The sequence below is a fragment of the Ricinus communis genome, chromosome 3, assembly GCF_019578655.1.
Source record: "Ricinus communis isolate WT05 ecotype wild-type chromosome 3, ASM1957865v1, whole genome shotgun sequence".
In the NCBI taxonomy this organism is placed as follows: domain Eukaryota; kingdom Viridiplantae; phylum Streptophyta; class Magnoliopsida; order Malpighiales; family Euphorbiaceae; genus Ricinus; species Ricinus communis.
Genome location: NC_063258.1, coordinates 1,466,480 through 1,538,568, shown reverse-complemented (window position 1 = coordinate 1,538,568; position 72,089 = coordinate 1,466,480). Strand labels below are relative to the sequence as shown.

Below are 72,089 nucleotides of genomic sequence, written 5' to 3'. Positions count from 1 at the left end.
AGGGATAGGTCCACCACAAATTAATCTCTGAAAATTTCGAAGCTTTCTTTCACATCTTTTAAGAAATTACGGACGCGGCGTGGTCACGCCATCGACAAGAGCTTTACGCGATTTCTGTGGAGCTTATGGGTTGTAAGGCGTGGTCACGCCTTGTCGATAGTGATCTTCTGTGCAGATTTTTGCACATCCTCCAAAATACTTGGTTTTTGACAAATGATGACTTAAAAATGTCTTTAGGCTGAATTTTGCTCCATACTTGATATTTCATCACCTAAGTCAGAATAAACATAATTTCCATAATTAAGTACATTATTCAACCAAATCGCAAGGGAATTAAACACAATAAATATAACTATTTGTGACCTATCAAATTCCCCCACACCTAATTTATGCCTGTCCTCAAGTATACCTCAATTCAACATACCAATTCTCCTTTTAACCTTCCTTTCTTCTCTTTTAATCTCTTCAAATACCAAATAAGTTAAATATACATTAATGAGCTGAATAATAATGACAATCAAGAGATTAGCACTCATAGGATAAATTTTGTAAAAAAAACAAGTATCTCAATAATTCATCAAAATCAAAGCAACGAGACTTAACACCCTCACATGGTTTCACTCAATATTCTCAAAGTGTTTAGGGTGCATTTACTCTCAGAATCAAAACATAGCATGTTATTACCATAAACTTGCTAATGAATCAAGTCTCCACCACTATACATGAATTAGATGCAAAAATCAAAGGAACTTCACAAGGGTTGTAATGGGGCTTAGGAAAGGGTGTGATAAAAGGAAGAGCTGAAATGTTTCATAATCAAGACAAAAAGATTAGATTCTCGCATGATAACTTATGCCACATCTATGAAACATACTACAAAAAATTTCTAAAGTTGATATTTATTCCCACATTTTATATGAGAACTTGTGAGGAGTAACAATTTAATTCAGTATATTTGATGAATACTTCTTCAATTCTCCTCTTCATGAAAGGAATAGATATCAACTTTCTTTTCCTCTCTTTCTTCCTTTTCTTTCCCTCTTTTTTTTTAGATTTTTTTTTCTTTTTTGTTTCATTTGTACCATGCAACACTTCCCTTCTTGTCTTGACAATGGTAGAAAAATAGAGGTAGCAAATGAAAGGTCTTGGGTTAAACAACATGTGTTAAAAATAAAAAAGAAAATGGAAAATAGGCTCAACGTGGCTAACTAAAAGAAAAACCAACAAGGTAGGTCTCTTAAGAGTCTAAGAATAGGTTAATCCTAAATGCCCTTATCATATTAAAGCATCAATCCAAAACTGTGGTCTCAACATGAATTTAGAAGCAAGTTTTAGAATAATCATACTAGTTTGATAACACTCATAAAAAGAAAATCAGAGCAAAATATAATGAACTGTTCTAAGGCTCAAAAGCTCACTTGAATGTTTACATTTGTATCAAGTCTTGTGCATTTTTCAATCAATAAACTAATGAGATACCTTCGGATAGTTTTAAAGAAACATTAATCATGCTTATCCCCTTTCATGCATTGAAATTCAAACCAAAAATGTATTTCTAACTTACATGGTATTTCAGGTTATCAAAATAAAACTCAAGGTTGCAAAAGAAAAAGTAGCACATATGAATTAAAGCATACCTAATTGTAAGCATAAAAAGATGTTTTCAAAAAGAGATCATGTGATTATCCTCCCCCACACCTATATTGTACATTGTCCTCGATGTATAAAAAAAAATGGCTCTCAAAATAAATGAAAAGAGATGTGGTACTCCCCTATTTTGTGAGCCACTTGGGTGGAGTAGTCTATGGTGACAGAGGGCAGGAGCGTTGAACTCCCCAGTGTTTCATTAAAGCGTCTAAATTTCTCTCCATCTTTGAAATTTGTCGTTCCATCTTGTCCAATCGAGCTTCAAATCTGGTTCAGTGGAATCCTCTGGATTGCAAAGACTGCTCATTGGGCAAGATCGTTTCCTAGATCTTGGAGGATCGCCTTGACCGTGCGGAGAAGGCCTTTGGAAAGATATGCCTCATTATGCTCCATAAGCACGTGCATCTTTATCAAGCAGGCGATGTCCAATGGTTCCATCTCGCAAGCAATATGTAAGTTAGTATTATCGAGATCAAGCAATTGAAGGCGAACAACCAAATGAGTAATTAAAAATCCTAAGCATAAATGCTTTTTACGAGTCAGCAAAAATTTGAAATGTGAAGCCAACCAAAAACCCAAATTGATTGCGTTATTATGCAACATGGACCAAATAAAATAAAGTTAAGCTTTTGTACATACATTGGCTGTGTCTTTTCTACCAGAAAAGCTGAATGCTAAAAATCATTGCATGTAAACCCATTCAGGTTTATTAAGATACCCACCTTTGGAGTTGCTAGGATCGTAATGCATTGGGTCAGAAGACATGGTCTTCCAAAGTTTTGCCTGATCAAAATTATCAACAAAATCTATGGCAGAGCTCTTGTATTAACTGGTTAGAGAAAATTCAGTGTCAATAAATCCAAGGGCCAAATTGAATTCAGTGATGGATTGCTTAAATTCATTGCCTATGAGTCTATATCGCATAACCCCAAGACTATCAAATGTGAAAAAATCTGGTGTTTCGAACTGAAAGGTTATGTAGAATTCTCTAATCAATTCAACAAATGTGGGGTATCTAACAGTCACTAAGGCTTTCCACCACATACTAGTTATCAAAGCATCAAAATCCTGTTTTATATCCAATGTCTCAAGAGAATGAGTGTTGACATACTTACCTAGGTAAATCGCTTGCGATCGTACTTTCTGGCTTTAGTACTGAATTTTCAAAAATCCAGTCAGTTCGTCTTCCAATGGTGGTAGGACAGCTTTCCTTTTCCCTAAGCGAGTTCGCCTATATGAGATTTTGCCGCCGTTCCGAGCGGCTACCATTGTTTTTTCTGGACGAACTCTTGTGTCGGCAGTGGGCGGGGCTGTGGTTTCGCCGATGTCGGGCGAGACTGTCGCGTTAGACTCTCGAGGTATTTTCTTCGTATGTGGATCTGCGTTGTTAGGGTTTGGTTGAGGAACGGTAGTCGCGTCTAAAGGGTGGTCTGCTTCGCTATGTTTTGTTTGAGGAACTGCAGTCACGTTGCCGGAATTGGAGGATGTCGCTTTACTTCACCGGCGGGTGAAGGTTCTCTTTCAAGCGGTAGTCTTAAGGCGAACCATGATCGGTTTGTGAATAGTCGCTGTTGCTGCATAGAGGAAAAAAAATAAAAGAAAGCAATAGGACTTGTTGGGGAACCTTCGCACTGTGTCTTTCTTTTTCTTTTCTTTTTCATTTTTGAAATCACAAATAATAAAATAAAAAAATAAAAAAATAAAAAAAATAAAAAATGGATAGAAGATTGTGTGAAGTAAAGCGTGGTCACGCCTTGTAAAGAGCGAGCTTCTGTAAAAAATGAAATGAATCTCAAAACAAAATAGAAGGTGATGTGAAGTAAGGCGTGGTCACGCCTTGTAAGAAGCGAGCTTCTGTAATTTTGAGGTGCAGTTTTTTCAAAACGAAATAGAAGACAGCTTGAAACAAGACGTGGTCACGCCTTGTAAGAAGCGAGCTTCTGTAAGAGTAACAACAGATTTTTTTTTATGTATATAAAACAGAACAGAAGATGTGTGGGAACAAGGCGTCGTCACGCCTTATCCAAATTTACCTCCTGCCAAAAAAAAAAAAATTTGAACTTCTTCATTAAAAGAAAAATAAAAAATAAAATAAAATAAATGAAAGAAAATAAAAAGTATATAAAAAAATAAAGAAGACATTTGGGTTGCCTCCCAATGGCGCAATTCGTTTAACGTCGTTTTGCTCGACGGAGTGAGGGAACGTCTTAGTCATCCAGATAAGTGGGGTAATCCAGGAGAAAATTATCGAGACATGGAACAATTTCACCCTCTTGGAATATTTTCAATCTATGACCATTTACTTTGAAAATTTTGTTCAAATCCAAGCTTTTAATTTCCACTGTACCATAGGGGAACACATTACTAACAACAAATGGACCGAGCCATCGAGAACAAAACTTACCAGGCATAAACTTCAATCGAGAATTATATAACAATACTTTTTGACCAATCTTAAATTGTTTCCTTATAAGAATATTGTCGTGGAGTAATTTGAACTTCTATTTGTAAATTCTCGAATTCTCATAGGTATCTAATCACAACTCCTCTAATTCTTGCAATTGTAGTAGCCTTGACATTCCTATTTTATCCATGTTCATGTTGCATTGTCGAACTGCCCAATAGGCTTTATGCTCAATTTCTACCGGTAAGTGACATGCTTTTCCAAAGACTAACCGATAAGGGGACATTCCTATGGGAGTTTTGTAAGCTGTACGGTATGCCCATAGAGCATCATCTAAACGAAAGCTCCAATCCTTTCTTCCTGGATTCACCATTTTTTCCAAGATGGATTTAACTTCTCTATTGGAAACTTTGGCTTGTCCATTGGGTTGAGGATGATATGTGGTGGCTGTTCTATGATTTACTCCGCACTTCTTCATCAAAGCTGCAACCGATCTATTGCAAAAATGAGTTCCTTGGTCACAAACGATTGCTCTTAGATTTCCAAACCTGTTAAAGATGTTAGCCTTGATAAAACCTACAACAGTTTGAGAACCATCAGTTCTGGTGGCTTTAGCTTCCACCCATTTTGATACATAATCTACAACCAAAAGTATATATGAAAAACCACAAGAAGTGATAGGAAATCATCATCTAAGCAACCACACACCCCAATAACTAATGAGTTATGATACATATGGAATGCAAGAAAACACCCTCCAATCAAGATGATTCCAAAACCCAAGGATCTCCTCAAGTGAAGTTAGGAAAAAAACTAGTTCCAACAATGAAACTAGCACTTGAATTCAACTCCAAACGCCACAAACCAAGTATGATTTGATAAGTTAAGAATCAAACACAAGATTTTGGTTAGAGAACGCCACAAACTAAAAATAGTTTGATAAGTTCAAAGTTCATGCAAGAACTTAAGCAAAAACACTCACAAAGAGCAAACAAAGATTATCATTCAAAATTCTATATTTACAAATGCATTTGGCTTTGATATTTATAGCCAAGACAAGACAAAGAAACCTAAATGGATGTCTTTTGAGCTTCCCCACGTTTCTCCATTTAATTCCCCTTAAAACTTATTAAAAGTGGCTATTTTTACATTGATGTCACTCATTTTGTAACTCCCAAGTGACAACTAATTATATGCATCCTTTTTGTAACTCCAAACTATGACTAATTATGTGCATCCATTTTGTAACTCTAAAAGACAACTAATCACACCATAACTTTAGAAAAACCTGATAAAAATGAAAATAAAAAGGCTTCAAATGAATCTTATTGGACCTATGAATTCAGCCCAAACTTATTGCACTAAATTGATGATTTTGGATCCTTTTTGCAATCCTAAATCTTGGGTTTGTGTTCGAACGCCCCAAATGTCTTTAATTAAGCCCAACAAAGCTTCTTGCATCCTTTTGGACTTGGATCTTGTCATCAGACCTCCTTGAAAGCTTAAAGGATCATTTGTAATTCTTGTCTTTATTGCATCAATAAGGTTGGACTCTTGTTTTCATGCATGAGTTGCATTTCCATTTTGGACCTTTTGGTGCATGCCTTTGCAATGGAATCTCATGGCAGCCTTGATTCATATCATTCCCCCTTTCTTGAAATAAAATTCGTCCTCGAATTTTGCCCAAATAATGCGAAAGAGATAAACATATAATCTCAAACGATAATGGAATGCCATCATCAACCTGCAATTCCTTCACAATAGTGATTAGAGGAACTTTAGAATAAATAATATTTTTAGTACCAATAAATTCAACATGCTCAAAAGTCTCAATTTTATCAAGCAAAACTCTTTCATTCTTTACTAACTGAACCACTGCCTCTCCATCAGCGACAAACTCTTCATTATTGAATTCATTCAAAGGTAACAGGTCATTGTCTTTCTTGCCATCTCCAATTATCAAGTCTTCAAAATCTACATTGACTTCAGTAGAGCAATTTACCTCCTTTACATCATCAATGTTAGTCTTCAATGATGGCTTTGAATCGGCTTTATCTTTAAGATGCTTAAGAAAGCTATTAGTCAACATCTTGAACTCTTCAAGCTCATGCTTAAATGCTTCAAGACCGATTCTTAAAGATTTGTTCTCCTTGGACAATTCATCAACAAAAACTAGACTTGGTTGTCTATCTAACCTCTTAGGTTTAGATTTAGAAGAATAAAAATTTTTTCTAACATCTTCATAACAATCATTTCTTTGACCCCACATCTTATCATAAGATTGATAACGAAAATTTCGACATTGTCTAATAAACTCAGCTTCATGAAACATTCTTTTCTTTTTTGTATCTACGGATGAAATAAAGATAAAAATAAAGAACCACAAAGAAGTTTGAAGGAAAGAACAAAAGATATAATACGGAATTTGAAGGAAAAAAAAAACTACAGAAAGAGATTAACAAGAAGGGAAAATAAACATTTATTTAGTGAACACAAAGACTTTAAAACAGAGAGTACTTAGAAGGAAAAATTGAAAAAGAAGAATTCGACACTAAAAAAAAGAAGTAGAGAAGATGAGAAACTTTAATAACACAAAAGAAAAAACAAAGATAAGCAAACCTCAACTTGAAGCAAGCTCTGATACCAAATGATAGGAAATCATCATCTTAGCAACCACACACCCCAATAACTAATGAGTTATGATACATATGGAATGCAAGAAAACACCCTCCAATCAAGATGATTCCAAAACCCAAGGATCTCCTCAAGTGAAGTTAGGAAAAAAACTAGTTCCAACAATGAAACTAGCACTTGAATTCAACTCCAAACGCCACAAACCAAGTATGATTTGATAAGTTAAGAATCAAACACAAGATTTTGGTTAGAGAACGCCACAAACTAAAAATAGTTTGATAAGTTCAAAGTTCATGCAAGAACTTGAGCAAAAACACTCACAAAGAGCAAACAAAGATTATCATTCAAAATTCTATTCTTTACAAATGAATTTGGCTTTGATATTTATAGCCAAAATAAGACAAAGAAACCTAAATAGATATCTTTTAAGCTTCCCCACGTTTTCCCTTTAATTCCCCTTAAAACTCATTAAAAATGGCTGTTTTTTACATTGATGGCCCTCATTTTGTAACTCCCCAAATGACAACTAAACATGTGCACTCATAACTCACACCTAATAAAATAATCCTTAATTAAATAAAAATAAACTAAAATAATTACTTAAGCTAAAACCCAAAAGATAAGAACCCATATAAATATGAATTAAGCTCAAAGGCCTAATCATAGCCGAATGGCTTTTATTCTTCAAAATGGTCTAAATGCTTCAGTATAAGTTTGGACTCTTGTTTTCATGCATGAGTTGCATTTCCATTTTGGACCTTTTGGTTCATGCCTTTGCAATGTAATCTCATGGCAGCCTTGATTCATATCATTCCCCCTTTCTTGAAATAAAATTCGTCCTCGAATTTTGCCCAAATATTGCGAAAGAAATAAACATATAATCTCAAACGATAATGGAATGCCATCTTCAACCTGCAATTCCTTCACAATAGTGATTAGAGGAATTTTAGAACAAATAATATTTCGGTACCAATAAATTCAACATGCTCAAAAGTCTCGGTTTTATCAAGCAAAACTCTTTCATTCTTCACTAACCGAACCATTGCCTCTCCATCGTACGACAAACTCTTCATTATTGAATTCATTTGAAGGTAACAAGTCATTGTCTTTCTTGCCATCTCCAATTATCAAGTCTTCAAAATCTACATTGACTTCAAGAGAGCAATTTACCTCCTTTACATCATCGATGTTAGTCTTCAAATGATGGCTTAGAATCGGCTTTATCTTTAAGATGCTTAAGAAAGCTATTAGTCAACATCTTGAACTCTTCAAGCTCATGCTTAAATGCTTCAAGACCGATTCTTAAAGCTCTGTTCTCCTTGGACAATTCATCAACAATTACTAGACTTGGTTGTCTATCTAACCTCTTAGGTTTAGATTTAGAAGAATAAAAATTTTGTCTACAGTCTTCATAACAATCATTTCTTTGACCCCACATCTTATCATAAGATTGATAACGAAGATTTCGACACTAAAAAAAAAGTAGAGAAGATGAGAAACTTTAATAACACAAAAAAAAAACAAAGATAAAGCAAACCTCAACTTGAAGCAAGCTCTGATACCAAATGATAGGAAATCATCATCTTAGCAACCACACACCCCAATAACTAATGAGTTATGATACATATGGAATGCAAGAAAACACCCTCCAATCAAGATGATTCCAAAACCCAAGGATCTCCTCAAGTGAAGTTAGGAAAAAAACTAGTTCCAACAATGAAACTAGCACTTGAATTCAACTCCAAACGCCACAAACCAAGTATGATTTGATAAGTTAAGAATCAAACACAAGATTTTGGTTAAAGAACGCCACAAACTAAAAATAGTTTGATAAGTTCAAAGTTCATGCAAGAACTTAAGCAAAAACACTCACAAAGAGCAAACAAAGATTATCATTCAAAATTCTATATTTACAAATGCATTTGGCTTTGATATTTATAGTCAAGACAAGACAAAGAAACCTAAATGGATGTCTTTTGAGCTTCCCCACGTTTCTCCATTTAATTCCCCTTAAAACTTATTAAAAGTGGCTATTTTTACATTGATGTCACTCATTTTGTAACTCCCAAGTGACAACTAATTATATGCATCCTTTTTGTAACTCCAAACTATGACTAATTATGTGCATCCATTTTGTAACTCTAAAAGACAACTAATCACACCATAACTTTAGAAAAACCTGATAAAAATGAAAATAAAAAGGCTTCAAATGAATCTTATTGGACCTATGAATTCAGCCCAAACTTATTGCACTAAATTGATGATTTTGGATCCTTTTTGCAATCCTAAATCTTGGGTTTGTGTTCGAACGCCCCAAATGTCTTTAATTAAGCCCAACAAAGCTTCTTGCATCCTTTTGGACTTGGATCTTGTCATCAGACCTCCTTGAAAGCTTAAAGGATCATTTGTAATTCTTGTCTTTATTGCATCAATAAGGTTGGACTCTTGTTTTCATGCATGAGTTGCATTTCCATTTTGGACCTTTTGGTGCATGCCTTTGCAATGGAATCTCATGGCAGCCTTGATTCATATCAAGAAGAGTGTAAAGGACCCATAAAATCGATCCCCCACATATCAAATATTTCACAAATGAGAATCGGAACTTGAGGCATTTCGTTCTTTTGAGTTAGTGCTCCTACTTTTTGACATCTCTCACAACTTTTGCAAAATTGATATGCATCTTTAAACAAAGTTTTCCAATATAAACCACAATCTAAGATTTTTCTAGCAGTCCGTCTAGGTCCAAAGTGTCCTCCATATGCATAATCATGGCTAAAGGTTAAAATAGATTGGAATTCATTTTCAGGCACACATCTCTTAATTACTTGATCGGAACAAAATTTCCATAAGAAGGGCTCATCCCAAACATAATACTTAGACTCACTCTGTATCTTTGCCTTCCTAGACTTACTAAGACAATGAGGTAGATTTCTTGTGACTAAGTAATTTACCATGTCTGCATACCAAGGAATCATACCCTTGAGTTGGAACAAATGTTCATCAGGAAAGTTGTCATTGAAAGGTAGGTCATCTTCTTCCTTTATCAACCTACTCAAATGGTCCGCAACATAATTTTCCACTCCTTTTCTATCTTTGATGTTCAAGTTAAATTCTTGAAGAAGCAAGATCCACCGAATTAGCCTTGGTTTTGATTCTTTATTTGCTAAAAGATACTTCAAAGCTGCATGATCAGAGTACACAATAACTTTAGAACCAAGCACATAAGATCGAAATTTATCTAAAGCAAAGACAATTGATAAAAGCTCCTTTCCTGTCGTGGAGTAATTGCATTATGCGGAATTTAACATCCTAGAAGCATAATAGATTACATGACTTTTCTTCTCAATCCGTTGCCCTAGAACTGCTCCCACTGCATAATTGCTTACGTCGCATATGATTTCAAAAGGTATGATTTAAGTCATTTCTATTAATTGAAGTTACATGATCAAATATAGTTTTTTCTATTAATTGAAGTCATTTATATTAAATGTAACTTAAAGCCTAAAGACATGTTTTAAGTCATCATTTGTCAAAAACCAAGTCTTTTGGAGGAGGTGCAGAAATATGCACAGAAGATGGTCCACAAAGCGTGACCACGCCTTGACCCATAAGCTCGCAAAAATCATGCGAAGACTCATCGTGGCGTGACCACGCCGTCCATGTGCTAAAAGATGTGAAAGAGAGCTTCGAAATTTTCAGAGATTAATTTATGGTGGACCTATCCCTAGATAATTTCCTTTATTTTTGGAAGTGTTAGATTAAAGAACTTTCTTCTATGTATTTAGGGTTTTAATTTATTTAGACCACTCTTAATCTTATCCTTCCTTATAGGGATAAGATTAAATAGGAAGCATATTTCTTTTTTATAAGGATTCTACTATTAGGGTTTAGGGTTTTACTTCCTATATAAGGATGGCTAGATACTTTAAGCAGGAAATTGATATTCTTATTCTTTTTCAACTCTCTACAATTCTTGTGAATTCTTACTCCACCATGAGTGACTAAGTTTTTAGTTTCTAATTCAATAGTGAATAAATTCCAATTGTGATTTTGTGAGGCTTTGTGCTTAACAGAATTCTTCTTTAATTCAAGTATTCTTTATTTCTTGTTCTTTTTATTTATGAATTATTGATATTGATTGAACTGACGACTCAACTTTGATATTGATTTTTCTATTGCTAAACTTTGAATTTGTGATCTGTAATTGTCATGAACGATTAACACAAGTAGCAAGGAGTTGGCTCATGTGTGTGTGATTACGGCTTATTCGAATTACATAGCTTGCATGATAGACTCTAGGGAAATAAAGGAACAAGATTATTTCAATTGCAGTTATCTCAATTAAATTAATGTTGGTTTAGTCATTCTCATTATTCTTAATGTTATCATTAAGTTGATATGGAACGTTATCGTGCCCAGTTGACTAATGGTGAGTTCTGATTTAGATGTTGGGTTCGAGTCAATTATATTAGGAGAATTACACTTGTTGCGGCTTTTTCGAATAAGTAGACTAAGCACTTAAATAGAAGAATTGATATTTTAGCCTATGATCATGATTACAATTGGATGGAATTAGCACTCTTGAATTGAAAATTTGTTAAGATTGATTTTTATTTACTTCAATATTCAACCTTCATTATTTTCTTCTTATTTATAACTTTGAATCAAACATTCAAAACCTCTTTTTATTTTACTTTGAGAAGTTATCCACATTAGCTCCCTTGGGATTCGACCTGGTTTCACTATTTCTACAAGTTAGTTCAAGAAATCAGTAATTTATTTTGAAGGGCTTCGACAACTCGTTCAAATTTGGCGCCGTTGTCGAGGAACCTATTTTAGTTTCTCATTGTTTAAATTATTTGTTTATGACTCGTTCTTCTCAAGATATTGATTTGTAGTTTAATCCTGAAATTGAGAAGACAGCGCGTCGATTAAGAAAGGAGACTAAGCAAAGAAAAAGTTGTCTCATAGAGGAATTAGAGATAGATTTGGCTATTAGTGACACGTCTATCTTTCAAGAAGTTACAGAAAACATGGCGAACAGAACTCTTAAAGAGCTAGCTGCACCGGATTTAAATCAACAATCTTTATGCATTACATTTCCTAATATTGTAGTTGATTTTGAATTAAAATCTGGTTTAATTCACTTACTCCCTTCTTTTCGTGGATGTGCAGGTGAAGATCCTCATAAACACTTAAAAGAATTCCATATTGTATGCTCCGGAATGAAGCCACATGGTGTGACCGAAGAGCAAATAAATCTTAGAGCTTTTTCCTTTTCTTTGAAGGATAAAGCAAAACATTGGCTCTATTATCTACCTTCCGGTTCAATAACAACATGGAATGAGATGAAAAGATTGTTCTTAGACAAGTTCTTCCCTGTAACAAGAGCTGCCAACATCAGAAAAGAAATTTGTGGCATAACACAGTTCACTGGAGAAACGTTGTATGAGTATTGGGAAAGGTTCAAGCAACTGTGTGCTAAATGCCCACATCATCAAATCTCTCCGCAACTCCTAATCTAATATTTCTATGAAGAATTATTGCCAATGGATAGGAGCATGATTGATGCAGCAAGTGGTAGAGCTTTGGTAGATAAGACGCCTAAAGAAACTAAGCAATTAATTTCAAACATGGCCGAAAATTCTCAGCAATTTGGTACAAGGGCTGATGGAGCTACAAGGCGAGTTAATGAGGTAAGCACTAAAAATCTTAAAAATCAAATTTCTGATTTAACTGCTTTGGTTCGTCAAATGGCTGTAGGGCAATTGTAAATGGCAAACGTCTATAGAATATGTTCGTTGCAAGGACATCTCACTGATATGTGTCCAACATTACAACAAGACTCCATGCAAGAAGCTAATGCTCTAGGCGGATTTACTAGTCAACCTCAAAGGAAGTATGACCCCTTTTCTAATCATTACAATCCTAGATGGAGAGATCACCCGAATTTGAGCTATGGGAGCCAATGAGGACGACAAAAGTATCCTTCCCAAAATTTCAATAGACAACCTCAAGCTTCTAATTTAGGTATGTCCTTGGAAGATATTGTTAAAAATCTTGCTAACAATAATCTTCAATTTCAACAGGAAACAAGGTCAAGCATTCAGGATTTAAGCAATCAAATAACTCAATTGGCTACGTCGGTTAGTAAATTGGAGGCCCAAAATTTTGAAAAACTACCTTCGCAACCAGAAATAAATCTAAAGGAGAACGTTAGTGCAATTTCTCTAAGAAGTGGAAAGGAGATTCCTTCAGGCTCGATTCCACTTAAGGAAAGTGAACTTAGCAAGGAAAATGAAGAAGAAGCTTCTTTCAAGGCATCGCGTAGGGTAAAATTTGATCCTCCCCTATCTCTTTCATCTCACACTCCATTGCCTCCTTTTCCTAGCAGATTAGCAAACCAAAAGAAGATGAGCAAGAAAAGGAGATCTTGGATACATTTAAGAAGGTGGAGATAAATATCCCACTATTGGATGCTATCAAACAAATCCCTAAATATGCAAAGTTCTTGAAGGAATTGTGCACCAACAAAAGAAGAATGAAGGAAAAGGAGAAAGTAGTGGTAAGTAGGAATGTGTCGGCAATCTTGCAAAAGAATATGCCAAAAAAATGCAAAAATCCATATATGTTTTCATTACTTGTGTTATTGGTAATACGAAAATTAAGCGTGCCATGTTAGATTTGGGAGCTTCCATTAATGTCATGCCATTTGCTATTTATCAAGATTTAAAACTAAATGACTTACAAAAAACTAGTGTAATGATTCAGTTAGCTAATCGCTTGTTCATTCATCTCCTTGGAGTTGTTGAAGATGTTTTGGTGCAGGTTAATGAGCTCATATTTCCTGTCGACTTTTACATTTTGGAAATAGATGGTAATTCTTCATCAAAATTAGCTTCGATTTTGTTAGGACGACCATTCATGAAAACTGCCAAGACAAAGATTAATGTAGATGAGGGTACTCTCTCCGAAGAGTTTGATGGAGAGGTTGTTAAATTTAATATTTTCGATGCAATTAAATACCCTAATGATGTACATTCTCTTTGTCATATTGATGTAATTGATCCAATTATGTATGAAGTTTTTACAGAAGAAAGTGTTGGTGACGAACAGAAATTAGATGAAAATTCCAATTTTAAAGGAAATGATTTTGAGATTGGTGTAGAAGAACTATTCTCAGCAACAATATCTGAACCCACAAATCTCAATGCTGAAATCTCTAATACTAATGATAAGATGTTACCTTCAATTGTGCAGGCACCAAAACTAGAGCTGAAAGCCTTACCGGATCACCTAAAATACGTGTATTTAGGTGACAAGGAAACATTGCCTATTATCATCTCAAAAGGACTAATAATGAAACAGGAAGGAAGATTGATTGAAGCTTTGAAGGAATACAAGGTTGCAATTGGTTGGACGTTGGCTGACATAAAAGGCATTAGTCCATCAATTTGCATGCACAGGATTTTGCTAGAGGATGATGCTAAACCATCAAGGGAACGACAAAGGAGACTAAACCCAGCCATGAAAGAAGTTGTCATGAAAGAGATACTCAAGTTGTTAGATGCAGGTATAATCTACCCAATCTCATACAGTAAATGGGTAAGTCCAATTCATGTTGTCTCCAAGAAAACTGGAATGACTATGGTAAGGAATTCAAACAATGAACTTGTACCAATGTGTGTGCAAAATGGTTGGAGAATGTGTATAGATTTCAGGAAGCTTAATCAAGTAACTAGAAAAGATCATTTTCCCCTACCTTTCATTGATCAAATGTTAGAACAATTAGCGGGAAAGTCTTTCTTTTGTTTCCTTGATGGCTTTTCAAGATTCTATCAAATTCCTATCGCACAAGAAGATCAAGAAAAAACAACATTCACTTGTCCTTTCGGAACCTATGCTTATAGGCGAATGCCTTTTGGTCTCTGTAATGCTCCAGGTACGTTTCAAAGATGCATGATGAGTATTTTTTCTGAATATATTGAGAAATGCATTGAAGTGTTTATGGATGACTTTACTGTGTATGTGGATTCATTTGATGAATGATTAGAAAATTTAACCAAAGTTTTAAGGAGATGTATAGAGACAAACTTAGTTCTAAATTATGAGAAATGTCATTTTATGGTCACCCAAGGCATTGTATTAGGGCATGTGGTCTCCTCCAAAGGTATAGAAGTTGATAAGGCAAAAGTAGACATAATTGCAAACTTACCATACCCTACCAATGTTAGGGAAGTGCATTCTTTTCTAGGACATGCAGGATTTTATTGCAGATTTATCAAGGATTTTTCCAAGATCGCTTTGCCATTAACAAATTTACTGCAAAAAGAATTTCAATTCGAGTTTGGGAAAGAATGCAGAGAGGCATTTGTAAAACTCAAAGATTTGTTAACAAGCACGCCTATTAAATATGCATCACATCTAAGTTGTGTCGAATTAGGTTAGTACTCTAATAAGGTAAATCCTAAAAGATGTTTTTTTCCTCCAACCGTAGCTCTTACAGATCGGTCGATTAATATCATCAGCATCTACTTTTGTAACCTTCTTAAGCTCCAACTGCTCAATATCATGCAATATCTCAACTCCGGATCTAATTGGTGATGAAACTTTCGTCACTATCTTATTCTTAATGAATGACGTTTTATTTCTTTGAAATGGATGAAACCATAACTATTTTTTGCTCTCGATAAATGTAAAAGCATCAAATTGCTCTGTGCAATAAAGGCAAGCTAGCCTTCCAGTAGTACCCCACACAAACAATATTGAATATGCAAGGAAATCACTGATTATCCACATAAGGGCAGCTTACATCTGGAAATTTTATTTCCTTGAAGTATCATATATCTGCACACCTTTATGCCATAATTGTTTAAGTCCTACAATTAGTGGCTACAAGTAAACATCAAGTTTATCCTAGGAGTTTTTTTGGTTCAAGTACTAAAACCGTTAAAAACATGTAGGCATCCTTCATACATATTGAAGGTGGCAAATTGTATGTTGTTACAATAATGGGCCATGAAGAATATTGTTGCACTGATTGCTCGAACAATTAAAACCCATCAGTGCAAAGACTTAGCCTAACATTTCAACTTTCAATAGCAAAATCTAGATGTGTCTGATTGAAATGCATCTAAGCAAGAGATTCTGAGCAATGAAGCGTAGCACTATCTTTAACCTCATGCTCAACATGCCACCTCATTTCTCCAGTTGTTGTATTTGATGTATATGATCGTTGCAGTCGATGAGTTAGGGAAAAGTAGTACATCTTCTTATAAGGCTTTAATATTTTGCGTTCGATTACCCATTTCTCGATGTTGCCTCTTGTATCGAGGATGATCACAAAACTTGCAACTACTTAAATCAAAGTCTTCACCCTATTATAACATGCATCCATTATAACAATAATGAATCTTTACTACTGGTAGTCTCATACCCTGCACTAATTTCTTGGTACTATAGAAATTTTTAGGCACACAACTGTCACTAGGAGTAATCTCTTTCATTACTTGTAACATATCATTAAAATACTGTTTAAACATATGGTGTTCTGATTTCATGTTCATCAATTGAGTTACAAGCGATAACTACGAATGTTTATTACAATCAGAGTACAGGTCCTGATCTACAGCCTTTAAATTTAGGACCTACAACATCCATTAACGTTGTCTGGTATGGATTGGATGATTCTGCATATTCTCCTTAGAAATCATTAAAATTATGGTTCCAGTTATATCCCACAACAGTTTTTCCGTGAAGAGTCCAATCGTAATACTCCAGGACAAAACCAAATTTGTATAAATAAATTGTAACCATCTCCACTTCATAAAACATGCATTTCTAGCACTTACGATAGACACTTTATTTTTGTCCCATCCATAGTAAATTGGTAATTTCATATCGTTGATACATCCATTGACGATCATATCTCACTTTATCCTTGTATTATTCTTAAAAATTATTATTGTTTAATTAACTAATTAAGCTTAAAATAGACTTGATATGCCCTAGGTTTCTTTGATACACTTAATAACACCTTATAACTCCATTTCAAAATTGATAGGTAGGGACCTACTCATTCAGAAATGCATCTATATGACTAGGAATATATGCACAATATCTATATATATGTAGAAAATTTGGCAACATCTCCCTACAGTTCTTCAAATGCACATATGAAATATGTGCTCATTCATATAACTAAATATCCCATTTAAGATAATCACATGAATCAACACATATTGTATAATGCATCCGAAGAACAATAAGAGATATTACCAATTTACTATATATGCATAAATACCTTTACATCCGCCTAGTTGACATACAGATGTCGCATTCCCAAACTGTCCAACTTGGACAATTTGATGATATCTCACTATCCAGTGAGTGACACTAAACAAGCTTCTAAGGCCACATACACTATCTTAATAGTGTATAATTGTGTTCATTTTATTTTTATTTATATTGTGCTACTTATAATTTAATATATTAGTCTAAGAATTTTATAAAAAAATTCGATAGAACTTCTCATATGCACACACATATTCTCTCTCTAAAATGGATCTATTTCCTAATAAATAATTTAATCTCATATACATCACATAATAATATATAGTATCAGTAACAGAAATAATCACTTCTTTAAGAAATCTCATGTTTTTTCTCTCTAGTTTTCCTTGGATCATTAAATACTTGACAAAGTATAAATAAATATATAAAATAAAAAATAATAATTTTAAAAAGTTTAAAAAGCATTTCTACGAATTAAACATATATCCTTCACCCTGAATCACTATATACCCGACAAAGTATAAATTAATATTTAAATTATAATACAAAAAGATATTATAATTTATAAGACATAAAAAAGCACACCTCTGAAGCTAATTCTTCAAATGAACACACAAGTCAACAGCCACCCTTTCGCTACTTTTTTAATAGAAAATAACTAATGAAGAAAAATATTTAAACACTATTAGAAAAAAGAATAAATCAAATACATAGGAAACATCATAGTCGAAGCTGATTTATTTACCTGATATTATAATCAATTACAGCCTTCAAAACACAAAATACCTGAGAAAGCTACATTATATATATTATAATAAACAAACATTTAGCCTTTAAAACACAAAATACCTGAGAAATCTACATTATATACATTATAATAAAGATTCATTTAATAGAGATAAAAAAAATGAATATGCTCATTAATAATTACAAAAATAATTATGGATAAAGAAAATTAAAATATTGAAATCATAAACAAAAGATATCTTTTAATTGAATTATGGCTAATAATAATATGCCAATAACTAATTTATGCTCAGCTGAATTGATACAGATTTTTATTTTTCGAATTAGAGAGATTGTTTTCTAAATTTTTTTTTATTTTCTGTAAATTAACGTTTTATAAAATAAAACTAGAAAACAAATATAAATGATACCTAAAAAATTCTTTTAAATTAGAAAAATTCAAGTCCAATTGGCCCCTGTAGAAAATCGTCTGCGTACGAGGATCTTAAGGAGAACTTGATGTCTGCTTTCTGATTCTCCTTAATTTGTTTTTTTTCTTTAACAAATGAATTAGTTTTAAATGAAAACTAAGTCAAATAAATTAAACTTGAAAGTAAGCATTAATGTAATTTCTTTCTTTGGTTCTGTTTGATGAACAGAGATGATGTGTGCATAAACAGCCCATGTTCTATAATGCAGCTCTCATTTTTCTAGCTTTTTTTTGTTTTCTTGTTCTTGTTTTTGGCTCTCCTTTGACTTGGGTATTTATATTTTCTTTCCTTTTCCCAATCACTTTTTTTTTTTTTCCACAGTTTTGGTTTAAAGAAAATTTCAGTTCTTTAATCAAATCTGCTGCCAATAATAAAACCTCCACTACTAGAATTTTAATCAAAGAAACAACATAGGCATGAGATTCTCTCACATATATCACTAATTGGCATATATCTCTATAATCAGAACTTTAAAAAAAGTAAATATAAACAGCAATTATTAAAAAAAAAAAGAAGCTTACTTTGGAAGGACGATGGAGAAGACAGAGAGGGTGAGTGAGAGAGGACGTGTGAGAAAGAGGGCGAGTGAGAGAGGTTGGAGAAAGAGAGCTAGAGAGTGTGAGGTTAGAGAAAAAGAGAGGGCAAGCGAGAGAGAAGGTGACAAGTTGGCAAGGTATGCACGAAGAGGGAGAAAAAGAGAAGAGTGAGTTAAGGTTTGGTAAGGAGGAAGGAGAAGAAGAAAGAAATTGTTGTTTTTTACTTATTATTTAGTGACAGAGTCTGTCCGTCGCAAGTTAATTAGAAACGACAGCTTCTGGTGCCGTTTAAATTAAAACGCTACCGACGGATGATATTTGTCGCTATCTAGTAGATACAAACAGCAGCTAAGCTTATCGTTTAATCAAAAAAAGATAATGACGGACTAAGCTTGTCACTAACTTTATCCAAAATGGCAGCACCCAACTGCATCGAGTTCAAACAATCGAATTATAATCGTCGTTAAATATCAATGGATTTGGCATTTGTGACTAACTAGAGGCGAACCAATCATCACTATAGGATCTAACCTTTGGCACCAAATTGCCACCAAATATACCGACGGACTAGCTGTCTATCGCTATGTCATTGGCATTTCCTAAGTAGTCATGGTGCCATTTTTTAGCATAAAAGAATACCTACAAAGTAGCGATAGAATGTATTCTGTCACCAAACAGTTGGTATTCTGTTGCTAGTTGTGTAAAAGATTTTAATTTTTATTTCTATCACTGATCCATTGCTATTCTGTAACAAATTAATAAAGGACTAAAACCGTCTCAAAATTCCGTCGCTGTTAACTTTTTTTTCTTGTAGTGTAAATTATAATTTTTATTCTTACGAGGATCAATTCGTCAGAGTTTGAATCTCATCACGTCCCTTAAAATAATTTTAAAAAAAATAGACACGTAGTCAACTAAGATGGACAAATCACAGATATACCATATGAAAAATTTGGCTTGAGATTAAATTACAAATAAGGAAAAGCGTAATATATATATTTAACAAGAAAAAGACAAGAAAAACTGTCATAGAAAAACTGTCATATATATATTCTCAAAAATTCATCAATAAAAGAAAATTCTCTTAGAAAGAAATAACTACATAAGATTTTAAAAGAGAGAAAGAGGGTATTATAGAAAGAGTGTTGCTGGTCATGCTGGTAGTGCCAACAGCCCCATCATCACCACAGCCACTCTCATCAAACCTAAAGATACTGAGGAGGAGATGCCTTCAGGCTGCTAGGATACACCAGCAAATGAATGTCAGAGCAGTTAGGCAGATTTGATGAGGTTTCTTGAATTGAAATTTCCTTTTTCAATACTAAAGAGAAACAAAGAAAGAGTACGTATTAAAAATATTTTGTTCACCCTCTTTATCTGTCGGGGGAAAAGAGACTAAATGAACCAATATTACTAGGTTGTGTTAAATGGCTCCAAAAAGTGTTACAAACTAGATCTTAATAACAATTCTCTGAGCAATGAAATTCTACACATGATATAACTGGATGCATTATATATATATGTAACTTTTCCACGTTACAGGGAAAACATATTTGACCATACCTACTGTCTGCAAATGTTACTACCAACCAACGTAATAAAATATAATGCACATAAGCTATTTTATCAATCCTTGAGCATTTCAGATGCAACATCCTTGTAGCTGACTTTCTTTTTCTTCACTGGCTGTGCAGTAGGATCCCCAGCTGGCTTTTCGCGCTCAAAAACTTGATTTGAAATTTCCACATTCCTCACTCCCAGGCTAGGAATCATGTCTAATAACATGGCATGAATTGGATCAACCATAATTTCTAATTTATCTGGGTTTTCTTTCTCCTCCACGTCGTGCCTTCCACCTATTTCACTATGAGTTTTATCAGACTGAAAGTCTCTGTTCTGATGCCTCTTCCTAATTTCAGCATCCGGAGCTTTATCATCCCACTCTTGCAGTCTATTCCCTTCAGTAACCTCTTTCTCAGCTATATTGTGTATGTGTGCTGATTCTGTATCTTCTCCTCCAATCTGTTTAATTTCAGAAATTTTCTTTTCTGCATGGATTTCATGATTTTCCTTGCCCAGTTGGATCCTTGCTTCATCTGCCTTGTCATCATACGAGTTGTTTTCATCTGATCCAGTGTCGCAAAGTTTAACAGGCTTTCGACCACGAGAGCGAGGTCTTGGAGCTTGGCTAAGGCCAACTTTTCCCTCCTTCACACTCCTGCCAGCAGGTCCCCCTCTTTTCCTTTTGGCATCTTTCTTGGGCGAAGACGATATTCTAGCATGTTTAAGAGAAGTTCCGCCACTGTCTTCTTTTTGGCTGTCAGCAGATGATAATTGTTGCTGGTTTCTAACAACGTCAAAATTTCCAGAGGCATTGTCCATATCCAGATTATATTTCCTAGGCAAGGAACAAAACAGCAAAATAAGATTAGTCATTCAAATAGAATACTTTCAGTACATTATGCTTATGTGCAGATATACCCAAAACTTGAATAATCCGATAATTGACCATTTATAAGAACAAACAAATTTTAACACAATAAATCTCTGCAATGGGAATTCACACATGATCATTATTTCAACCAAGCTCAAGATATGCTTAAAATAGCTAAACTTTACACATGATCAAACGTGATTTGGGCCGGCATTTGCCAGCATTAATATAGAATTGGTCAATCCAACAGATGTAACCAAGCCAGGAATTGCAATGGGACTGGTTTATAGGAAACAGAAATAGAACCATAGGCTTCGCTTTACAATTCAGTAACAATTGTTTACTCCAGAATTTTCATGCTTGGAGAATATAATCCTGAGAAAAGTATAAAAGTAGAGTGACATATAAGTGGCGTTACTGGAGTATCTTTATCATTAGCACAAGGCCACAAGCTAGTAGATTTTGTACAACCTGAGGTTCTAATCTCTCATATATGACTTCGATGTGAGTTCGTCTCTATACTCTCAAAGCCATGGGGTTTACACATGGTATCAGAGTTGAACATAGCCCAATTGCCAAATGACCCTAGGATCGTATTTAAAGACATGGAGTGTGAACTAGCAGAAGAGTCTAAATCTGTATGTTGACCTAGGGCCTCAAGAATTTTATGGTGGGCCTCAAGTAGCTTATCCATGTTTGATAAGGTAACAAGTTCAGGTTCAGTTGTACTTGAAGGGAAAATTGGAGAACCCACATGGAAGAAGTATAAGAATGTATCATTGAATATTTAAATGGTTCTATTCTAAAGTCGCCAAAATCAAAGTACTAACTAGAGGGGAATACATTCTGAAGTTATTTGGGCCAAGTCAACTAACCTAAATTTTGTACTATCTTTATTCAATTTATTTTGGAAGTCTGTAATCAGGTTTTCAGAATCAATCAAGAGAAAAAGTTTTGTTTAGTTTTCTTTTCTTTTCCTGCAGTTTTACAATATAGAGTTACCTATAAATACAGTTAACTCTTATAATTAATACATTTAGTGAATTCCAAATTATTAAATATTAGGATTATTAATTTACTAAAAAATCAGTATGGAAAAGAAGTATTCAAAATAAAGTACATATATAAACTTAAAATCATTAAAGTACTACATAAAAAAATTCTAAAAGAGCAAGTTAAAATTTAAGTACTCAATTAAAAAACCATGCTCTACAATAATTCCACAATGACTACACCTTTTTCTCTATAAGAAATATAAATTTATATAAACCTAATATATAAAAAAAATTGTATTAGATAACTTCTAAAATTATTTACATTTGATTACTTCTAAGATTTAAAGTTTATCACCAATCATGAATATAAAATATAACAAATATAAACAAAAAAAATAATATGTAGACATTTAGCATTTTCTTTAAATGTTCTCTCTAATAATTATTAATTATAAATTTTTTTCCAGAATTCATTAATTATTGAATAATAATTAATAAATATTCAATGAGAAATGGAGTTGGTTCATTGAAAACTTATTAATTAAAAGAATTATTATTTTATTAAATATCAATTATAAAAGGGTCAATTGTAAGAATATTAAGCTTTAGCACAAAGGCAACTGGTTTTGTGTAAGATGAGATCCCACCCTACATTTATATGGCCACTGTGCGAGTTCAACTCAAAAGTCTCAAGTCCCATAAAATTTCTACATTCATGGTCAATCATTAATCCTCCACAAAAAAAATGATTCTTAAGACAACAATCCAAGTCCGATTTGTACAATATATCTTGCAAGTTTTATTGTCACTAATTTACACTTTCGGGTTCAAAACCGAAACCACAGGAATGGCACAAGCAAAACATAGAATGGCAAGAAGAACCTCTAAAATGTAGATGTTCGCTATTTGACTATTCACGTAGCTATATTAGTTTCTCTGACTTCATACCTAAGAGAAATAAATATTCTATGATGAGGTACCTTCAAATAATAGATGCACAGGTGAGCACATTCAAACAAAAACGGATCACATTTTTAAAAGTAACAGCAGGACTACATGAGCTATTTGACTATTCACGTAGCTATATTAGTTTCTCTGACTTCATACCTAAGAGAAATAAATATTCTATGATGAGGTACCTTCAAATAATAGATGCACAGATGAGCACATTCAAACAAAAACGGATCACATTTTTAAAAGTAACAGCAGGACTACATGAGCCTGATATGACTTGCATGTTGTGGGTGTTGGCAAAAAGCAAAAGCAAATTTATTTTTAGTGAAAATATGAAAATTAGATGTTTCTATTTTCAACAGGAATGAGATGAATGACAACAATCTCCAATGCTATAAACATGTGCTGACATGGATAGTTATTTCAGACAAAAGGCAATTTAAACTAACCATTCTTCAATATTTGACTCTTGCAACCCACAAGGCTTCAAGCTATATGCATCCTCTTGCAACTTTGTCTGCATCTCCAAGGAGTCCTCCAACCATTGATATCCAATTACATAAAACTTCTTATTCCAGAGTAGATACTTCTCTGTGACAGTTAAACTGTACATATAGTAGTATTAAGGAAATTGTATTTAATAGTAAGCATCAATATAATAGGAAATTTTACATTATGCAATTTCATTTGCACTGCAGCAGCATAAAAGATTAGTTTTCAATTAATGAAAGGATATAGAACTACCACTAAACAATGAAAGCTAAATCAATGCAGCTAATTGAAGCAGCGGGAAAATATTATCTATCCTCACAGGAATGAATCACGTGCAAAATGAAAAGACAATTTCCTAACTAGTGCATTATAATAATACTTGATATGTTGGTCAGATCATTTATGACTGTTAAATAGAAAACAATCACCAAGTTAATCGCATCCTTTCTGGGACCAACACTCACCTTCATCAACTGACTTGCCTCACCAGCTTACGGCTTTGACATATATTACAGCTATAATGTTGATTAGGACAGAAATAATTAGAGCTTGATTATAGGGATGATGTGTAGAGATTACAGAGCTTGATTATAGGGCTGACTTGTAGGAATTAGATTATAATATTTTCTAATTTATACCTTATAATTTTGTATAAATACCTGTATATTTTGTTGATCAATACACACAAAATATTTCTTTTATCTCTTTATACTATAATATGGTATCAGAGCACTGAAATCCTATTTCAATTTTTTTTTTTACTTTTGAGTTTTCTGGCATTTTTGTTTCAGACGATCCAAGGTCTGATTTCTCAGTTTATCATCTTCTAACTTCTGGTTATTGTCACCATCTATACCAAGAGGTGCGCCACCCTCCAATTAGTCACTGTCCAGAGTTTGGTTGCCGGAGTCCCTGCGCGTTAGTCACAGCGGTCAGCTTCGCATGAGTCGCCCTTACTCCCACTTTCATCCTTCACATTCAGTTCCTTTCAAATTTACGTGGTTGTGAGATTTCTCTTCATATCCAGATATTTATTCAATTCTTGTTTAGTTTCTATTCTGTGTTTCTACCCCTATTTTGAATTCTTCTTTGCTTGAGAATGTCTGAGAAAAAGAATATTGTGTCGAAAGTGATTCCTGTAGTAACAAAAATTAGAGAAGACAGATTTAATAGTACAAATTATTTGGGCTGAAATTAGATTGTGGAATTATATCTAATGAGTGTTGAAAAAGGTTATCATTTAACTAATGATCCTCCCACTGATGATAGAAAACAAGCTTGGTTGAGAGATGATGCTCGACTGCATTTAATGATATGCAATTCAATGGACAATAAGGTGGTTCAGTCAGTGAATCATTGTAAATTGGTGAAAGATTTGATGCAATACTTAGCATTTCTGTACTCCAGCAAAGGGAATATTTCTCATATTTTTAATGTCATTAGAGCAATTTTCAAATATGAAAAGGGTGCAAAGATGTGAATAGCCTTTACATAGATTATAAAAATCTTTATGAGGAGTTTAATATGCTAATCCCAGTGTCTTTAGATATCAAAGAACAAGCTCAACGGGAGAAACTGATCACTATGGGTTTTCTTGCTGCTCTTCCATTTGAGTTTAAGACTGCTAGATCTCAAATCCTTTCCAGTCGGAGGTTTCAACTTTGGAAGATGTTTCGTAGGGTGTTCCGAGTTGAGAATTCCAACTTATCCTCTACCTAGTCTAATAGTGCTCTTGTGAGCCGTAATACTGCATCTAGATCTAGAAAAGAAGTTAAGTCAACTAACTCTAAAAGAGGAAATGATTCAAGAGAAATCGTATGTCGCTATTGTAAGAAGTCCAGACATATAATCAAAGAATATAGAAAGTTACAGCACAAGAATCAGTCAAAGCCATCGGCTCATATTGCCTCCACTCAGGATACTCCAGACTCAATTCTCATATCTGCAGATGAGTATGCCAAATTCTCACGGTACCAAGAGGCTCTAAAGTCATCATCTACTCCCACTACTGCAATCGCTAATTCAGGTATATCAAATACATGTCTCCTATTCTGATCTTCCAAATGGGTCATTGATTCTGGTGCCAAGCCCCAATTAGCAGCTCTTGTCAATATGGGATTAATTACGAGGAGACTTTTGCTTCGGTAGCAAAAATGACTACTATTCGCACAATTTTAGCTATTCCTGCTTGGACTCTGCACCAAATGAATGTGAAAAACACTTTTCTTCATGGTGAACTCAAGGGAGATGTTTATATGCGTCCTCCGACAGGTTTAATTTCTAACTCTACTACTGCAGTGTGCAAATTGAGACGCTCCTTGTATAGTCTAAAGCAGGCCCCTCGTGCATGATATGAGAAATTTACCTCCACCTTATTGAAGTTTGATTATGTCAAAAGCAAGTATGACGCATCTTTATTTCTTCGTCGAAATGAGCTTTGCATTGTCATTCTCTTATTTTATATTAACGACATAATCATCACGAGTACTGATTCAATTCTAATTTCTCAACTAAAGCAACATTTACAAGACTCTTTTTTTATGAAGGACTTGGGTTCTCTCGCATATTTTCTTGGTATAGAAATTATTGCCAATTTACATGGCATTTTTTTTTATCTCAGCATAATTATGCTCAGGACTTAGTGATGGCTGCTGGTCTCTAAGACTTTACTCCTCTTGCTACTCCTATGGAAGTTAATCTCAAGCTGCTCAAAGATGAGGGTGACTTGTTATCAGATCCTGCAGCCTATCGTACTCTAGTTAGCAGCTTGGTCTATCTTACCATCACTGGTCCTAATATCTCTTATGTTGTACAAGAGGTTAGTCAGTTCATGGCTTCTCCTAAACACCTACATATGGCTGTAGTTCAAAGAATAATTCGCTATGTTCATGGCACAAATTCTCAAGGCCTTTTCTATCCTACTGCTATCTCATCTGATCTTATGGCATATAGCGATGCCGATTATGCCGGGTATAGTAACAGTAGGTGTTCTACTACGGGATGGTGTACGTTTCTTGGTCCAAACCTTATTTCCTGGAAAAGCAAGAAACAAGATCGCGTCTTTAAGTTTTCTACTGAGTCCAAATATAAAGCTATGTCCCAAGGTTGTGGTGAGATAACAGTGGCTTCACAGTCTATTGGCTAAGCTTGGTTTTGCTCAATACAGTCCTACTCCTCTTCATGTAGATAATACTAGTGCAATTCACATTTCTACCAATCCCATCTTCCATGAGTGCACTAAACATATCAATGTTGATCGCCACATCATCCGTGAGGCCTTTGAGGCTCGGACTATTTCTCTTCCCTAGTACTGTTTTACTCTGAATCACTACTTTGATATATGTTGAGTTTGGGTTATGTTTCTGACTCATCTGTTTCTGATTCATTTATATAATATACTTCTTCTAAACTTGGATCTATTTCTTCTATTGGTTCTAAGTCGTGTTCATCTAGTAATCTTATAATTTTAACTTTTTCTTTGTTTTGTTTCTTTTTAGGGCACTCATTTGCATAGTGTCCTTCTTCTTGGCATAGCCAACACTTACAATTCTTTTTCTTTTGTGGGCAGTATTTCTGTTTATTATTTGTTTTCTTTCTAAAGAATTTCTTTCTATATTTTGGTTTCCATCGTTTTTGAGGACTCCATTTCTGTTTTCTAAAGTATTTCTTTTTTCTAATACTTCACTTAAAAGCTGGTTTTCTATAGCATCCAAATTCTAATTTTGTTGCAACAGTTAATTGCGTCTCTAGTTGTTCTATAGCTAATTTGTCCCACACATTTCTGTGCTATGTATTTTTCTACTGTTTTAATAATTCCTCCAAGTGTGTTTGGTATCTTCTCATCACTCACCCCCTCGAAAAAGGATTTTTTGATGATTGTATTAACAGGAAATGGTAACTTTTCTAAAAACAACTGTAGGTAATGAGGTTGATTATGAATTGCTAACTTATAATAAAATTTCTTGTATTGACAGGCAAACTCATTAAAATCACATAAATTGCATAATCTAATGTGTGTGAGCTGCCAATAGCTAATTCTTGTTCTTCATTTTCAAATGCTTGTGTTTCTGAATCTCCTATAAATTCTTTTGTGATTTCTAAAGCTAAATTCTTTAGTATGCCGATATTTAATTTTGTAATTCCTGACTGCCTTGTGTCTGTAACATCTAGTTTTGCATTCTGAAAGATTTTATTCGTCCAATTGTCATTCTGATTACATAAGTATGAAAATACTGTTCCTGTTGTTTTGTATGTTAAAAATCGTAAATATTCTTCCTTTGAGGCTCGGACTATTTCTCTTCCCCATGTGTCAAGCAATCTTCAAGTGGCAGATATTTTCACTAAAGCTCTCACACAGCATAGACATAACTTTTTTGCCAACAAATTGATGCTTGTAAATAATCCGCATCAATTTGAGGGGGAACGTCAATGGAAAGCAATAAATGGGGTCAACAACTAAATTACTTTTTAAATTAAGCCAGTAGTTTAGGCTATAAATATTCTTATAAATAGGGGAGGAGATTTAGCTTACTATACATAGCTTCTTAAGATCACTCTATGTAATTAACATGTACAGCTTTAGTTTCCTTGTAAAGAAGTAAACTACCAATAACCTCAACTCTAAATATCTAGCAGAAGAATACAAACATGAAGTGTAAGAAATACTGCAAATACTAAATCTCATTACTATATATGACAACTCGACAAGATAAATTCCATTCACAAAGAATGATGTATGATATGGCACTACCATAATACCAATCCATCATGTTGACTTGCCACAATTGTAATCTATCATGCCATCATGAATTATTAAGCTAGATGTTGTAGCTTAAAAGAATTATTCTTACATATTTAACTGACCTAGGATACAATATCCACCTATGATTAATAGTTCAAAGTTGAAAGACAAGTTTGCCAGGGCAAAGAGGCAATCCCTGCCTTTGACCACAAATTTTTATGGAACCTAAAGCATTTCTAGTCTACTGAGCTTGAATTCTAAACCATATAGCCATCTTGATATCAGAGGGTTTTAATGATTTTAAGAAACAGAATTTATAAATTTGATTGGAGAACAAGAGAAGATGAAAATGTGAGAGCCAAATAGTGTTTATGAGGAGACATTTTAGTCTAGTTATTATATAAGCTTTATATGCTCAAGCAAGCAGGCGATATGAAAGCTAATCTATGAAGTGATGGAACAGACTTGAGTTTCTAATTCATGATGATCATGTGGAGAAAAAGGAAGATGAGAGGAGAGGTGGTAGTAATGCATGGATTTCTAGTTTTTTCCTTATTCTGTCAAGAAGCTGTTGTTTGGTTACCTAGATAATAGCTAGGAGAAGAGAAGGTCAAAAGTAGAAAATTCTATTTAAATGATTATATATCTTATAAAACACTAACTTCTATAGTATAAATGAATATTTTTCTAAGTATTGCTAGATAAAGGCTAATTGGCAGTAAAATAAAAGTTGCAGCCAAATTGTATTTTATGGCCAAATTGGCCCTTCACAAATAATTCAGGGGTGATTCTGGACCTAGTATTATTTTTTTTAAATGAGTTGGTAAGCTCCTTCAGTTTTCATCTATGTGTAGCTAGGACTGTAAAACGATCTGAACAGTTCGAGTTTGACTCGGATTCGGCTCGTCTGTTAACTCGTTTAAAAAATATAATGATCCGAGCTTGATCTTATTTTAAGCTCGTTAAGTATTTGAGCCGAGCTTGAGAAGACAAAAGCTCGGCTCAGCACGGTCATGAGCTTTTAGACTCATTACGTATAATTTAAATTATCAATAATAATATTGATAGAATATATATATTTTTAAACTTAATTCTTTTATATGATAATAAAGATCAAATCTCTTATAAATCAAAATAGAGATTTTGTACTTAATTACAATATATCTTTTATAAATTCACATTCACATATAAACTTGTAATCTTCTTTTATGAGCTAAAACTTGAAAGAATAGATGGCATGCAATAATCTTTTTTATGAGCTTTTTTTTTTCAATAAAGCAAAATACTCTTACTTAGTTTTTAATTCTTTTTATCTCTTTGAGCTTATTATTTCTTATAATTTTTCTTCTATTAATTAGTTTCATTAATTTTTTTATTATTTTTATTTATATAATAAAAATAAACAAAATGTTAAAAAATATTACTATTGTGAACAGTTCAAGTTTGACTCGGGCTCTGCTCGTTTTTAACTCGTTCGAGCTCGTTCAAAATATCTTCAACTCGAATTAATCTTGATCACTAATATGATTTTCTCGAGCAGAGCTTGAATAATGATGTGTTCAAATCGGCTCGGCTCGTTTTCACCCCTATGTGCAGCAAGTAAGATGTGTCACATTATAGTACAAGGGAGAGATGCTGCCAATTTAATTCGCAGTCGTAATCAGTGAATGACACTCGACCATCTTTAGAAGGTGCAGCTCCGGTGAATATGTTTTTAATACAAGACATTAATGGTATCACCAATCAGGCCCGAATGAAAAGAAAAAGACAATGTAAGAGTGAGGACTGCCTAAGTTTCCAATCTTTAGGCAGCTTAACCAAATCATACATACGTCACTAGTACGCCACATCCCAAAAGTTGAAGGAAAAGAAAGAACACAAAAAGCAACCTGGAATAGTTAACTAAGAAATCAGCTCATTTTTTTACTTCTACTGCAACATTGCATTCTTAAGCACAAAAAAATATATGCATGTATAAAAACCATAAATCATCCAAATTCTGTGATGCAGCAGAACCTAAAGTGATTTTAGTAGTACCTCTTCATGAGAGAATCAAAATCCACACTGGAGCCTGGCACATTCAAGGCCACCAAATGGGTAGCATTAGCAAGATTATCGGTCACTTGGCCACCACCCATAATGACTTCAAGCTTCAACCTCCTCAGTTTAAGCCCCAACAAGGATTGCCAATCACATGTTCTTAAAGTAAGCAAACAATTCTTCAGGTAATGAAATAATGGATATAACCACATAATGCTAGTCCAGTCAAAGGATAGTGAGTAATGTAAAACTGATTATATGTGGGTGATAAGAACCACATACAATTAGTCCATCCAAACAGTAGTAATAATAATAATAATCTGGAGACATGATAGTAAAGAAACCTTAAAAATGATGCTGTTGAAACATAGAAGTACACAGAGCAGCCATGAAACTGAGACCATTTATCTTTTGCACCGTACTTTCTCTTTAAATAGTCAATGCTGCTGAAATCTCCCGATGTATTTATGCTGTCCAAAAGCTGAAAAGAACAAAATCGGTTAAATTAGACCAGCTTATTCATAAAAATTTGCTATGACTTATAGAAAGAAGACATGATAGTATTTCAGATGCTTCCTGGGGGTGATAAAACTTGGAGAACAATAGAAGTGAGTCAAAATTAAAAATCCAAACCTGGATATAGATTAACCAGACTGATCGGATCAGCTTCAGTTCTTACTAATATTAATGGAATTATTTTTGCTTAATTTACATTCTTCCACTTGGAAAACCAATAACTGAACTAACAGATATGTATACATAACAGGCAAAGATAGGGATAAAAATACAAATGGGCACCTAACTTTGCACTTCTTTTCATTTGAGTCACGAATCTTTAATTTGTTTTATTACAATAATATAACTATAATTTGGGTAGACATTGATCATTGCCTCCACTATCCAATGTTTGAAGGTGTCAGAATGCTAACATGGTCATTTGCACTAATGGGAGACTGACATGTGTAAATTCTCTTTTTAGTCACTCAACATATATCACTTATCTTTGCACTTTGTCTCGTTTTGGTCATAAATCTTTAATTTGTTTCAGCAAAGGTGGCCAAAATTTGCTACTCAAACTAAGGTTATGCTGTGGCGACAAACAGATTAAAGATTTAAGACCAGGACAGAATAAGTCCAAAGTTAGAAGACCACTTGTATTACTAAGTGACTAGGAAACAGAGTTTAAAATTTAAATGTCCAAGTCAACATTCCGGCACCTTCAAACACCGAGAGCAACGGATTTGACCTATATACTACCCAAATTAAAGTTGCGTTACTTCAATGAAACAAATTAAAGATTTGTGACCAAAATGAAACTAAGTTCATACTTAGATAACCATTTGTGTTATTATCCTAACAGAGATAGATAACCAGTTAACATATAGTGTAGTGGATTGGTTATCTGAGCACCCTATGCATGCAGGTGATATCTCAGCAAACAATGATGCAAACATATTTCTATCCATCTAGATTATTGTATCTCATAGCTCAAACTACTAATTCTCAGCTTCTATGCTTTAAATACTACTCAGCTCCAATAAATCCCTCTCAATCTTCTGTTTTCTATTTCTTTAATAATTGTCTGAATAATGCCACCTTTGTATGATAATAAAGCAACCCATACATAGCCAATCGCAAATAAAAGGTAAATAAAGGAGAGTTGTGGATGGTGATACTAGGCGTAACACCTTGTTAAATCTCATGATATGGATTTAAACAAATATGACATTAGGAGCTTTCCCCGTATGTGATGACAATGCACTTCATCAAAGCTCAAGCATAGTAAAAAATAGGCAAGGACATATTGCATCTCCAGCAAGCAATAGTCATCTGCTCTTAAATGCCGTATCCAATTGGTAAGGGTTCCCACATTTTAGTAGAATGTGGATATTGGATAAAAAAAGCAAAGTAAGAAAATAAAAAAAAAATAAAAAAAAAAAAAAGCACTAGACCATCCACCATTAGCTACATGGCACATCATAATCCAGATCATTGTGAAACCTAGCCTGGCTTCCTGAACCATAGTGGATAAGTGCAGGTTGATCCTTAGTGGAACATAGAGATGCTAATTAGAGAAAATGATGGAGCTAGCAGACATGATGGTTAGGAAGAGAGGAGGAACAGAAAATAAGATATGCCAATTGGTAAGATATGCCAATTGATATTTGAATTTTAAAACAGAAGTAGCAAAAAAGATGACAAAGTAAATATACCTGTTTCATGTCTGCAAGATCGACATCCCAATAGTAAGAATCAGAAAATTCATCAATTTCTTCCTGTAGCTTCTTCTTTGAAGAGTCAGCAAGAAAGAGGAAGTACCTTCAAAAAGTGTAATTCTGGTTACACATATGATAAACAATTATGTGAATGTGTAACTTCAAGCTCAGCAGTAACTAAATCAATGCAGGACTAACTTTGGCTGTAAAGGGAGGAGCCTCTTTTGTGAACAACAATCCAAAACCCAAGAGCAATGAATAATATCTCCATGGAGCTTTGTCGCCTGATATTTTATCCCTGTGTAGAAATTCTCTTTTATTGTATTATTCCACAAACAGAATTTTTGTGTGTATGTGCAGGTGTTGGCAGGCATCCATACGTGCATGCATGCGGTCAGAGAGATACCCTTGCTTTCGGCTGCTATGCAGTGGGTTACTGATTTGTTTAAATTCATTGAGAAACTTCCCCCATTCTCAGCAACCATTTTGTGCAAGGACTCAAGAGAGTGGGTTGGAGGCACATTAACAAAGTCTGACCTTGCTAAGGAAATGAGAAATGTACCCAATACAGGGGGAGCAAGGAAATAAAGAAGAAATTAAATAAGCAATAAGTGCCACAATTCAAAAACATCTATTCAAATTGGGAACCATCATCAATGCATTAACATATAAGGGACGCTAGCATTAACAGATAAAGGGTGTAATAGTTCTATCCAATCGGCCTAGCATATCTACAATTTCCACTATACATAAATAAATTTAGCATAGAGAATAATGGGATTCCTAGAGGAACAAAAGTTGGTTTCAGAGAGAGAAGCTATCTGTACCTCTGTACTCTAAGATGACATTGTAATCAGAGCGACAAGTCATACACAGGAAGATGTTGAAGGCTATAATACAACATACAACTGGGATAGAGATATCAATATATTTTTAGCCATGTGCAGCACGGAAATGAAGTAATCTACTATGTAAAAGTTATAGAGGATACAAAACATCATTTTTGAAAATATGAAGCTTTCTTCCTTAACTCCGGACACATCAGTCTCTATAAAATGAGAAGGAACAGCAGAAGCATTCTTTCTTCCTCCTTTTTTGGAGGATTTCACACTTGTTGGTTTGTTGTCTTGCAAGCCTTTGTTATCTTTCCCATTTTGTGTCGTACCATTACTTGAATGTACAAGTTCCACAAATGCTGCAAAAAGAGAAAATGATTAACCCAACTAATCGAAGCACACACATAGCCCCAAGAAAAATAGATATCCACATTTAAATTAATCAACATTATAATGAGCAGAAGACTGAAGCATGGACATATTTTTCTGATCTTCTTACACTGCACATCGAGACATTCATGCCACGGCTTGTCATATCTCACTCTGTCAATACGAGGAAATCTGAGGCTATATGGTGCAGCAAAGACCTGGATGAATGGACAAATTAAATTAATTCAGGTCCAATCAGACAGGTTGCCACAAGGACAGCCATTCATTCAAGTGCAGAAATATTCAATATAATATCATGCATATACCATGGCCTTGAACAAGAGTTTACTCCATTATTTCAAAACCTTAAATCCTGGATAAAGTTTGCTTTTAAAAGCAATTGTCAGGCTCTATTTGCTGATAAAATAATAACAAATACCCTATAATAACAGAAACACACCTCAGAACTTATAGTTCGAATATCACTAGTAATAGAAAGTATGATTGATCTGCAAGGGTGAGACAAAAGAATTAAAAAAAAAAAAAGTAGCAATATTTACACTAAAGCACTTTTTTCTAATAGCAGAGAAATCAATGGAGGAAATTTTACTTCTCAGGGCTTTCGATCCACACATCTGGTCTCTCTTTTGAATTATTAGTAACTTGATAAAAATTCGGTGGTGCCATCTTCGGGTATTCATATTTTCTGATAGAAAAACACAAGAAGCAAAATACAATTAGATATTTAACAGACACGAAAAAGAAAATTATTATCATTTACAGATTTCTTGCATAGCATATGGAAATCACTGACTATCTTAAAAGTTCTATTTGCGCCTTTAAATAAAAATAAGAAGACTAAAATAAATTGTTCTAAGAGATTTCAATGTGTGACCAACTAATGCTTCTTTTAAAATCATCAACATGACCTATGCTTCAATTACTTTTGTGTATAAAGAGCAACTGCACTGATAAGCTTAATATAGATATAAATTATAAACTCTATCATGAACTATATTTCATTTATCAATTGCTATTATAGCTACACTCTAATTTCTCCTCCTAGGCAATGAGGTGGTCACTCAAAAATATTATCTATCAAGTGAGACATTTTCTCTTTTTCATGGATCTAAGAACGGAACAAGACAATGTTTTTCTACCTTTTTAAATCTAATGTGTTTGATACTGAGACCAACATGGTTCCCACCTGAGACTAATGGAGTGATATTCTTAAAAATAAAGAACAAGTGTTATTACCTGAAATTGTATCGAAAATTAATACTTACAGTAAGTAACCATAGATATAAAACATACCTAAAATAAGGCTTCAATTTGTTTACAACAGCAGCTAGCTCATCATCAGTTAGTCCAGTACCCACTCTGCAAAAGGAGATGAATCTACAGAAAGGTGTCTGCATTAGTCCTCCATATTAGATATATGACAGCAAATCACCTGAATCATCTTTCAACTTCAGTTATCATAGTGAAACTCAAAATGCATCGCATAATGTAGCTGCCTAATATACTATGATTGTAAGTCATTATTAGAGTTGCTAGGCTAATCATAAAAGTTTAATTTGGTTCTTGTCAGCATGGACAAAACACATTTGATATAGGCAGGCCCAACTATCTCTTGGTTATCTAATCAGTAAAGTTGGCAGGAAAAAAGCCTAGGTATATTATTCAGCAATGATTTTTTTGCATGCCAATAAAATTGACATAGATTAGTGTAACTTTCTTCTTCAAGGTTTTCAGCATCTTGAGCTTATCCGACAAGATTGGACAACCCTTCTGTAAATTTTATTTCTTGTATATACATTTAAGGACAAACTCTAATCCTCCTGGTTTTCTAGTATTCTTTTCCCTCTTTTTAGGAATAATAAGCCCTCTATGACAATTAGAGGACAAAAGAATTTGTGACTTCATTATAGTATTATGAGAATTTGAACAAAAAAAGAGAGAACTAAATTGCTTTTGTTATTTTTGTTGTTCTTTTCTAGGCTTAGGCGTGCAATATTTATACAAATGGAAGTTGACTTTTGTCAATTCCATGAAATCTGTAATCTCCCAAAAATTAGGAGCTAATTTATTCTATCCTAAAATACATTAGAAGTAAATTATTCTAACCTAAAATAGAGCAGAAATTATGGGATATACATAGATTTTATAGCTGTACAAGATATTTTAGATTTTCAACACTCCCCCTCAAGATGGTGAATAGATATTTTCCATTCCCATCTTGCATGTAATGTCTTCAAAGTTGGAAGTAGGCATTCCCTTAGTTAAGACATCTGCCAATTGATCATTTGATGCTATATATGAAGTGCAAATCATGCCGCTGTCCAGCTTTTCTTTAATAAAGTGTCTATCTACTTCAATGTGCTTTGTGCGATCATGTTGCACTGGATTGTGTGCAATGTTGATGGCAGACTTGTTGTCGCAATAGAGTTTCATAGGTCCTTCCCACTTGATTTTAAGGTCATCAAGTATTATTTTGAGCCATAGCAATTCACAAACTCCATGAGCCATAGCTCTAAACTCTGCTTCAGCACTTGATCTTGCAACAACCGATTGCTTCTTACTCCTCCATGTCACTAGGTTCCCACCAAGAAATGTACAATATCCTGAAGTTGATCTATGATCTACAACAGAACTTGCATAATCAGCATCGGTATATGCCTCAATGAGCAATTCTTCATTTTTCTTGAACAAAATTCCTCTACCCGATGTCCTTTTGAGATAGGACAGAATTCTGTTGACAGCCTGCAAGTGTTTCTCTCTATGATCATGCATAAATTGGCTTACTACACTTACAGCAAATGCTATGTCCGGCCTTGTATGGGACAAGTATATCAGTTTCCCAACCAACCGTTGATATCTTCCCTTATCTACCATGCTATCATCATTTTCTTCACTCAATCTCAAGTTAGGCTCAATGGGTGTGCTTGCTGCCTTGCATCCAAGATTGCCTGTTTCTTAAGCAAGTCTAAGACATACTTTCGTTGGGAAATAAGGATGCCTTTACTTGAGTATGCCACCTCAATTCCCAAAAAATATTTCAGTCTCCCAAGTTCTTTAATTTCGAACTCCTTTGCTAAGCACTTTTTGAGTGTTTCTCTTTCAATTTGATCATTCCCGGTGATGATAATTTCATCTACATATACAAGTAGAGCTGTAACTCCTCCTTTTGAATTTTTATGAACAAGGTATGATCTCCTTGACTTTGTTTGTATTGCATTGCTAGCATCACTTTAGTAAATCTTCTGAACCAAGCCCTTTGGTGATTTTCAAAGTAAACACCCACTTACACCCCACGGTTTTCTTTCCTTTGGGCAAGTCTACAATTTCCCAAGTCTTATTTCTTTCTAGGGCATTCATCTCCTCTTTCATAGCTTGTAACCAGTTCTTATTTCTAAGTGCCTCTTGTAGTGTTTGTGGGATTGAAATGGAGTTGATGGTGGTAAGAAAAGTTCTATGTTGTGGAGAGAGTCTATGGAAGGACACAAAATTTGAGATGTGATGCTTAGTGCATTCTCGTGTTCCTTTTCGAACAGCAATAGGCAAGTCTAAATCATTAAATTCACAAAGAGTAGAGTTAGATTGAACACACAACGGAGCAGAATTTTCAATACCTGATTGTGGTTCAGATTCTTGGACTTGCACAAGTTCAGAAATATGAACTTTCTTCCTTGAGTAAACCTTGAGTGGTGTAGTAGGATTTAAACCAGTTTTTCTCTCAGCTCCAAGATCAGGTTCAATTTCTTTACTAGCATGTTCATCTTCAAATTCAAATTCAGGTTCAGGTTCACTGCTGGCATGTTCTCCTTTGGAGTTAGGTGTATCGTCAAGTTTGAAAGACTTCAAGTTGGATGTGGGACTTTGAAAATCAAGGAGAAATTCCTTATCTTCCCAAGAGCACTCCCCCTGGAGATGAGGATTGCTACTTTGAAAGTAAGGCTCATTTTCAACAAATGTGACATCTATGAAGGTAAAAAAAAATTTTGAAGGTGGATGATAACACTTGTATCCTTTCTGTGTTTGAGTATCCTACAAAGATACATTTTAAAGCTCTTGGATCAAGTTTCCCTCTTTGGTGTGCATGAAGATGTACAAAAGCAACACAACCAAACACTTTTGGTGACAGTTTGCAAGAGACATTAAAATCAGGGTAAAAAACAGAAAGAGTAGCAATGGGACTCTGAATATTTAGCACTTTGGAAGGTACTCTATTTATCAAATATGCAGCAGTTAAAACAGCCTCCCCCCAAAAGGTTTTTGGAACTTTATGTTGAAACAAAATTGCTCGTGTCACATTGAGTAAATGTCTATTTTTTCGTTCAGCAATCCCATTTTGTTGGGGTGTGTCTACACAAGATGACTCGTGTATTATATCCTCTTTTTGGAAAAAGGATGAGAGAACTTGATTAAAGTAGTCTCTTGCATTGTCAGATCTTACTTTCTTAATCAAATTTCCAAATTGTGTGTAAATCATTTTATGAAACATTGGAAAAATACTGCTTACTTCTGATTTTTCTTTCATAAGAAACAACCATGTAGTTCTAGTACAGTCATCAATGAATGTGACAAACCATTTTGCTCCAAAAATACTAGAAACTCTACAAGGACCCGAAATATCAGTATGCATCAAGGAGAAAGGTCTAGTAGATCTTGTATTACTCAATGGAAATGAAAATCTATGATGTTTAGCAATTTCACATGTATTACAATGAAAACTACTAACATCTTCATTTTTAAAAAGTGAAGGAAACATGCTTTTAAGTAGAATATGGATGACCAAAACGAAAATGATGAAGCCAAATTTCAGATTTATTAGGAGACAGGTTACTTGAGAGCAGATGAGGGATAATTGATTTTTGTTCTTCTTGTTGCCACTCATTTCCTCAAGGTAATAAAGCCCATTTTTCACCTTAGCAAGTCCAATCGTCCTCCCCGTAACCAAATCCTGAAAAACACAATGAGTAGAATAGAAGGTTACTTTGCAGTTTAGATCCTTAGTAATTTGATGGATGGATAGAGATTGGAGGACAATTTGGGGACACGGAACACATTATTTAGGGACAAAGAATTTGATAGATTTATTATTCCTTGGCCTGCAACAGTTATAGGAGATCCATCAGCAACAGTAATTTTTCTATTTCCAGGACATGGGTTGTATGTTCTAAATCTGATTGGGCTGTGAGTCATGTGGTCAATAACTCCTGAGTCGATGACCCAAGAGCCTAGAGAAGACATGCTTAAGGCACTTAAAGCATAAGAGTTAAGGTACTTACCTATTTGAGCCAATGAACATGTACTAGAGGACTTTTCAAAGGAATTTAGGAGGTTTTTTATCTTTTCAATTTCTTCTTTTTTGAATTCTCCTATACCAGCCTGGTTGGATTTTTCTTGGTTTTGGTCTTCTCCACCAGCTAAGTGGGCTTTTCCTCCTTTGAATCCTCCTTTACGGCTAAGGACTTGTTCCTTCCCATAGAGTTTGAAACAATCCTCTCGCATATGGCGTGGATTTTTGCAGTATGTGCACCAAACTGTGTCTTTATTTGACTCTGTACGCCCATTACCTATCCTTGCTTCCTTATTGTTTGACTTTGTAGAAATCATTGCTAACCCTTCTAATGTTTTAGGCTCCAACATGACTTCTCGTCTATTCTCCTCAGCTCGGATCAAGGATATTGTCTCATTCAAGGATGGAAATCTTTCTTTCCCTAATATCTGGACTCTGACTTGATCAAATTCTACGTTCAAACCTGCAAGGAAGTCATAAACTCTATCCTTTTCGATAAAGCATTTCAAGGTGGCTGCATCTTCACTACATAGCATCTGAACACACCAATATTGATCCATTTCCTGCCATAGATTTTGCAGAAGATTGGCATATTGAGAAACAGAAAGGTTGCCTTGTTTAATGGCTGAGATCTTTGTTTTGATCTCATAGATTAGGGCAGCATGTCCTGCCTTTGAATAGGTTTGTCCAATAGTAGTCCATATGTCTTTAGCTGTTGGCAGGAACATGCAAGTGTCGCTTATTTCAGGTAACATGGAGTTCCAGAGCCATGACATGACCATAGAATCCTCTTCATCCCAAGCAACGAATTTAGGATCACCATTTTTGGGTCCAGTTCCAAGCAAGTGGCTGATTTTGCCCTTTCCTTTGAGAAATGTTTGAACAAATTGTGACCACTTCAAATAGTTTTTTCCATTGAGCCTATAGGCTGCCTGGATATTCTGCAAATCTCCTATGTGTGGAATATTTGAGGTATCTTCTGATTTGGTATTGGAGTTAATTTCTGATGTTTCAGTTTCAGTCATGTTGCAGCAATGAAGGCCTAGTGAAAATTTCAGCAATGAAGGCTGGAAATTGCACTTGGCAATAAGGACTTGAAAAGAAAAGTACTCAGCAATGAAGGCTGACAAGAAGAGGTCCCAAGAGCAAAGGCTCCGATACCATGAACAAAAAAAGAGACAACTAAATTGTTTTTGTTATTTTTGTTGTTCTTTTCTAGGCTCAGGCTGTGCAATATTTATACAAATGGAAGTTGACTTTTGTCAGTTTTATGAAATCTGTAATCTCCCAAAAATTAGGAGCTAATTTATTCTATCCTAAAATACATTAGAAGTAAATTATTCTAACCTAAGATAGAGCAGAAATCATGGGATATACATAGATTTTATAGCTGTACAGGAAAGATATTCTAGATTTTCAACACTCCCCCTCAAGATGGTGAATAGATATTTCCATTCCCATCTTGCATGTAATGTCTTAATTTCATTCGGTTTCAGTCGCTCAATTACATTTATACTGCAATTAGGTAATTTAACTTGAACTTCATCCCACAGTTCATACTTTGGCCAGATTCCATTGTACTAGATATTTAACATAGAGATTAGAAGCCCAGCCATTTAAAGAAATTAATAGCGTGCCTGGAAGTACATCACAAGCATTCGCATCAAATTAGTACATTTTAGTTTTTCCCTTAAAGTTTTTACCTTTTAAATCAGCATGATTTCTCCTTAAAAAGCAGGCTATCATAACCATTCTAATCAATTTATTACATTTTCGTTTTTCCCTTGAAGTTTTTACCTTTTTAATTGACATGGTTTCTCCTTAAAAAGCAGCCTGATCTGATGAAGTATAGAGTCAGAACTAGAGAATTATTTCTCAATTAATAATTAATTCAGGGTATAAAGGAAAAGGAAAACTTAGATCATTGCCATGGGATAGGTACATCCAATAACAAAGAATAGCACCATGAATGACAAGAAAGGTTAACTGATCAATTCTAAAAAATGGATAGTTACTCACCGCCTGGGATATGTATCTGGGGCAGGACGTTCTGCTAGGCCAACCAAGAACTGAGCCACCTATAATTTGCAAGGGAAATTATTATTGGCAGGTAATATATTAGAAAAATTGCCCGTGAAAGCTTGATGCGAATAAACGAAATCTCATTTCTCTTCGAAGACCAGAAAATAAAGACAAAACTTTGTTAAGTCCCTGAAGTCTAAGTAAAGAAAGTAAAAAAATGTGTTAGCAGCATTTTAACATTGGTTGAGAAGTGCAAGACTTTACTATCGCATTTATTTTCCTAGAGTATGATGAAAAATAGAAAAAATAAATGACGAGAAAAAGTTATGAAGAGGATGGCAACCAAACCTCTCCTCCACGACGTCCAGAGCCATAGTATCCTCCTATAAGCAACCATACATATATTAGGAGAGGGATTTTGAGAAATAAATAAAGTATATTAGAAGAAGCAGCAATTAGGAGAAGAAGTTCTAACCAATGATGAGAACATCCAAGTCAGAAGCAGCCTGTATGTACTCAGGTTTCAGCTTCAACCACTTTCCACTACGATCACTTGGTTCCCATTTTGATGCAAGGTCCTTTAATATGATGCCTTCATCTCTAGAAAGCTCGATGTATGATAATTAAATATAATCATGGGCCACAGAACTTCTAAAAAGGTACAGAAAAACAAATGACAAGCACCACATGCTGCTGATGCTGATAATCTAATACTAAACCATTTAACAATTTTCAATGAAGTTACACCACACTGCTTCTGAAGGACAAAAATTAAAATTAAAATGCATCAAACTATTGTGATGAGATTACAAGAAGGAGAATTCAAACTTAAATAATGGGGTAAATGACAACATATAAATAATCATACACACTGGTAGATACTAACACATGGCACACTTGTTTCACGCACCATTCAGCACCTCTCACTCATACACACACACATAGATGCTGCAAATAATCATAATGTATATAAAAGTGCGAGGGAGAAATGACAAACAAATTTATCAGAAGAGCCTTATGGTTAGTGTTATTAAGATTGGTCGATTTGGTCCTTTACTAATTAAATATAATTTAATAGAAAAATAATAAATAGTGGTAGTATAGGGAGTATAGGGATATAATTCGTATGGAGATTACAAACAAAATAATCACAACAAATAAAAATCTAATAGAGCTAGAATTTTAAATTGAAGATTCGAATTCTAGAAAATAGTAATCATATTTTAATATTATATTAACTAATAAATTAATTTTTAATTAATTATACAATAATTTTTAACCCTATGAAATAGCATTTTAAATATATCTATGATGATTATGACATGGGACACATAGTATATAGGATCCCCCGCACTAATTATGATTATATTATTTTTTTGTGACTTCTATTTCACACAAAATTAGTATTTCCTTTCCTCATGTTTTTGTTTGTATATAACTAGCTACTTAATAGCACCACCATATGCAGCTAGATACTATCATATTTGAGAGATGAGAATTTATTATCCTTTCAGTGATATATGTGAAAAAATAATTGTATAGATACATGCGTACACTAAAGTCCAAAATTTGTTACTTCTGCTCTTTGCGTATATAAAAATTAACTCTAGATTAATAATCAAAACTAAAAGAAACAATATATATTTTATAGCTATTGGAGAGAAAAATAATCACCCAACAATTACCATTTTATTGATTATACCTTTTATTTTTAAAAGACTTTATCATGTGAGTAGATAAATAATATAAATTGTTATATAATTAAAAAAATCTTTGGTAGTTAACCATGCTAAATTAAGATCGGATTTTAAACTGTAAATACATCAATCCATTTTATAATAAATAAACTAAGATTTTTACATAAATATTTTATCAATTTGTCACACTAAAAATATTTATTTTTATTTTAAACCTAGTAGTTGTTTTATTTTCTATTATATGGACAATAACGAGTCCAACTATTAATATTAAATCAAATTTTAGAAGTTCAACTCCATTGAAATTTTCAATCATCAAGTATAATTAAGTCTAATTCTAGAGGTCTAAAAAATATATAAGAAAATGTATATTTGTATGTATTACATTTATATTCATCTTATTTACGGTGCATACTTGAACTAATCATAATCTGATTTAAAATTATTTTTATAAAAAATTAGTTATCATTTTAGTTTTTATATTTATATTAACCACTTAAGATTATTATCATAAATTAAGAAAGAAAAAAATATTACCAAGCATTAATTACATTTTAAATAATGTAAGTATTAATTTTATGTTTTTTACTTAAATTTGCCAAATTCATTTAAGATATTAAATATACAATTAGGTGGATTAGAATTAGTGTTGGATACAAATTACAACCGAATTTAAACTGTGAACACATCAATCTTTTTTATAAAAAATAAACTAAAATTTAAATAAATATTATATAAACTCATTACACTAAAAACGTTAATTTTTATTTTAAATTTAGTAGTTATTTCATTTTCTATTATGTGGACAATAATGAGTCCAACTATTAATGTTCACATGCGTAGCACATGAGTAACAAACTAGTTATAAGCAAAGGATGATGAATGCAAGAATTAGTGAGATAAGACCCAAGAAGCTCCCATTATAATGAAATGTATTAGTTTACTACCTCTAGAAGTTTAGTTTCAAGAAAATAAGACACTAAAGTACCAAACAGAAAACAAAGATTACTTAGATTTCATAGAGCAAACAAGGTCACACCAAATAGATCACAAGACATTGATGTATATGGAAGTTCAATATTGTTGAAAGATAAGGCACAAGAGATTAGAAAGTAGCAAAAACATCCAACTTCCATAAATTATAAACACCAATAAACTGTATAAGACACCAACCTGTTCTTTACAGTTTCCTCAAAAAATCTCTTCACGTCGTTCACATTATAAGTAATTAGCGAACAAGGTGGTTCCCCTGTATAATAAGTATGGTCATGATTGATGAATTTCCACAAGATAAACATGCAAAATAAACACTAGTTAAGATTATTACAATTTATGCATTCGAAAATCAATCAATTGATATATTGGGATCTTAGTAAGAGAACTATTGTACTTCAATGAGCTGAAACCCCTAGGTAGACTAGAAGTTCTTAGATAACACCACTTAAGCCAAATTCATCAATAACTAGCTTGCCCTTTCCTAGATGCTTGAGCACATGTTTGGCTTGGCTCAATAATTCATACCAGCTAATGATGTTAACTAAGAGCACCCAATAGTCTCCCTATTTTCCATCCTTCCTTAAAGTAAGGAGTCCAAGCCTCCTTCGTCAAATATTTTGAGGATCCACTTTCTCATTCTTCAGATCCAAGAACTGAAAAAGTGGCTGCTAAGTCCTAACCAACTTTTTACTATTTTCTCTTTCTTTCTCTTTTTCCTTCTCCCTTCTTCCCTCTCCTCACTTTTTCCAAATAGTTTTACAAATAGAATATTGACATAGGAAATGAAATAGAAAGTGTTGTTGGATGATGCACAATTTTCAAACAAGTTAAAAATAGGGAGTTGAATTGTTTATAATATAACAGGGAGTGAGACAAAAATACTTGTTAGGAATGCTAAGTATGAATTTTTTTTATAAAAAAAGACAATTGAATTTGTGAACTTTCTAAAATACTTGCCCTCAATTTCAAACAAACAAGACTACTCGTTTATGCAGAAATAGAGTCCACTACATGCATTCATCCAACTTAACCCAACCTAAACTAAACAAATTACAAGTCGGACCAAAATGACCCTATTGGTTTGGTTTGGATTCCAAAAAAGTCTGAAGAGCCTGAGCCATACACTAATAAGGCCAAAAGCACATACTAGTCTCAGAAAATATGACATCATCATGATACCACTATCAAGGAAACAACTAAACTTACTCTATAATCAAATACAAAGTTAAATAGTCCACTTGCAAATTTGTAATAACTCAGTGTAATTTACTTACCAGGAAGGCGGTGATCATTGAGACCCCCATCAGGTACCAGAATCTCTAAACGACCCTTCACAGGCCTCACAAATTTTCGAAGAAGATCATGTCTTTCCCTTAAGCTTTGGTGAATGACACTAGTATCTCCAACATAAAGAACATCAAAAGCAACATCTAGGATATCATGTCAAGGTGAACCGACTCAGTGTCAGCTTTGATTCTGAATTAAATAAATTCCAACGTCTGCACTTAACAAGTTAGACCCTCCTCATATGTAATTGACTGAGAGACAAAGGATACAGCACAACTGCATAAGAACATATGAAATTAAACTTCAAAACATTGCTTTGCAAAATACCAACAAGGAGATGCAAATAGTTCAATCAAATAACACCTGTCTTTCATTGTCAAGTCCATCTTTCGCTGCCTTTGCTGCAAAATGAAAAACAAAATATGGAGCTATGAGTCAGGAGAAAGAAGAAAAGCATATACTAAGGGGAAGAAAATGAAAGAAAAGGTGAATTTCCAAAGTAACCTATTTCCTGATTTGAACCAAATTCAGCAAAACGATTCAAAGAAGAATCCCAAACCAACATTTCACCATCAAGTATACACCTATTTAGCATTAGTAGAAAAGAAGAAATTATTAGCGCAGGCCATGAAGGAGCTTCAAAACTTCTAAAAGCATTGAAATGCATATATATGCTTTATTCAAGATATAAGACATTAAACATATCCATAATCCATCTGGAACTTTTGCCGCTTCATAAGGGATTATTATGCATATATACTCATCTAGAATGTAGTTACACATGTATATGAAAAAATAGAAGTTATGTATGCTAAAATTTCTTTTTAAGAAAAATATGATATATATTAAAAGAAAGGGAGAGAATAAAAAGCTTGAAAAGTAACATATATTGGAACTAAAGATTTCACTAAGACTTACTTATCAGCAAGAACATTTTGGATAATAATCTCTGACATTCCATGTCCGTATTCAGAGTGATCAAGAAAGTTCCTGTATAAGCATTGCAAGACCATGAAGCACACGAAGCTAAACCATTAGCAGTTCTCTAGTTCTCAAGAGTAATTCAGCTCTAACAACTACTAAGTCAATGATAACCAGTGCAATGTAATATCATAAAAAAAGAAAAGGAAAATTCTTATTCTAGGGCAGTGTTGTTGTACTTTGGATAGCTTTTGAAAGGAGAGTAGTGCTTTACTACCGAGTTTAACTCTTAATTCAATCTAATAAGACTCATGCTTTTCAAACTTTTTCTATTAAGTTTAAAATAAATTGGCTCAAGTTTTTATTTGCTTACTGTTTGAATGAAGCAAATCCAACTTTATGTTGTAGGAATTAGAAGGTGGAAGAAGAAATGCACTTTGATATAAAGGGGCTATATATGATAAAAATCTGGATAAGTTACTATAGGCCTCCTAAGGTTTGATCAAAATTATTAATCAGCCCCCTGCTATTCAGAATCAAATTAAATAATAGTTAACTTTAATTCCATTAACAATTCAATCCTTCTGTTAGATTTTAAAAATTTGCCGTAAGTCAATGATTATAATTTGACTTTGAGCAAATTACAATTTTCCCGTGAGTTTTGACCTTCATTACATTTTTCCTCATCTTGTTTGAAAGCTGAATGAAATCATTCTCAACTTTTGAAAAACATATGCTCTAGTCCTCATATTATATTTTAGTCCTCCACTTTCAAAATAAAATAACAAAACAGTCCCTCATATTTTAAACAAGATATTATTTTTATTCCCATTTGTCAACCATTAAGCACTAAAGGATTTATTTTTTTTGTAAAATTCAACAAGATGAAAACGCTATTTTGAGCAATTTAGGGATTAAAATATATTGGAATAAAATGTGTTGAAAGCAAAGAATGATTTCATTCAGTATTCAAGCAAGAGGAACAAAAGTGTAATTAAGGTCAAACTTTGCGGGAAATAGTAACTTGTGCTAAAGAAATCACTTGCCCTAAGATTCAAAACATATTATCCAACCCTGGTGTGCTGTCCTCAATGCAAAAGAGTAGCACCACATTAAGTTTTTTCTTTATCTTGCAAACCATTAAGCTTGTTTCAATCAAGCTTTAAACACAATAATGTTGACTAAGCCTCATCTATTGTTGAAACCATCAAGCCAGAATTATCATAGAGAGGCCAAACCTCTATCTTCTTTCTCCTTTCTTCCAAGTCAAATCAAGACCCAAATTGCCTTCTATCCCATTTATCTTCCCCACATAACGGTGACTTTGTTGTTGCCATGGCTCAATCAAAGGCCATCTTCTGTCAAGGATCGTAATCTAGTACTCGGGTTTTTCAAACAAATAGTTTTACTAAGACATTTAGGTTAAATAGAGGTAAAAAGGGATTCCGTGACCAAGAGAAAACAGTTATAAATTCGACAATATATCGCAAATTCATCTTTTAGTATAGGTTAACGTCTTCAAAGGCAAGGAATGAATAGTTTACCAAATAAATTTTATGGATGTTCTAATAATTTTAAAAATAGCATATGACTTAAACTCAGGAGAAAATAAAATCAAGGATGCAAATGTAAATTTAATAAATCTTAGTGGATAAAATAACTAATTCCAAAACATCAAGACCAAAGTGCATTTCAAGGCATACAACAGAGGGGTCTTCTGTAATTAATTCAATAAGAAATTAGAGTTTTAGAACAAAAGTTGTACTACCTTGAAAAGTAGTGTATCTCTGCCCCATTCTTATGTATTTGTATGCGATCGCCATCAAATTTACATTCCACGACTACTTCCTTCCCGTGCAGCTATGCAAAGTATATAATATTATTTAGTAGTGGAAAATGTTACACACCAATATTATATTATATTGTATGTGTGCTGTATACTGACATCTTTTTAATTTTTATGTGTGTTTGTGTTGTCGTATGTATATAACGTAACTCCAAAAAATAGAAAAGAAAACGTTGCAGACAAGTCTTGTATGCATATATATAATGTTAACAATCACCCACTGACACATATATGTATATGCATGAGCATGTGTGGATTTTTACATTAAAAAAATGTGATTGAATAATACGTATGCGACAAAAAAGAATTTTTTAACAATTTGTATTTGTAGAACTTGACATTAAAACCTAACATTCTCTTATCACAAACATACATACAAGTTCATAAAACTGTGCCTATGGCCATAAACATTTACCTGTAGCAAGAGCATCTAAATCAGTATTTCAATCTTTTCCCTTTTGGACTATATTTTAGTTTGTGTTATTGTGGTATTACTACCTCTTTACAAAAGGAAATTTGTTTACAAAAACGTTATCAGGCTGGTCATAAACATAATGCAAAGAATCTTCTCTCTTATTTCTATGGTTATTGCTAAATATATATATACATGCATAATAGGTTAAATGACTCAAAACATGCAAATGACTGGTCCAATTTCAATTACAGCAAATGCTTAAATTTGTGTCAATTACATAAGGAATCAAAAAAGTTGACATGGGAAATGCTATATAAATATGAAATTTGTAGATAAAATCAATAAAAAAAAAATCCCTTAATCTACATGTCCTCGGATTAAAAGTGTGCTGTAATAAGCCCAGTTTTATGTGCATTTACAATATTCTTATTGAGGATGACTATCATAAACTGTTTACGGAACATTCCTTGTAATATTGCATCAGTAGTTTCACTACCATATCAAAAAGTTTAGTAATCTAATAGAGTACACCTTCAACCCGAGTCCTAATAACAAAGACACTTAGTTCTCCTTCCTTAAAGACACACCACCTCATCTCTATCTCTTTTCATGTATATCTTGTATTCTACAGAAATCAAAAGCAAACTCTAAAGTCAAAAGTCCTCATTCAATAATAGCAAAATGTTTTTCTTGATATCAGTGCATCTAATTAAATATGCCATCTCAGTAACCTAACTGTCTATTGCAGAAGCATCTACCCTTATATATCATTTTCCTTTCTTTTATTTTCCAAATGGGATTCTTCTCCCATCCTCAATATTCTTCAAGAGAAATAGATAGTTTTAAGTGCTTGAAGCATTAATATGTTACAAATCTAGTCATGTTCTAATTTGAATATTTTTTTTGACTCTTAAAAGAATTGGATCATAGCACCAGATGATTCTATCACACTTTAGCACCAACACCCAATACCACAACCAATATCATAACTAAAATATAGGGTGTGATCAAAAGAAGAAAATTAAATCCATGTCATCAGAACATTTAAAAACAAATATATAAATAAGAAATACTATGCCAGACTAGAACCTTTTTCCATGCGGAATGTGCATCGCTAACTCTCATAGCTAGTTGAGGGCGCACAGCCTTTCCAACCTCAATGTCCTAAAAATAATGGAGAAGATGGATTAGTACAGTACAAGTAGATTTGAAAAAAGTACAATCCACAACATGAGTGAACTAATTGATGGCCAAAAATCAACAAACAATTTAGACACTGGCTATGCTCTTAAAATCCAAATTGGTACAAACAAGTTTGATTTTGCTATGAAGTTAATGTGGTACAATGAAGGCATAAAAAAAAAAAAAAGAACTAGTATCATAAGAATTTACTTTTTCAATTTTAAAAATGATATCTTACCTAATCAAATCTTGTTTTCGGCTATTAAAGAAAAAAAAGTTAAAACAAAAACCTAAGGAAGCTAAATGAGCAGAACCTAATGCTTTTAATGCTTAAGAAATATTGGCTCTCCATACCCTAATAATTCTTACAGAAATGCTGACCATCTTCAAATGGAATGCTTAAAATAAACTTTTGGTATTATGAAGTCATATGAGATAGCACTTTAGACAGCCAGAACTTGTCAAACCTTTGACTCACATTCATATAAGACTTTCATCTCAACAAGACATGCAATATATGTACTCAAGTTGAAATCCATAAAAATGAGGAAATACCCCTGGTGAAAGTGATAAATTCTCATTCAATGTCATAAACTGCTATTTTATGCATACAACATACCTGTCGCTTATGCCTTTGGCTCTGATCCTTTAACTTTTCACAAACTAGTTTCAAGTCACATGTAACGTTAAACAAGTCTTCGGCATCAGGATGAAATTCATTAAATATACTTTTTTCACTAATTCCCAATTTCAAATCTGGAAGACATTAAAAATGTAGTTCAGCAACTCACCTAAAATTTTCCACAGCCACAATTTAATAATCATAATAAAAGGTTACATCAATCTTGGAAATTAGTAGACAGTACCTTTGAGAATTATCATAATTAACCACTTCATTTCCTGGGCATTTGTCTTCTTTATCAGAGTAGAAAGAACTGATATTTTCTCTCCCCTGTTCTCATGGTTGTAATAAAAAGGATTAATACTGAACTTCACAAAAGCATTGCATCCAAGCAACAGAAAACTTCAATAAATTTAAGAGGCTAACTATAGTGATTTTAAATTGACAGAAACAGAGAACAAAAGAGAAACAAATTATGGAAGTCAAAAGGGGAGAGAAATTCATAGATAAAGTAGCTATACATCAATAGTGCTGGACAAATTCGACCCATCTGGCCACATAAATAGGTAGTGGATTAAGGCTAGATAGCATTTAGGACACAAAAGTTAAGATGAATGGGTTTGTGTAGTGTTATCAACAGGTTACAATTGAGAAGTACCTAGAACTGTGCTAGAAGTAAAGCAAATAATCATATGGAAATGTTTGATTTACTGGCACAGAAATCATTTGGAAATTGACTGATCATAGTTTCACGCCATCTAAGTTACCAACAATGAAATTCACTATAAAAAGGGTATGAAAGACGAAAAATTAAACCTGTTTTCACTCGAAGCCAATTTATCAAGCAAGTCATTTAATTCCTTGATACTTAGACCACCTGATGACGTTCCCTGCCTACGCTGGAGGACCTGTTTCCATATCAGCAATACAACAAGAATCAAAACAGCACCAACACAAAACTTGAATAGCACAAAAGAATCAAGTAAGTTATTTTGTACCGAAAAACAAAAAAAGAAAGCTCTTTTAAACAAGAGAGGAGAAAATGACCTCAAATGCGACGAGGGGAAAATGGCCGGCATTGGAGCCAGTTTTGGGGCCACCTTTGCGCCAATTGAAGAGGCGAACAGCATCAGGGGAATCTCTCGACATGGCGAGAGCATCGACAAGGCAGGTGGCGAGTACAGACTCTTTGAGGCCGTAAGAGCCCCTCTCTCTGTCAAGACTTGGAAGGATTAGTCTAATTGCGCTGAAGTAATCATCAGGCTTGCAGAAGGTGTCCAGGAATTTACGAAATTTGGAACGCTTCTTCGCCGAGTATTTGCTCTTCTGTATCCACTCGAACAGACTCACCATTACACTGAATTTCGTTTCGTTGCCGCTCATTCTCTAATCAAAAGCTTTCGCTCCTTCTTTCTTGTGGGTGTAGTTTTTCCAATTGCTTGCCGCTTTGATTACTCCATATATAGTTTGAACTGTGGAGTTGACACATAAGCTACTGGTTTTTGGCTTCTGGAGGAAGACGAACTGTGTTTTTTCTGGTTTTTTTTCGATTAAAGTGTCAGTTTGCCCCTCAACTTTGAATCAATAGAAAATTAGTTTACTTTTTAAATGTTTTAGTTAATTTACCCAAGAACTTCACAAAAATGGTCAATTCAATCCATCAATATAAAAGGTTCAAATTAGTCCTTGAATTTCATATGTCAAATTTAATAAAAAAATAATCTTTTTAATGAGTTAAAATAAATTTATTTGATTTTAACATAATTAACTCTTATTATGTAATCTAAAGATAATACATAAGAAATAAAAGAAGGACCATTGTACATAGATTCGACATTAGTTGAAATAAAAGCAGCATGCCAAACTAGAAAATGAGTAGTAGTGTTTACAAAACGATAAATGTGACCAAGTTTGAAAGTCTCGAAGCTCTGCAAAATAAATTAATATCTTTTAGCAGTTTATGTAAACAAGAAATATTTGGTTCAATGTCATAAAACATTTGTAATAATTCAAATGAATCAGTTTCCACTTCAAGTTGTTCATAACCAAATTGTGTCACCCACAATAATGACTCCTTCATACATAGAAATTCTAGGTAAAGAATAAAAACTTATGGTGGGAGCTTTTCAACATAATGTAGAGCACTACCATTTGTGTCTCTTAGAATTGCACCTATTCCTAAGAAATCTTTATCTTCAAAGGTTGCTCCATCAATATTTAGTTTTACCCAACTTATTGGAGGCGAGCACCATGACGTACGTGCAACATAATCCTTTTGGCATAAGTTCTCTTTAGGTTCCCAAGCTGATTGGTAATCATGTAAAATTGAAATAGCAGAAGAGACAACCTTACCTGGCTAAAAGTGCAACCCATTCCAAACAACTTGATTCTGCATATACCACATATTTCATAAAATCATTGAGACAACACACAAATGCTCCATTTCCAAACTCTTGAACAAATGAAATAGCCAATCTATAAACTCCATTGAGCTAAAAGTATTAATATGTAAGGAAAGTGGAGATGCAAACCAGGTTAAGTAAGCTAATGTACATCTCATGAAAATGAGATGAACTATTTCGGCACAACACTTGCAAAGGGGACAAGTAGCTTTCAAAATAACACCATATCACTCCAATTTATCTTTAATTGGGAAATAACCATATGTTGCTCGCCAAATGAAAATTTTAACCTTATGAGGTATCCGAAGTTTCCATATTGTTTACCACCATTATGAAGGAGTAGTGCTACTGAAAAGTGAATGGATGAACTACCAAAAACTACATGATACCCGAATTTAAATATGTAAATACCCCTCTTAATATGTTTCTAAATCTTAACATCTTGAGAGGCATGAATACTCAACAGGACCTGTAAAATTCTAGACACATCTATTGGCAAAAATATTTGTTTAAGCAAATTGACATTCTAAGCTTTATTGTGAGGCAACAAGAGATTTAATACTATTAAATTTTTAAATCCGATAGGCATTAGTGTTAATACTTGAAAGCTTGACTGATCTATAAACTAGAAATCATTCCATACATGAACATCAAGTATACTTCAAACTCACACTTAAACTTATATACTAGGAGTTTTTTCCAAGTTCACTCCTAAACTTAGTGTTTAGGCTCACACCAAACCTCACAAGAGTTTTTCTACCTAGGCTAACTCTCAAACTGTTTGCTAAGAATTTTACGACTAACACTCAAATTCTTACAGGAGTTTTTATCTCACTATGCGAACTCTCAAACCCAACCAAGTGTTTAAGTTTAACACTTAGACCTTTATAACAATCTTTTACAAAGATAAAAATGATACACAAAGGTGAGAACTAAAATATTAATAAATTGGATTCTATGAGGTTGTTCATCATCATTAAATGGCCTTTGGGTGGAGTATTTATAGCCCAAACTACCAAAGAACCTTTACTCACATAACTCTTACCATATCTCCTTTTTTCAAGCTCTAGTTAGTGCATCAAATGCACTATCAGAGCTATCGTGGTCATAAGTAGGGAAAAGCGGTCACGCTTTCTTTTGGGGTCGTTCTTGCGAAATTACAGATGTCATTCTTAAAGTTGCAACGACCCTATTCAACGTGGTGCTTCTTCATTGTTCTTCAAGAATATGACCATTGGAGGTTTCCTAACGGTTATGAGTGTCGTGATCACAAACTTCATATAGTAGTTGCAATCTCACTCATTTCTGAAGAGATTTATTGCTTTCAATATTGCGGTCATTCTGAGGGTCGCGATACTCTTTAGAATGAAATTTACACATGTCGTGGTCACAATCCTATGATGGTAGTCGTGATTGGATCTTTGTTGTAACGACTCTGAGATATTTAAATCTCATGAGCGCGATCCTTAGTAGCGGTCACGATTTTGAGGATAGATATAAAATTTAGGCTTTTGATCATTAAGTAAAAAACTATAGAATAGATATATGAAATATATGATTAGTCCGATATAATTTGATTGTCAAGATCAAAATCAAGGGTTCCTAAGTTCATGAAATAACTTAGGCTAACAATCTCTCCTTTTTTATTTTTGATAATTAAATTGAGCAAAAATAAAGTATAAATGCATTTACTTCAATATTCTCCTCCTTAACCCATGAGCAAGATGATGACATATTGATTCAAGTTATTTTAAGTATCCTCCCCCTTAATAAGATAATTGATTAACCATTTTGCTTTCATCATTTTTGCTCCCTCTCTCCCCTTTGTCAAGATTAAAAAGAGGTCAATAATTGATTAAGAATTTAGATAAAAAAATATTTCATTAAATAAAGAAGTCTTACAAGGAGAATATATATGATTAAAAACTATAATGCCAAGGATGAAATGCAAGGATAAGATGTTTTTAAAAAAAATAGAAAGGAGTTGGCACTTAGAGTCTAGTCTTCATTTTCTTCCTCATTCTAACTTGATTCCCAATCTTTAAGCTGACAAGGTTGAATGCCTTGCTTCTCTTGAATTTTCCTAATACCAAAGTATAGATGTTGAAGTAATTTATAAGTCTTAGTAAGCCTTTTCTCTTGAGATTCAATTTCCTTCAAAATCCTCTCCTCAAATAGAGTTTGAGAGTGTCCTTGAGCCCTTTGCTTAACCACTTGAGGACCTCTCTTCTTCTTGAATAGGAGATGGCACTCTTTGTCTTTTAGCCAATCTTTATGCTCCTCATTTTCTACCTAATATATATTCATATTAATTGTCTTGGTTAAGTATGATGGCTCTTGAATGTTGGAGATAGTCAAGGTCAAGCTTGTTTAATCCATAGAGAAGGATATAGGTGAGGATGTTTTTAGTAGAAGAAGGAAAAGAATTACAATACTTGGTAATAAGAGTGATATGTGACGAGCCAAGACAACTAGCATGGATATGCCTTCAATATGGTTTCAAGCTTTACTTATTATGCCTTTCTCAACTTGCTATTTCTCGCAACACCGCTTTCTTGTTCCTTTTCTTTCTAAATTTAAGTAGTTAGTTTTCAAAGAGGTTTTGAGCATCAAGATTTTTTTAGTGGGTTAACTTTTGAAAATCTTATCTCTTGAGTTGCTCATGTGCCCTTTAGATCTCACCAAATTTCTTTTTCTCTTAGTTGTTTGTCATGTCAAGCTCATTGTACCAATTGATGACAATCATCTAAGAATTCTTCTAGCTTGGTCCTACAAAACAACAATCAATGAGTAGAGAGCGCCGACAGGGAGACCGGCAGACCCACTCTGACCATCAAGTCAGATAGAGGAAGAGAAGGAGTAATGAGATTAGGGTTAGAATGAGTAACTCAATTTTTATGTTATCCATAATGTTCTCTATATATGAGAGCAAGTAGGATTTTGTGGAATCTCTCATCCTCTTGGACTAATAAAATACTACCACTTGTCTTATACTTATTGCTTTGTCATTAAGCTAGATCTATAGATGACCAGCTGATCTCCTAGGTCGAGTCCGTCTCAATACTCTTTTTTAGATAATACAATGGTGGTGACATGTATAATACGGTAGGATCACTTGGTCTCTAATCTTTGTTACTCGGTCTTTACTGGCAGCTAGCCTTGGTCTTTGGGGAGACCTGTTGATCTTCTTTTGGGAGACCTATTATTAGCATTCATCATTTATAGACTTAATATTCATTAGTTTATTAATGGATATTCATCATAAAATTTTATTTATTAATTCTTCAAATGGGCACATATAACATAAAACGTCCTTATAGTTAGTAAATAAAGGAGAGATCAAGCTAAGATTATACTACAAATATTTATATTCTGGTATACATATCTATTTAACAAAATTAAATTAACAAATAATAAATATTTAATATTTAAACAATAAATATTCAATACATGTTTAATAAATATATATTTAGTATAATTTAATGAACATAAATTATTTTAAAAAAATATACATTAAACGACCGGACTACATAGCTACATGGTTTGAAATCCATGTTATAGGAATCCAACAATGCCTAGTTTTATACAATTTCACCTCTTTATTTCTTCCTTGCCCCTGTCTACCTATATCTTTTAAAAAATATTAGATAATTAATCGAAATATTAACTTATTTCAAGCATAAAGGTTTTTTTTCCATTAAAGAATTTCTATATGTTGTAGCTCTTTTATATTTTCACCGAAAGAAATATAAATTCGATATTTTCACACATATGCTTTTTATATTTAAATAAGAATAATTTATGCTCCATAATTCACATACTTGAATTTTTATTTACTTTTAAACATTTGAACTCATAAATATAGTCACATTTTGAGATATTAATGCACTTATACTTTAGATATCTATAAAATTTAATTTCACAGTAAGATTTCAAATTTACAATCAGGGTTTTTATTAGATTGAGGCAGAAGTACGAGGAGACGAGCAACTATCTTGGACAAATTCAAGGCCCATTTAGGTATTAACTGCCTAGCCCTTGGAGTTGCGTTTGTAAATGGCACATGAAGCGGACACCACCAAGACACAGAAAAAAGCCGTTATCTACAAACTCTGCAACTGAAACCACTTATTCAGAACTGGGCACTGTGAGAGCCTTGTTAAGTACACTGACCAAGCAAAAAAGTAAAAGAAAATAAAAAAGAGAGAGAAAGAAAATGCCAACCTTGAATCTCTACACAAACATACCAGTTGATGCAGTCACCACCTCTGATATTCTCAAAGATGCCACCAGAGCTGTTTCTAAAATCATTGGCAAGCCTGAATCGGTTAAGTCCCCGCTTCCCTTTTCCTTTTCATACGGTTGCTTATTTGATTATTGTAATGGGCTCTTGTTGTTATTATGGCCTTTGACTCTCTAGTGTTTGATGAAATTACTTTCTGAACCCAGGCCCTTTAATTCTGGTATCCTTTCTGTTCTTTATGTTCTTTTAAATTTGGAAAGTTTGTTTTCTTATCCCTGGATGGTTTTTTTCAATTGCTAAATGCAAAAGGTCTCTTCATGTAAGTATGAAGATTAGCATTTTTCGCATGATAGATTGATTTTGCAGATATAATATGCTGATGGATTGTTTTCAGGGTACGACTTAGCTCAAAGTGCATATACTGCAGTGAAAGTAGTCATTTATTTAATACTATCTGTTATCCATTTGTCAGTTTGATGTACATATAGAGAGATAATCCTGGAGTAACAAGTATTTTCCTTCTTTGTTACATGTTTAAATTGTCACATTTTCAACATAAGATGATCGTAGAACGAAATTTATGACTTGAAAATTGATGTGTTGTTTGTATCTTGTTTAGTATGTGATGATTTTGCTGAATGGAGGAGTGCCTATTGCATTTGCGGGCACTGAAGAACCAGCTGCATATGGGGAATTGATCTCGATTGGGGGACTTGGGGCAAGTGTTAATGGAAAATTGAGTTCAACCATTGCTGATATTCTTCAAACAAAGCTCTCGGTTGATAGCTCTCGCTTTTACATTAAATTTTATGATGTTCAGGTAAGTTATGATAATTTTGCATTTTCATTTTTTGCCCTTTTCTTTTTCCTTATTGTTGCTACTTGGAAAGGAAGCTGTAGTTTGGGTGAATTATTTGTGGTTTTGAAGTAGTGAATACTGCTCGGTTATTCTAAGAATAAGAGAAGTTAAATGCAAATTAAACTAGGATGTCTATTATGAGTTCTTGTCAATGTATAAAGTCTGAACAACCTTAGTCATTTCACATTCAAGATGAACTTGTTAACTTGGCTATTAATAATCACCTAAGTTTTTCCCAATTTTTTTGAACTAGCCATCTCAGAGCAAAATATATATATTGTTTAAGAAAATATATAAAAAGTATGGCGTTGACTCGTGCCTTTACACCTCAGATTTGTGGTTTTTTATGACACTTTGATACGTAATCAACTCAAACCACTTCTGATCATCCATGGCATAGACTTCTTTTTGGTTGGTATGAGCAATAGGACTTTGATATTAATAGCTATGGTTTAGGTTTGAGAACAGGAATGGATGAGATGTTGACTTTAGAGCAGAGGCAGACATACCAGCGGGGGAGGGGGGAGGTATATATATATCTATTAGTTTCATTTCAAATCTTGCATCTGTCCTTGCATCAGGGAGAGAGTTGTTACGAGGAGGAGAAGGGGTAGAGAGAGAGAGGAGAGCGATGTTGAAGAGAGAAGCGGAAAAGAAAAGACAATTTAGCATTATCCAGAATCAGTAATAAAGTTCAAGGATATCAGTGAAATTAAACTGTATTACTTATTTTAGCTGGGCATTCTACAAAAGCATTAAGGCATTCAACCCCTCCCAACTCCCACTAGCTCTCAATCCCTCCTTTTTCAATTTCATTTCTAGTTTCAGTGACACTATTTACTGCTGAAAATTAATTTTGGTGGGCAAAGTAGAATGAAATTTTACAATTTATAAGATAAAAGGGTTTCGTGTTTTTGTTTTCCACTTGTTTATATTTATGCCACTTATTTTGATCTTTGTTCTTTTTCTTTTGCTTGCAGCGCTCCTTCTTTGGTTTTAATGGCTCAACTTTCTAAACAGCTTCAATATGACGTTATTTGGAAAATGCTGCAGATTGAAGCTACATTATGACCACCTAATTGCCATTTATACCTTAAATAGTAGTTTTACTTTTTTCAAGGAACATTGGTTATAGGTTACTATTGTATGTTCAAATTAGTGCTATTAAGTATTTTTCATGTTCTCAGACTATGTGCGTTTACATCTTTTATGCTTTAGAATTATGTTGTTACAATGCCACTATGAGCTTCCCCACACTTTCAAAATGCACAGATGCTACAGTGGTGAAGCATATATTTTGGCTGATGATTTAGTAAACAAATGCATCTAAGCATTTGGGTGCTATTTGCGGGTGATAAAGTACACTTAACATATCAAGTAATAAAGTAATGAGTACAAGTATTATTTTTCTAGAGACTTAATTATAAATACTATTTTCAGATTTCAACTAATAATTAGCAAATAGAATGTTGCTTGAATTGATAAAATTAAAAAGTAAACTAAATAGAACGTAAGAATAAAAGTAATTGAAAAGATTTATCAAAAAAAGAGTCTATTCAGGTGTTGAATCCAAACCCAAGAGATGAATTGACATTCTTTAAATATTAGCTAAAAGTCTTTCTCAAGTGATTAAACTCTTAATTTTTAAGAGAAGAGAAAAAAATCTATTCTCAAATCCACTCATTTAGGTCATGCGTTAAGCCTAGGGAACTTTTATACCAAAGAATCTTGTAGATCTATTTCTAGTATCCCAATTAATTATAAATCTCTAAGATTGAATAATTCTTAAATAGTCTCTAATCAATTTATGAAAACAATATCCAATTAATATGTAGACTTATCAATTGAAATAAACAATAAAGCAATCAAAGGAATAAGACAACTCAAGAAAAGATCTAATTACATAAAACTTAAATCAATCTATACAAAATAAGTTAGGGTTCATCAACACCTAAATAGCAAATAAGAAAAAAAAAATAGAAAAAAGAGATCTCAAACTATTCATGGATAAAAAAATAATGAAAATCTTCCAATTTAAATCTTCAAATCTTAAAAACAAAGGTAGATTTGATGTTTCTATCTTGAATAATCTTTAATAAAATCTTAAATATTGAAAGAAATTAAATTGCTAAAGTTCTCTCTCTCTAGAATTAATGTAAAATACGGAATCCCTAAAAAATAAAATCCAGAATTCTTAAATACTAAAGTAAAAATAGTGCCAGATGGAGACCATATGGGGGTGTGACGAGGGGCCATCCTTTTGTAGCTTAAATTTGCTTTTGGGTCAGACGGGAAGGTTACACAGCTGGATCGTGCCTCCCAGCTGTGTGACTTCTCTAGGTTTTTGCCATTTTCTATATCTTGAGATATGATCCATACGGCGGCCACACAGCAGGGTATCCTGCCCGTGTGGATCTGCCAACTTGCTTATATTCTTTGAGTTTTTCCAATTGGACTCACACTGCAGCCACGTGGCAATGTGGCTTCCTTGTGTGAGTCCGCCCTTTTTATGTCATTTGTGAAATTTCAAACTCAAGCTTTTCAATTCTGTTTTACTCCTTGACAAGTATTATCCTTAGAATGTCTAAAATAACTGAAAAAAGCAAGCTTAAACAAACAAATCAAACTCAATTAAAGGTAAAATCAATATAAAATGATGCTAAATAGTAAGTGCTTTAATACTTATCAAATTTCTCGCACTTGAACAATTATTTGTCCTCAAGCAAATTGAATAGAATCAAAAACAAAGAAATGACAAACTCTCTCTCCAACAAATAGATACCAAATAAGTTAAAGGTTAATCATTTATCTTACCACAATCTAGAATCATTAACCAAGAATCGATCTTCAAATAAAATACTAAAACTAGGGCAATCTTATAATAGAAAGCAAACAAAATCAAAGAAGTGACATCTAAAGTTAGGAGAATGAGCATTCATTTCAAACAACTCAAAACTTCGAAAAAAATATAAATAAAGATTTTCCTCTTAAGCACAAAATAAATTCCCATAAAGTACCATTATTTATGTCTTTTTATTCAAATATTTAAGCATATTCAAAGATGTCATTCTAGCGTTTTCACGCTAGTATAGACATTAGTGATGCCAACCCCCGGTTACTCAACTAGAGTCTCAAATTCAAACAACTACTCATATTCTCGGGTTTTCTTTAATTATTTTCTTTTCTTTTTGGATCCTTTTAAGAATAGCGGAATAGAGCAGAAAACTCTTAATAATTTTTTTCTTTCACTATTTTTACTTTCATATTTTTTTAGACATCATAAAAAAATAAAAAAGTACTTAAGGGTATTAGATGTGTTTGTTCAATAAAATCAAGAGAAATTGAAAAAAATTCAATGCTCATAAACATAACTAAAGCTTTAAGATATAAAACTATGTTATAATTATAAATAAAAAAGCCCTAGCCTAGATACCGAGTTCCATTCAAAGTCAAAGCTAATTCAACTAAATCGCAGTTCAACAAATAACTAACCCAATTTATTATTTTAAACCTATAGATCTAAGGAAGAAAAAATCATAACAAGTGATTAATTCAATTCAATAAACTTATAGGAAAATTAGTTGCTAATATATAAAAGATAATATAAACCCTTCCTCCATACTTAATCAACATATTGTCCTTAGTGTGTTTAGCATACACCACATAAAACATAAAAAAGAAAAAGGGATTTCCTTTAACCGAATGATTTCTATTTCTTTTTCTAAATCCAAAATACATTCCATTTTAATAATCATTTTTTTATCTATTGAAAAGGTAAGAATAAAAATAAAGGTTATAGTATACTATAGTCATCCGATCAGAATATAAAACAAAATAGAAAAACATCAAAAACAGAATATAGAAATAAATACCCTACTTAAGTATAATTATCCAGAAATTAAAGAAAAATAAAAAATCAAATAAAATAAGATAAAATTATTAAAATAATAATAAAAATGGAGGCTCAACCCTCCATACCACTATTGATGTCATCGGTATCATAGGCTACATCTTTATCTCCATCTCCTTCGCTATCATCTGAATCAACCTCATGTAGACTAGCTCCATCATCCAGTTGGACCTAGTGTGTCTGATAATTAGGTGGCAGTCTTGGTGGAGTGTGACCCTAAGACTACCAACCCTGCATCATTGAGTTATAGAGTCAATCCATGCTCATTTGCTATCTCTGTATCATTTCCTATTGATTCCTTAACATACCCATCATTTGAGTTTGGTTATGAAATAGCTTATTATCTTGGCATTGGAGTCCGTGTATCTGCATCTGAAGTCCACAAATCTACTACTGAAAATTTATAAGTTTCATATCCTCATTCAATTGAACAAAATTATACCCCATCCAATCGCAGTAAGCTCCACTAGGTGGAGGGCAGAATAAAGAGGATGAGGCTCTAGCTACAATTAAATCATTACTCAAACCAAAATTACCTTTGGTAGTAGGAGGAGGTACCGGGTGCTCTCTTGTCGTGTTAAAAAGAAATTCATCTTGTAGAGGAGGTATCACAAATAAGATTTACCTATGTTTGTCCATCCGGTATAGAGTCTCATACCCCATCAATTTTGGGAGACCGTCCAAAGTCTTCGCCAAAAGACCTTAAAAAACTCCCAAATTATAGGCTAGCCTAGTGACATACATTCCCTCGCCTAAACACCATTGTCCAGTTTCTTAGCCCTATTTGTAAAGTAAATCAACAACCACAAGGGCTACATTGTACCAAATGTTCTTATTAAAGCACATTAGATAGGAAAGGTCTTGTTAGAAGCAATGCCCACCACTCTCACTCCTACCTGTAATTGTGGTTGTTAACAAGAAGTGCAAAAATCTTAATAAAAAAGATTCAAGTGCAAATGCTTTTGACTTAGATATGACGTACCTAGGTGCATTAGCTGCCAATTTTGCCCATACCCTCCCTGCATTTCTAGTTCCATAAAACTTAAAAGGAGCATGCTTATAGTCCTTGATATTTACCTCCTTCATGGTATAGATACCTATAACAACCCTGAATTTGTTGATGCACGTATCAAATTTTTTTCTCCTAAGTTGAGATTGGACACTCTTCTTTATTTGGTCGACATTTTGAGTCACTTCAAATCAGAGGGAGCAATAGAACACCAAAGTTATTTCCCTATATGTCGGCTCTGAGATTTCGAAGAACATCTTCCATGCTGGTTGTGTTACCCAACTCTTCAATTGCTCTTTAAACCCAATAGAGCTCATGAAAACCTAATCGAAATGCATAGTTGGTTAGAACTTTTCTTTGGCCAAATGCTCAAAGCGAGCCCTTGAGATTGGGTCATTAAATTGAACCGAAGGATGGCTCCTATCAAATGACACAAGTAGTGTAGCTTCTGAGGGGCTTGGGATGAAGAACTCCCACTTCTTGGGCATTTTAAAGGGACTTGAGTGAAGGTTCTATTCTTGGTAGTGTTCTTCTTAGGACGCGTGACTATCTTTGTAGAAAACATAAGAAAACACACAAATGGCACACAATAATGCAATCCAAGGAAACCCATACAAAAATAAAGCAAATGAGATAGTAGAGTTAATGTTTGTATTGATTTGCAAGTGAAATGGTATGAGAAATGGTGTTTAGAGAGAAAGAGAAGCAGAAAAATATCGAAAAATGAGAAAAGAGTTGAGAGAAAGGCTTTAGGGATTTGAGTTTTGTGCGAAGAAAAAGGGAGAGAAGTGTTTTAAATCATTTGTTATAGCAGTGTACGTCCTCGGTGTCAGCGTGTTGATCTTTTTCCTTTTTTTGTGTTATTGAGGCACATGGGGGAGACACAGTAGTGTCGTCTCCCTGTGTCAATTTCTGCAGCTTCTGCCCCTTTGGCTTTTATAGAGTACATAGTTGTGCGTCTTCATGCGTACTCCTTGTGTGGATTTTTGAGATTTCTTCCAAAAAAAATTTTGATGCAAGGGAGTCACACGGTAGTGTAAAGAGCCAGTGTACTCCCCGTGTTACTTTTGGAAGATGCTATCCTTTTCATCTTGAAGTATAAGGGACTCACACGGCCATGCCAGTTCCCGTATGGTCCCCATGTGGGTCCTTTTTGAATTTTTTCCTAAGAATTTTAAAACTCTTGCAAGCTTCACATCAATTTCACATCAAAACTTATGCATTATTTAAATAAAAATGAATTAAGAACTTAAAAAACTAGAGTAAAAAGCACAAATAACGAAATCAAAAGAAGTAAAATTAGAAAAATTCGTAATAAATTTAAAATGGTAGGTCGTCTCTTATCAAGTGCTTCTTTAATGTCATTTTAGCTACACACTTATGTGATTTTTTATCCTGATTCGAGAAGTTATAACATTTATTTTCTCAAATCAAACTCTCCACCGAAATATAGCTTCAATCTATGTCCATTAACCATAAAATCACCCTTTTCAAGTTGAGTTAATGTAATCGAATCATATGGAAAAACTTATTTTACCACAAATGGATCTTACTAATATGATTTCAACTTACCTAGGAATAGCCGGAGTCTCAACTTGAATAAAAGTACATTGTTTTTAAGCTAAAACTCTCCTTTCGACTTAATTTGAGCATCATGCCATCTCTTTATGCGCTTTTTGGTTAGATGAGCGCTCTCATACATACGTAATCTCCACTCATCTAACTCATTAATCTGTAAACTCTTTTTCAATCCTGCACTAGCTAGATCAAGGTTAACCTATTTAATAGCCCAGAACGCTTTATGCTCAATCTCTACAGGTAGATGATAAGATCTTCCATAATCTAGTATATAAGGAGTAGTGTCTAGAGTTTTTTAAAAGCAATTCTATAAGCCTATAGAGTGTTATCAAGTCACATCAACTAATCTTTACTATATCGCTCTACGGTCTTCTCAAGAATTCTCTTGAGTTCTCTATTCATGTTCTCAATTTGGCAATTAGTTTAGGGGTGATAGGGGGTGGCAAATTTGTATATGATGCAGCACATCTTAACCCATTTTTTAATTAAGCATTACAAAAGTGTGTGCCTATATCACTAATAATTCCCTTAAGGGTGCCAACCTTGCAAAATATCTTTTTTAAGAAACTCACAACTATACTAGCATCATTTCGAGGCAAAGCTTGTGCTTGTACCTATTTAGACACATAATCGATAACTACCAAGATATACTTGTTACCAAAAGAATTAAGGAAAGGTCCCATGAAGTCAATGCCTCATACAATAAAAATTTTACATTCAAGTATTACCTTATTGGGACATCCCATTAGGAGATGATATATTACCTATCTATTGGCAATAGTCATATTCTTATACAAAGCTTTAACTATCTCTGAATAGAGTTGGCCAATAGAACCCTGATTCAAGCACTTACTGTGCAATTCTACTTGCTCGATAATATCCTCCAGCTGGTCCACAATGACAATGACCAAGAATGCTCATAGTTTTTGGCCATGCCATACAACTCTTCATTATCCTGTCAACATAAGCATTAAATAGAAAAGGGTCTTTCTAAAAATAATATTTTAAATCAGTAAAGAGTTTTCTTCTTTTACTGATAAAAATAGTCATTTGGTAATTCCCTTGCAATAATAAAATTTGCATAATCAGCATACCATGGAATGCAAAATTCTGATCCACTTAGCAAACTTATCATGGCATACAATTGCTCATCCAGAAAATGGCCATTGATGTCCTTCTCTTGTAGCTCTTCCAAATAAGGATTTTCGAGGCGAGATAAATGATCAGCTGCTAAGTTTTCTACCCCTCTCTTGCCTTGTATTTCCAAGTTAAATTCCTACAAAAGCAAAACCCATCATATAAAGGGCAATGAGAAGCGATCTTTCCTAATGGCATCATTCAATTTCTTGTTGTCAATGCACACTCTCCATCCTATTACTTTTCTTGTTGGGATAAGCTCATTATTCTTATTTACCACAACTGTCATGCCTCCTTTCTTAGCACTACTTGGACTAGGCTTACCCAAGAACTGTCCGAAATATGATAAATTATTCTTGCATCAAAAAGTTTGATCACCTCCTTCTTCACTACTTATTTCATGTTTAGTTAAATATCTTTGAGGTTGCACCATAGTCTTAAACTCCTCTTCTATTAGGATTTTGTGCATGCAAAAGGAAGGGCTAATCGTCTTGATATTTGCAATCTTCTATGCTATGGTCTTTTGTCGCCTTCTCAAAACCTTCAATAGCCTAACTTTTTGTTCCTCTATCAACTCAGAACTAACTTCTCCAAAGCTTCTATTGTTTCTAATTTTTTCTATTCCTACACAAGATACAACTCAAGAGGATCTTTACCAACAATAGATAAAATAAAATTTACAGCTTCATGCTCTATCTTACCATCACCAAAATCCATGTCATTAAGTACAAGTGGATGTTTTCATTGCACTAGAAATTTGAAAGATTACTTGTTCATCTCCTATCATAATAATAAGGTTACCATCATGAACATCGGTAATGGTCCTAGCTATAGCAAGAAAAGGACTACCTAAAATAAGAAAAAATCAATACCCTCATCCATATCCATGATTACAAAATTCATATAAAAATTAAATTCTTGAACCTTAACCAACACATCCTCGATGATACCCCTTAGGTACACAACAGATTTATCAGCTAGCTGAATACTCATGAGAGTTAGTTTAGGTTCTCCTAGTCCTAGTTTCATAAATCAGCCAATACATTATCAATATTTAGATTACCAATAAAATAAGGAATATAAAACTCCCCAAGTCTTTCAATTTCTTTGGTAATCGCCTTTGAATGATTGTCGAGCTCTTTTCTAATAGTTGCATTATTGACACTTCATCTAGCTTCCTCTTATTAGAGAGGAGTTCCTTTAAGAACTTAGCATACTTAGGTATCTGTGATAAACCTTCCACAAAAGGTATGTCAATATGCAATTGTTTAAAAAGTTCAAGAAACTTACCAAATTGTGGATCCAATTGGTCTTTCTAAAGAGGGGCTAGATAAGGAACCCTTGGTTGATACTCCTTCATAATAGGAGTAGGCTTTGATATTGCTTATACTTTTTCTTCTACTTTAGCCTCTTCACCCTTTCCTTCCGTAACTAGATTTTCAACTATGGTAGATCTCTCAACTGCTTCATTCACTTTGATTCCTAATTCCTTACCACTTCTCAAGGTAATAGCCTTAAGATGTTCCTTTGGATTTGCCTCTATGTTACTAGGCAAGCTTCCTTATGGTCTTTCAATAAAGAGTTTTACAATCAACCCACTTGATTCTCTAAGTTATGAACGAAGCTCACTGGCTCCTAAGAGTGGTTTCTAATGATTAAAATTGAGTTTCAAAAGCGAAGATGAATTTATGCATCATCTCCTTTAAATTACTCCTTCTAGGAGGAGTTTGCTGTTGGTTCTACTATTGAAATCCTAGTGGTAGATGATATGGACGTGGCTAACTTGTGCAAAACCCGTATTCAATATTGACATCTTTACCAAGTATCATTCACCTAATCAAGCAAAAAAACTCTAACTCCCAACAAGACCCTTAAATAACTTGTACTTAAGAACCTTAATGATAAACAATTAAAGGTTGTTTAACATAAACAAAATTTTAGATTAAACTAAGTTTGTAAAATACTAAGCCTTCACTTGATAAATTCACCAAATTCATAAAAAACAAAAGAAGAGAATTAACTCCAAAATAATCAATATTCAACAACTACTTTTACATAAGAATTCGTACTAGCTTATATAGGCTTTAAAATAACCTAATTCTATAATGATAAGGAAGCAAATAATAATAAGACTAGGAGCAAGACTCCTAAACTAAATAGATAACTTAAAACAAGACTCCTAATTATTAAAAGACTTTTTTAAATAAGCAAATACTTCTAAAATTGGTCCAACCTTAGCCCATATAATAAACATCATATTTGGGTTTAAGTAACATGTGATAAGCGGCGCATTCTTAAGTATTGGACTCCAAATAGCTTTACTTGATTATTTTAGGCTTATTTTGTCTTGATCATGTCTCTATATGTTGGATTAAGTTGATAAGAATATATTGTGGACCATTATTTTGATTAATCTCAATCTCACTTAGACTTTGAATCTGACTAGGACTCCTTTAGATTAGGATTCCTAATGGAAATAGGATTCCTTTTGTCACTTGAACTCCTAATGTCATTAGAACTCCTTACTAGATTAAGATTTCTAGTGGAATTATAATTTCTTGTTGAAGTAGGATTTCTTGAGCAAGTAGGATTTCCATCATTATGATTCCTTGTTGGAGTAGGATTCCTTATGCTACATGAGTTCTCATCAGTGGAGGTCTTTACTAATTCTTATTCCCCCAACAAAAATTCAAATGATTTCTCCACCCTAGATTATAAGTATTACTATAGGGGTTGTTCTGTTGCCTTGAAGCATTATCGCACCAATTAAAGTCTTAACCTACGCTTGTCTTTCAAATGAAGACATAATCAAAGCATCCATCTTCTTATTGATGGCCTCTAGTTATGCATTTATAGCTACCATGAGGTCTACTGCATGGATCCCACTACCTTTGACTCTAACATACTCTCTAGGATTTTTACCACAGATAGTTCGTGACAACCATATCCTTAAGAAAATCCATGGCCTGCTCTCGAGTCTTATTATTGAATGACCCACTTGTTGCTACATTAGTAGACTGTTTACTAGCGTAATTCAGTCCATTGAAGAATGTCTAAATTTACAGCCATAAGGTAGACCATTATGTGGATAGCTCCTCAATAAATTATTGAACCGTTCTTAACAATCATGGTATATCATTCCTCAACTTAGTCGTCTTAGAAGGTGGAAAGTATCTCTCTAAAGATTTCTCGGTCAATTGATTCCAAATTGATTCCTCAATATGGCTACGCGCCTAAAACTGTCGCCTATAGGGCGTCTGGCCCAATCCCCATTTAAATTGTTAACCTAATTAACTATTCAATTATATACAAAGGCTTACCTAGTCTAACCTAATTACAAGTCATGCTTTTGATTACCAAATTTTTAACCTAAATGGATTATTTTTTACATGCCAAGGGCCAATTGAGTGATTTTATTCTAAATGAGTCCATTGATTAATTACAAACATGGCAAAGGTCCACTAAGTTTATGGATTTTAACTTAATGTCCAATCTACCATCTTTTTAACCTAATGGACTATAATTTTTATGCAAAGTCTCATTTTAAGGCCTATATCTATATATCCATTTTTATTAACAATCAAATAATCAAATGTTTGCCATACATCCAAATAATGCAAAAGTAAAGCAGGAAAATAAATCTAACTATTACAACCCTTCCTATAACTAATAAACTCGAAGAGAATAACTAATTTATGTAACAAAGTATATAAAATCACTAGAAATGGCCAATAAGAGAGCTAATGAACATGATGTTGAGATGCTCAAGAACATTGTCATCAAAGATTTGAGGGGTGTGACCCAAGAGGAGCTCCAACAACTTCTAGCTGGGATAGCCGTAAATCAAGCGCCACCTGCTGCTCTAGTTGCACCAGTTGCCCTTACGGTAGCTAACCCTCCTGCTGTTGTTGACCCGACTATTTTCGCCACTGAAATTCTTGCTCCTACTGTAGTTGCCACTCTTGCTAATGCTAAACACCCTGCTAGGAGGGGAGTGCCTCATAATTTTTAGGATTTCGATGAGTTTTTGCTAGATCAAGCCAATAGGACTAGTTATCTGAAAATTCATCTAAAGCAGTATGTTGTTGTCATGGGAACTACTCAACTGAGTAAGACTAAAGTTGTGAAAACTGTTTGTATTGTCCTTAGAAGGACCTGCTATAAACTGGTACCATGGATTGGAAAAATCTGCCAAAGTTGAATCACAAGATTTTTGTAATTCCTATGTTAAACAATATGACTACAACACTTATTTGTAGTGAAAAGGAACCCCCACCTAACTATAACAACACACCACCCCCAAATTAGGTATCCATGATCACCCCTGACTTTAGTGAAGAGGAGATCACGAACTCCTTCCAAGACATACCAGCTGATAAACTCTATATACAGTTGATTCGGCTGTATGTAGAGCCGATATGCTTTGGGGCTGAAAACGGAAATTTCAACCCTCAAACTTTATTTTTTCTGTCAAATTAGTCCAAATTGACTTCAAAAGATAATTTTAGTTCACTTACACATAACCCTTATTAGGATTCATTCGTCCTCAACCTCCCGAGACTCAAGAAAGGCAATAACTTTCGTTATCGAGTTTTTCATAATTTTTTCAATATCCAAATCTGAAAATAGGTGCTAACAGCTGATCAAATGTAGTAGGTCTGGTGTGCTTCAACCCCAAGTCACTAGCTTTGATTTATCCTGGTTTTACCTTCTTAAACACCTTAACAATCTGCTTTTGGTACAATTGCATATGGTATAGGGCTCCCATCCTTTTATTATCTCTACTCGAACCATTGATACTTTAGTATTTCATCCTCTAGTACTACCCTTATAGAGTTTAATTTTTCTTAAAGATTACAATTCTAACTTGACCGATAAGACTACTTTAGTCCCATAAACCATAGAGTATAAAGTGTGTCATGTCGATGTCTGCGCAGTCATTTAATATCACTAAAGAGCAAAGGGTAACCAAAATGACGAATCCTTGTGAATCCATACCATCTTCGAGAGTATCTTCTTTAGGTTCTTGTTGGCTACTTGGCACCATTTGCTTGAGGTCTGCATGGAGAAGACTTGTGATATTCGATCTTGTACTTTGCGAGCAGGTCTGCTATCTCACCAATAAACTATAAGCCATTGTTCGTCACAACATGATACAAGATCCTGTACCTATAAATAGGGTTCATCTCTATAAATTGGGCCATCTACAGAATGGTGAGATGAGAATCCAATGGTGCAATAGAAGCAGCCAATATGAACCTAAAGAAGATAATCTTTAAGATGGTGTGGAATCACAAAGATTAGTTATTTCATACCCTTTACACTTTGGGGATATTGAACGACTGAGTGAACATCAATAAGATAGACTCCGTACTCTATGGCTTATAGGATTAAAGCAGTCTTACCGATCGATTTAGAATTAAAGTCTTTGAGGGTTGTATTGGAGGCTGAAATAGTAGAGTATCAATGGGTCGAGAAGAAACGTTGTCTGAGTGTTTCTTTAATCCCTTTATTATTTATGGGTATTTTCTCTCTTGCAAACTCTCAACAAAATGATGATGCTTCAACGATCGTAAAACTCAAAGAAAAGTCTAAGAAATTTTAGTTTCATATTTTGAACCAGTAACTCAATATAAAGAAGCTGGAATGGAGGAGAGTATAGATGTCTTTTGTATGCTGAACAAGTAAAATCAATCATGCATCTCTATTGATGGGGCATAGAGCAGCTTTACTAAAATAGGAGCAATGCGAGGGTGCCATTAGAGATGAAGTTGGTCTATATCTTGATGTTTTAAGTCTTCTAATCTCCCATTCAAATCATGCTCATCAAGTGAAGGCTTCAATATTAAAACAAAGACTAAAAATGGTTACTAAATGATATCTTAGTCAACCCATAAAGCTTATATCGAAAATCGACCTTATAAATAGGCCATCTTTAATGGAAACATCTGGAAGAAAGGGACTGCATTACCTGTATCTCCCTTAATTAAGCAAAATCTTTCTGATCTTGACACTACCAAACAATGACTCGAGCTAGGTGTCAGCACTTCAGGTATACCTACTCGGTACTTCTTATTCGGTACTTTTTCTTTTCTTTGTTATACTTTATGCCTTTAACATCTTTCTTCTTTGCAGTGATCGATCCGAAGCAGTTGAAGAAAATCAAGCTTAACAAGGGCAAGAGACATGTTAGCTCTTCTTCGGCTCCTCCTGCTCCTCCATCTTTTTCTATGCAGAATGAAGGCTTTAAGGATAATATGGCTTTCTCCAATCCGATCTTAGGACTTCCTTCTAAAATCGGGGATCAATCTTTGGTTCCTTGTTTGCCTTCTTCCTCTCGAAGTCTCGAGAAGCATCCTCGACCGATAGATGAGGATGATTGTGTGGAGGTGGACACTCCTGCCTTAGGTCATTGTCCTAATTCTCGGTCCTATTTAAAGAAGAAATATAAGACATGGTCAACTATCCAAATGCCTCTATTGGCTGAAGAGCTTATGAGCTTGCTTTCCTTTAAGGCTGATATTTGGGAGCTTGATAATGTTCATCCTTTAGAGTTTCATGCCCAGCAAATGTCTCTCATTTTGTATGTAATTTTATTTATACCGATCTTGAAACCTCCTTTTTACTCTCTTCCAACATATTGATCCTTTTTTTTCTTCTTTTTAGGCCGTGACACTCGGTAATGCTCGGAAGCATTATGAGAGGTAGTTAAGCGAACAAGATGCTCATGACCGAGTCAAGGAAAAGAATGCTGACCATATTCTTCAGAAGTAGTATGAAGATTTTACTGCTAAGGAGCGAAAGTGGGAGGGCGAGCTCCAAGCTACCTATGATCAAGCTAAGAGTGCTATCA

At 33.8% G+C, this 72,089-nt stretch overlaps 3 protein-coding genes, 1 long non-coding RNA gene and 1 other non-coding gene across 5 annotated transcripts; 1 reads left to right on the top strand and 4 right to left on the bottom strand.

Moving 5' to 3' along the window:
- Positions 1 to 12,081: 12,081 nt before the first annotated feature.
- Positions 12,082 to 12,188, bottom strand: LOC125369685. The gene has a single exon (XR_007215361.1). It is a non-coding gene; the product is annotated as a small nucleolar RNA R71 (small nucleolar RNA).
- Positions 12,189 to 20,127: 7,939 nt separating this feature from the next.
- On the bottom strand, positions 20,128 to 51,680 carry LOC8279553 (DNA ligase 4). Its single transcript, XM_048371642.1, has 27 exons — positions 51,146 to 51,680; positions 50,915 to 51,006; positions 50,343 to 50,428; positions 50,096 to 50,232; positions 49,384 to 49,458; positions 47,802 to 47,893; positions 46,031 to 46,102; positions 45,617 to 45,696; positions 45,476 to 45,513; positions 45,382 to 45,388; positions 45,100 to 45,255; positions 44,003 to 44,078; positions 41,608 to 41,732; positions 41,481 to 41,515; positions 41,130 to 41,188; positions 35,123 to 35,206; positions 34,419 to 34,514; positions 34,269 to 34,317; positions 33,939 to 34,026; positions 33,595 to 33,798; positions 33,010 to 33,135; positions 32,802 to 32,901; positions 32,601 to 32,706; positions 30,732 to 30,868; positions 30,385 to 30,546; positions 23,564 to 23,719; positions 20,128 to 21,129 (listed from the first exon to the last, which is right to left on the bottom strand). The coding sequence occupies exons 1-27, from the start codon at positions 51,479 to 51,481 to the stop codon at positions 20,358 to 20,360; spliced, it is 3,546 nt and encodes a 1,181-aa protein (XP_048227599.1). The 5' UTR covers positions 51,482 to 51,680; the 3' UTR covers positions 20,128 to 20,357.
- Positions 38,670 to 41,119, bottom strand: LOC125369430. Its single transcript, XM_048371643.1, has 2 exons — positions 39,100 to 41,119; positions 38,670 to 38,771 (listed from the first exon to the last, which is right to left on the bottom strand). Exons 1-2 carry the CDS (start codon positions 40,133 to 40,135, stop codon positions 38,737 to 38,739), a joined length of 1,071 nt encoding a protein of 356 aa, XP_048227600.1. The 5' UTR covers positions 40,136 to 41,119; the 3' UTR covers positions 38,670 to 38,736.
- Positions 51,681 to 56,526: 4,846 nt separating the features above from the next.
- Positions 56,527 to 58,788, top strand: LOC8279554 (macrophage migration inhibitory factor homolog). The gene is made up of 3 exons (XM_002527664.4): positions 56,527 to 56,827; positions 57,363 to 57,563; positions 58,583 to 58,788. Exons 1-3 carry the CDS (start codon positions 56,717 to 56,719, stop codon positions 58,616 to 58,618), a joined length of 348 nt encoding a protein of 115 aa, XP_002527710.1. The 5' UTR covers positions 56,527 to 56,716; the 3' UTR covers positions 58,619 to 58,788.
- A 2,556-nt stretch (positions 58,789 to 61,344) lies between these two features.
- On the bottom strand, positions 61,345 to 67,119 carry LOC125369496. The gene is made up of 2 exons (XR_007215209.1): positions 65,194 to 67,119; positions 61,345 to 65,054 (listed from the first exon to the last, which is right to left on the bottom strand). It is a non-coding gene; the product is annotated as an uncharacterized LOC125369496 (long non-coding RNA).
- Between the last annotated feature and the right edge of the window lie 4,970 nt (positions 67,120 to 72,089).

Excerpts from the sequence above, each read along its gene's own strand:
- LOC125369430 (XM_048371643.1), bottom strand. The coding sequence starts at position 40,135 with ATGACTGAAACTGAAACATCAGAAATTAACTCCAATACCAAATCAGAA. Across the intron at positions 38,772-39,099 it reads ATGTTCATTGGCTCAAATAG|GATTTGGTTACGGGGAGGAC; the intron begins GTAAGTACCTTA and ends TGTGTTTTTCAG.
- LOC8279553 (XM_048371642.1), bottom strand. The coding sequence starts at position 51,481 with ATGAGCGGCAACGAAACGAAATTCAGTGTAATGGTGAGTCTGTTCGAG. Across the intron at positions 50,429-50,914 it reads TTGGCTTCGAGTGAAAACAG|GGGAGAGAAAATATCAGTTC; the intron begins GTTTAATTTTTC and ends CCATGAGAACAG. Across the intron at positions 45,514-45,616 it reads TGGTTCAAATCAGGAAATAG|CAAAGGCAGCGAAAGATGGA; the intron begins GTTACTTTGGAA and ends TTCATTTTGCAG.
- LOC8279554 (XM_002527664.4), top strand. The coding sequence starts at position 56,717 with ATGCCAACCTTGAATCTCTACACAAACATACCAGTTGATGCAGTCACC. Across the intron at positions 56,828-57,362 it reads TCATTGGCAAGCCTGAATCG|TATGTGATGATTTTGCTGAA; the intron begins GTTAAGTCCCCG and ends TATCTTGTTTAG. Across the intron at positions 57,564-58,582 it reads TTAAATTTTATGATGTTCAG|CGCTCCTTCTTTGGTTTTAA; the intron begins GTAAGTTATGAT and ends TTTTGCTTGCAG.